Source organism: Elephas maximus, chromosome 11 (genome assembly GCF_024166365.1).
Source record: "Elephas maximus indicus isolate mEleMax1 chromosome 11, mEleMax1 primary haplotype, whole genome shotgun sequence".
Taxonomy (NCBI): domain Eukaryota; kingdom Metazoa; phylum Chordata; class Mammalia; order Proboscidea; family Elephantidae; genus Elephas; species Elephas maximus.
In genome coordinates, this window is record NC_064829.1 from 78,159,777 (window position 1) to 78,231,865 (window position 72,089).

General features: G+C 40.0%; 2 protein-coding genes across 4 annotated transcripts; both read left to right on the forward strand.

Annotated features, from left to right (window-relative positions):
• Positions 1-13,051: 13,051 nt before the first annotated feature.
• Positions 13,052-14,170, forward strand: LOC126086142 (basic proline-rich protein-like). The gene has a single exon (XM_049902334.1). The coding sequence runs from the start codon at positions 13,052-13,054 to the stop codon at positions 14,168-14,170; it is 1,119 nt and encodes a 372-aa protein (XP_049758291.1).
• On the forward strand, positions 13,700-49,714 carry SOCS6 (suppressor of cytokine signaling 6). Of its 3 annotated transcripts, none has more exons than XM_049901119.1 (2): positions 13,700-13,804; positions 45,246-49,714. In XM_049901119.1, the coding sequence occupies exon 2, from the start codon at positions 45,371-45,373 to the stop codon at positions 46,976-46,978; it is 1,608 nt and encodes a 535-aa protein (XP_049757076.1). In that variant the 5' UTR covers positions 13,700-13,804; positions 45,246-45,370; the 3' UTR covers positions 46,979-49,714. The 3 variants fall into 3 exon arrangements, with proteins under 3 accessions (XP_049757076.1, XP_049757078.1, XP_049757077.1); XM_049901121.1 differs by lacking the exon at positions 13,700-13,804 and adding an exon at positions 14,052-14,592; XM_049901120.1 differs by lacking the exon at positions 13,700-13,804 and adding an exon at positions 14,624-19,005.
• The last annotated feature ends 22,375 nt before the right edge of the window (positions 49,715-72,089 follow it).

Consider the following 72,089-nt stretch of genomic DNA (forward strand, 5'->3'; position numbering starts at 1 on the left):
GACTTTTATTGGCCTATGAAAGAGTGTCCTTACCTTTAACTGATAAACATTGGGATGGAAGAAAGTTGTTTACTAGAAGTATTTGAAATCGTGGGAGTAGTAATAGTAATGTCATCAGAACTTGCCTACCTGCAGGGTAGATAATGTCCAGGAGCAGCCCAAGGCTGATCTTTATAAGGTAGAGATCAAACATACCTCCAAACTTTTTACCTATTCTGACACCAGCTGTCCCTCCCATGGCACTCTCTACTTCTCTTCTGGGTTTGATAATCCATTGCAATGGCCACATAGAACTCACAGACTGTACTTACGGTTAAGTAGTTTATTGAGACACAGGGTACAACTTGGGATCAGGATGAACAGGCTACAACTCAAGAATCAGGATCAGGAAGTATAGTATATAGACAAAGTTTCCCTTCTTCAGTGCAGGACAGGCCTCCTCTTGGCCCCCTGAGGACAGGCTTCTCTTAGGATAGCCTCCACTTGGCCCTGCTGTTTGTCACTATGAGCTCTGCAACAGGGCCCCTTTCTGAGCTGCTTGCTGTCTTCAGTGTTACAGCTCTTGACCAGTGTTACAGCTCTTTAAGAGGTTCCTTGCCTCCTTTCTATCTATGTATCATTTTCTGCTCCTTCTTGCTACTGCTTTTCTTGCTTCTTTTTGTCTGAGAAAACTTTGTGGGGCTGGCTTCTTAAATTTCAAGGCGTGGCACTCCCACCTGGGCCATGAACTGACCAATCCCCTCTCCTCTCTCAGCAGGCCACAGATACTTCATTTGCATAGCAGACACAGCTGGGGTAAAACTCACCTCATTTGCATTGCTTATTGAGCAATCCCTGCAAGGCGCATATCAATCACAGCCTAGGCTGCAGCCCCAAAACAGGCAAAAAGTATCAAACCAAGTTGTTGACAACTTACCCAGGAAATGTCAACCAACCTGGACAAAAGTAACAACTCCTCTGAGAGAAAACTTGGGCAAAGATAACTCCTCAGGGTTTAGGGGGAAAATCTCTCAAGCTGTGTTTCCAAGGAACCAAAGCAAAAGGCCACATAAAGGAACTCATTTCACCACAGGGTAGTTTAATAAAAGAAGTGGTAACATTCTTTTTCTGATCACTTTAGACACTTGTATAACTCAAGAGATTCCTGGTTAAGAAAAAAGGAGTGAGAGAAAGAATAGAATTAATACAGATAAATGAAATACACAGGTCATTTAAAATTTATAAATTAACAATTAAAAAAATATTTTTACAAACACCTAGTAACTATCATATAATGGTTTAAAAAATAACAAAAATGGCTAATTTGAATTTTAGTTGAATTTCCTAACCTTGGTCTCTATGGGGATAATAATGGCCTCAAAGCAAGCATTCAGATTGATGTTAATTAGATAATTATTTTCTCAAAGAGAATACAAAAGAGTATATAACATCTAATATACATATTTGCAGGAAACCCTGGTGGCATAGTGGTTAAGTGCTACAGCTGCTAACTAAAGGGTCGGCAGTTCAAAACCGCCAGGCGCTCCTTGGAAACTCTATGGGGCAGTTCTACTCTGTCCTATAGGGTCGCTATGAGTCGGAATCGACTCGATGGCACTGAGTAATATACATATGGAGTCCTTGGGTGGAGTAGATGGTTAACATGCTAGGCTGTTACCCGAAAGATTGGAATATTGCATCCACCTAGTGGTGCCTCAGAAGAAAGGCCTGGTGATCTACTTCTGAAAAATCAGCCATTAAGGACCCTACAAAGCGCTGCTCTACTCTGACACACATGAGGTCACTATGTGTTGGAATCAACTCGAGGGCAATAGGATTGGGGGTTCTGACCATGGGGCCCAACGCAACTGCTGTGGTCACAAGTCCTGGAAGCCAGTCATGGATAGGGCTTTAGGGTAATTATTCCAGAAATTCCCTTAGGGATTTTAACCATAGTTAAAGTGAAGCCAATTTCTTGAGGAGATGCTACCCCTTGCATCTAGAGCACCTTGTAAATGCTCCTAAATAAGATGTAATTGTTGAACGGCTTGGGCCATGAGATAAGGAAAGGGTGTTTTTTTTTTTTTTTTTTTTGGTTGCTTGCTTTTTCTAATTTGATGATGGAATTTTATATTTAATAATTAGCCATTAAATGATATCTTCCTATAATCCAGCTAAATTTTCAGTAACAAGATTTTTTTTAATACTGACAAAGATTGAGAAGGATTTTATCTTGAAAGATACGCAGGATTCTTGTGAACCCAGAGTAGCTTCGTTAAACAGCTGAAAGATATTTTACAGACACACAGTTTTAATTTCTGCCCTCTAAAAAGCAGTCTATTTCACTTCTTTCCAGATGTTAAGATTTTGAATTTTTATTCTGATACTGAGAAACTATTACTCTTAGACAAACATTAGACTGTCTTTTAAAGAAACATTACAAAGAGAGGAACCCATGTAAGCGTTTCTACAGCCTACCTGGGTTTTTCATAGCTGAGCTATTGGTATCAATTAATTTAATTATATCTGAAGTCAATTTTAATGTGTCTTTTTCCACTGGGTAAACTGAAAGGAACTGTCAAAAGTTTGCCTACTATTCTTTTATTTTTAGTTAGTTCAAGAAAGATCAACACTCAGGAAAGTACAAATCTTGCTTTATGATGTCCAAATTAATGTAGCATAATTTGAAAATTTTCTTTCTTCCTTGGAGTAATTACTTAAGAAATATGTCATTTCTGTAAATCCTGAATTACAAAATGATTTTTAAAAAAATCAGATAATTCACTTGAAAACCTCTAATTTAAGAGGCTGAAAGATGTAAATAAGATGAGGGAAAAGATTTTTCCTCTCCCTGATTTAAAAAAAAAAGTCAATCAAAATCTTTTGAGACACTGGGGCGTCCTAAAAAGGCAGCTTTAACATCAAAATATTTAATCACAGTGTTTGTGAATATTGGCTGTAGCTTAAAGCTATTCGTTTTTATTCATTTTTACTAGATGGATCTCCATCTCCTTTTTCAAAATTGCAAGGTTGACCAAAGTGTATAACTCTTGTAAAACTCTTGTTGTCGTTGAGTTGATTCCGACTCATAGCGACCCTATAGGACAGAGGAGAACTGCCCCATAGGCTTTCCCAGGAGCAGCTGGTGGATTCCAACTGCTGACCTTTTGCTTAGCAGCTGAGCTCTTAACTACTTCACCACCAGGGCTCCAGTGTATAACCAAAAAGAAGTAATTAAGTTCTAGAAAACATAAAGGAAGTGTATTTCATCTCACAGAAAATGTCTGAGTTCTGTGTTTTATTACATCTGCTTTAAACATGTTTTAGGCTGAAAGAGTTTGCCATGTTCAAGCATGGCTTTGAAGTTTGGGATTTTTGTTCCTTATTTGAGATCTCTGGGTAGAGCAAATGGTTTTCACTCAACCACTAACCTAATGGTTTGAACCCTCTCAGTGGTGCTGCGGAAGAAAGCCTTGGTGATCTGCTTCTGGAAAGATTAAACCAAAAAAACCCTACGGAGCAGTTCTACTCTGTAACACATGGGGTCACCATGAGTTGGAACAGACTCCATGGCAAAGAGTTTTTTGTTGTTATTGTTGCTAATTTGTCAGTATAATAGAAGTAAAACTGTTTTGGTCTTAGGAGTCCCTCAGAAGAAAGGTCTGGCAATCTACATCTGAAAAATCATCCATTGAGAACCCTATGGAGCATAGCTCTATTCTGACATACCTGCGGTGACCATGAGTTGGAATCAACTTATTGATAACTGGTACTGGTGTCTTGGCCCTGCCCTCTGGAACTCCCTGGGACAACTTGTGGCCAAGCTGCTGTTCAAACCTGTCCTTGTCTGGTTTCTCACCTTTCCCAAGGGAGGCAGGTCCAACAGTTAAACCTATTAGTGGCCTGCACTGACAAGCAACAAAGACTAAATACACTCCAGGCATTTGTTAGGGAATGAAAGGCTTATCCTGCTGCCACTCAATACTTATCAGCAACTCAGTTGAGATAGATTGTATTTACAGTGGTAACTGTCAGGGACTCAGTGAAAGCCCCCCAGTAGGCAGGAGGGCTACATACTCGAAGGGCCATTGTGTGCTCCATAATCCCCCGTGGAATTCTTTTCAGACAAAATTGAACCTGAAATTAGTCAGTGGCAAAGAAAATCTGATTCATACTGTTGTTTCCTTAGTAGCTCTCTAGGTCTGTCTCTCTGCATTGCTTTCTTTTTGCAAGTTAAATCCTAGAGTTGCCATATTTTTCCCTGGTTTATGCAAACTCAGGAATATCTTTAAGGGACAATCTGCTAGAAAATTCTTCTAGAAAATCTTGATCAAAATTACTCATTGACCGTTGTTAATGTTAAGTTTGCTGTTATAATGAAAGATACACTCTATGCCAATGAAAATGTATCATTCAACTAAAATAATTAGGTATTTATTAATAGGCATTTATTTATTTCCTTAGATAATAAACTGCTCTCTTTTGCCAAAGGCTTTTCTTAGGTTAGTGCAAAGACCCTTTCATTTCTGGGTCTCATTTGAAGTCGTCCTTTTTCATGATGACAATTTAGAGTGATAAAAGAAGAAAGAGATGAATAGGGGACCAACTTAGTATTTACTTGTTGTGATAATTATTAATATATAGCTAAAAGTTAGCACTGCCTTAGAGGTAGCACCACCTCTTCTTGATCAAAAGGACTAGGGGTGAGACATCATTAAAAACTGGCTTTGAGACTTGCTTGCCTGACAGAGACTGGAGAAACCCTGAGAGTATGGCCTCCTTTCAGCTCAGTACTGAAGTCCCTCCTGAGGCTCACCCTTCAGCCAAAGATTGGACAGGCCCATAAAACAAAATTAGACTAAAAGGGCACACCAGCCCAGGGCCAAGGACTAGAAGGCAGGAATGAACAGGAAAGCTGGTAATAGGGAACCCAAGATTGAGAAGAGAGAGTGCTGACATGTTGTGGGGTTGTTAATTGATGTCATAAAGTAATATGTGTACTAATTGTTTAATGAGAAGCTCTGATTTTCTTCAGTTTCAGTTTGAACTTGCATATGAGCAATCATGGTCTGTTCCATAGTCTGCCGGCCCCTGGCCTTGTTCTGATACTGAGCTTTTCCATTGTCTCTTTCCACAGATGTAGTCAGTTTGATTCCTGTGTGTTCCATCTGGCAAGGTCCATGTGTAATCAAAATTAACGTTACCGAAGAAGGGAGATAAATCTGGGACAGAGAAATATATTCCGAGAATGTTTTCCTTTGTTTTTAATTGTGGTAAAAACGTATATAACACAACATTGGCCAATTCAGTATTTTCTCATGTACAATTCAGTGACACCGATTACATCAATCCTGTTGTGCAACCGTCACCAATGTCCATTGCCAAATTTCCCATCACTGTAAACAGAAACTCAAAGCTTCCTAAACAAACAAAAACATTTAATGAAAGGAACACAGAATGCTGATAATTCCATAATTATCAGCATCTGAATAAATTCAAATGCATACAAAGGCCTGATGGCAAAAAATCATGATAAAATATATAATAAGTATTTGGGCATAATCATGTAGCTATTGGCAACTTAGGAATCCTACGTAAACCCCATGCGGAAAATTATACCCACTTATTTATTTGAGTGGTAGAGGCATAGAGTGCAATGGTTAAAGAGGGGTGCAAAACAACACCATGTGGGTTCAAATCCTGGTTTTTTCACTTTTAGCTGCGTGACACCAGGCAAATTATTTAACCTCTCTGTAACTCATTTTCCTTGTCTGTCAAATGAGGTGTACTAGTTATCTCTTTGGAAACTACTCTGTCCTGTAGGGTCACTATGAGTCGGAATCGACTCGACGGCACTGGGTTTGGTTTAATTATCTCTTAGGAGTCCCCGGGTGGCACAAATGATTAAGTGTTCAACTACTAGCCAAAGACTGGAGTTTCAAAGCAACCCAGAGATGCCTTGAAAGAAACTAAAGATCTGCTTCTGAAAGGTGATAGCTGTTGAAAACCCTATGGTGCACAGTTCTGCTCTGCACACATGGGGTTGCCATGAGTCAGAATCGGCTCAACATCAACTAACAACAAGTTATCTATTACCTCAAAACAAACCACCTCAGAATTTAGTGGCCTAGAACAGTAAAGACTTATTGCACAATTTTTTGAGTCAGGAATTCAGACGAGGCTTAGCTTGGAATCTCTTATGAGGTTGCAGTTAAGTGTGGGTGGGCTGCAGTCCCTGAAGGGCTTGTCTGCGGGGAGGGTTCCTGAGTTGGTTCACTCATGTGGTGCTTGTTGTTTGCAGGTGGCCTCTGTTTGTCCTAATATGGGCCTCTCCATGGTCTGCTTGGGTCTCCTCACAACATGGTGACTGGCTTCCCCCAGAGTAAGCGCTCTATGAGAGCAAGATGGAAGCCACAATACCTCCTATGAGTTAGCCTCGGAAACCCCACTCGGTCTCTTCTGTAATATCCTATTGTTTACACAGTCAGTTCTATTCACTGTGGGAGGGGTAACACACGGCATGAGTACCTGAAGGTGAGGACCACTGGGGGCCATCTTGGAGTCTGGCTACCAAGTGGGCAGTGAATTAGGAGTTGTGTGCTGGCTTAGGCCAAGGATGGGTCAAAATTCAGGTGCCTGGAGGTTGGAGAGAGACTTAACCATAATTTGACTAACAAGCACTTTGTGGGCCATTGCTCAGTGGGCACAAAACTGAGTAGCTAATCATTTATGAGGCACAGAATGGGGATTTGGAGAGTCTGTCTCTGGCCTTGTCCTAAGTAAACAAGGGGACATCTGTGAATCTCATCTAAGTCCTATGGGGCAGGGAGGGTTCCTTGCAGTGAGCTGTTTCTGATGCAGAGCGAGGGGATTTCTTAACCTTTGCTGTTTTCCAAAATCGTAGCGCTTGGGTAAAGTTCAACATTGTCACTCTCCCAGGCAGAGTGCTTTGTAACTTATCTAGTTCTAGCTCACTTCTGCAGGCCCACTCTGTACCAGGAATCGCTGGGTGGCATAAACAGGTTAAGCATTCAACTACTAACCGAAAGTTTGGCGGTTCAAACCCACCCAGAGGTGCCTTAGAAGAAAGACCTGGTGATTTGCTTCAGAAAGGTCACAGCTTTGAAAACAGTTGGGGTGCAGTTCTACTCTGACACACACGGACTCGCCATGAGCTGGAACTGACCCAAAGGCAGCTGGTTTGTCTTTTGTATGTTTTTACTATGGCCCCTGGGAGCTCCCTATTCCTGGCACTGTCACACACTGGAGGTGCTACAGGCCAGGGGCAGCTCTAGTCACAGCTTATGTCCTTTGGCTTTTTCAGAGTGAGTCTGCATCAGTCAAATCCCCAGGGCACCGGCCAAGCTTTCTGTTCGATTTTCTTGAAGCTGCCCATCGCTGGACTTTAAATGGGGTGGTGGTGGGGAGGTGTGAGGGAGGGGAGATCTCCATCTATCCCTCATTAGAGGATGGGACACAGAGCAACCCTGAAGACTCTAAAAATACTCACTTTTATAAATTTATCCCCACTGGCCTCTTCTAGTTTTTGGCTTCTTCTCTTTTATATCCCTGAAGCTAGGTGGGTAGGCTAATTTGTGCAGAACTGGTTTCGGAAACACTTTTTTTTTTTTTTTTTGCAAGTTTGATGTGGAAGACTTAGCGCTTAAAGTAAGGATACTTAGCACCTATTGTTCTCAACCTCAACCAAAGCTCTGCTCTGAGCCCACAGGACATTAAAATGGAAGCTGGGGTAAAGCTATTCTCTGAAAGACACTTCTGCAACACTTTTTTCAAGAACTCCTTTGGATCTCCAGTCTGTCGCTACTGAAATGTGACTCAGAATAGTAAATTTATACATACCAATTCCAAAGGTATTTTTGGTATTGTTATACAACAAGACATTCAAATGATCATTTTCTTGAACTAGCACAAACCTCATATTTCTGAAATATGTCTGCTGTCAAGTGAAGAGAGTAAAAGTACTTCTTTGTGAATTATACTCTTAATCTAAATATCCAAAGTCATCTTTGACTGGCAGGCCTTAGGCAACACTACTCATTCTATAAATTTGTCCTGGCTTGCTTACTTAGTTTTTCTCTAATGAGATAAATCTGAATTGTAGCACATTTAAGGTATTGTGTCATCTGTGACTAGATTCATTCTCAAGAATATATCTGAATAGTAAATTGTAAGACAACCTACTGTAAAATAATTGTTGCCAATCTAGCTATTTTTAACCTAGGGTTACTATCCTCTGATAAAGAATAGTAGAAAAATTAAGGGATTAGGTTTTTTAAAAAGTCATTAACCTTGAACTCATGTTCTCTTTCTAATTTAAAGGCTTGTCTATATGCCAGAATCTGAAAGTCTTTCTAAATAGTGGCTTGAGGTAAACAAAAGGTATCTATTTGAAAGTATGTACAATCTGTAAAAGAGTGACTAAAGTACAAGCAATGCAAACTTTGGCAAATTTAATGACTATTATATAATTAGTTCCATGTATGCTCTTCAAATAATTTACTCATTCAGCTTCTCATTCATAAATTTGCAATAATTTTGCTAAACATATTAGGAAATTTTGCAAACAGAAATAATACAAACAATTTCAAAGAAACTTGGCAGTTTTTTTTTTTTCTCATTTATTTGCTCATTTATTCAACTATTTGATACTAAAGTTTTACTGAGTTTGCTCAGTAGCTGTCAGAGGTGAAGGAGAAAACCTTTGTGCTCTTGGGTTCTAGGGTCTCTCAGGAAAGAGCTATTTAACAAATAATCGTGTAAATAATTAAACAGTGACAAGCATAATAAGGGCCCTGAAAGAGAAGTAATAATAGCTGCTATTTATTGAGGATTTACACTAAGCCCAGGTCTGTGCTAAGTGCATTATATAATCATTTAATCCTCTCAGTTATCCTATGAGGGAAGGACGACTGTTACGATTGTAATGGACTGCCACTGTTCGGGCTCTTCCATCTTTTCCTTATGGGGAACCCATTTTTTGTAGTTGAAGTTGCCTGCTCCATGTGTAATTCTACAGGGATGTATGCACACAGGACCCAGCCTTGTCGGTCAGAAAACTTCATTCCCCTGACAGCATTTATGATCTAAGACAGGCCAATAAGTGCCTTCTTGGTTGGGAAAAGGTATGCAATCTCAATCGGCTGCTAACTCAAAGGTTGGAGGTTTGAGTCTACCCAGAAGAAAGGCCTGGCAGTCTACTTCCAAAAAATGAGCCACTGAAAATCCAATGGAGCACAGTTCTTCTCTGACACTCATGGGGTCACCATGAGTCAGAGTCGAGTCCACAGCAACTGGTTAAAAGGTTCCTCTCTCTTCCCCTTCTGGAAGGAGGGAAGAAGTGCTTAATTGTAGAAATCAAACCAGACTTGAAATTGGGGCACTTCAGTTCAAGTTATGACTCAGCTACTTTCAGCCTGGAGACCTTGGGCAAGTCATTTGGTCTCACAGAATCCGATTCCTCCTCTGTAAAATGAGACTGTTAAAGATGATCAATAAGGGTCCTTCTGTCTCTAGAAGCCATGACTTTAGGTGGAAGAGGCAGAACTCTGCTCTCCTGCCTTTGTTTTATGGGTTGATTTGTGTTCCTCCAAAAGATATGTTGAAGCTCTAAGCCCCCGTTACCTGTGAGGGTTACCTTATTTGGACGGTTAAGAGCTTGACTACTAGCTGAAAGGTTGGTGGCTCAAACCCACTCAGAGGTGGCCTCAAAAGACAGGCCTGATGATCTATTTCTGAAAGGTCATAACCTTGAAAACCCTGTGCAGTACAATTCTACTCTGCACACCTGGTGCAGCCATGAGGCAGAATCAACTCAAAGGGAGCTGACAACAACAAGTTACCAAGAGGTCACACCGGAGTAGGATGGGCTCTAATCCCATAAGACCGGTATCTTTATAGGAAGAGAAAACAGAAAGACAGACAGATGCAGAGGGAAGACAGCCATGTGAAAACTGAGGCAGAGATTGGAGTTAAAAAAAAAAAAAAAAACAGTGGCCATCGAGTTGGTTTGGCTAATGGCATCCCCATGTATGTCAGAGTAGAACTGTGCTCCATAGGGCTTTCAATGGCTGATTTTTTGGAATTAGATCCAGGCCTTTCTTCTGAGGCACCTCTAGGTGGACTCTAACCTCCAACTTTTTGGTTAACATCAGAGAGTGTTAACATTAACTATTTGCATGACTCAGGAACTCCAGATTAGAGTTTGCCACAAACCAAGGAACGCCTGGGGCTACCAGAAGCTGGAAGATACGAGGAAGTCTCTTCCCCCAGAGGCTTCAGAAAGAGCATGGCCCTGCCGACACACTGAATTTGGACTTCTAACCTCCAGAACTTTAAGAGAATAATTATCAGTTGTTTTGAGCCACCCAGATTGTAGTACTCTGTTATGGCAGTTCTTGGAAACTAATACACCCTGTTCAGAAGTTAGATTTCAGAATGACTCTTTGTCATTATCATTGTATAGCAAGTATATCAATCTGTGTCCATGGCTGCAAACAACAGGAAGTGGTTACCGTGAGCAAAACAAGAATTTATTCGAAGGCTATTGGGGTTGGCGGCAGGAACAGCCTGGTCCCCCTCCTCCTCCATGCGTCCTCCACGTTTGCACCATTTGCCCAAGAGTCAAAGTTCTAGGCACATTTAGCTGTGATGGGTGTAGGTAGGGCAGAGATAAGATTTCCCCAAAGGGTTGGATAGTGGACCGCCAAGAAAAAAAAACACGTCTACAGCCAAGAAATGTTAGAAATTCGGCCAAGCATGGAAATTTAAATAAGTAGGCTTAGACACTTGTATCTCTATACTTCTTGGAAGAAGTACAGCTGAATAATCCGTAGAAGCGAAGAGGATGGCGAGACTTCGTATCATGTATTTTGGACATGTTATTAGGAGGGGCCAATTCCTGGAGAAGAACATCATGCTTGGTAAGGTAGAAGATCAGCAAAAAAGAGGATGACCCTCTACTAGTAGGACTGGCACAGTGGCTGCAACAATGGGCTCAACCATAGCAACGATTGTGAGGAAGGTGCAGGACCAGGCAGTGTTTTGTTCTGTTGTACATGGGGTCACTACAAGTCGGAACTGACTCAGTAGCGTCTAACATCTCTACATTAAAGCTGTTGCTATGTTATTGATATTGTTGTCATTATTATTTTAATTCAGTGGTTAGGAGCTCATATTGTGGAATCAGAGAGATCTATGACTGAATTCCAGCTCTGACCCTTAGTACCAGCCTGAGTTTGGGTATTCACTACTTAGACACTAGAAGCCTCAGTTTCTTCATCTGTAACATGGGGACGATGCAGTGCCTGGCCCACAAAATATACATTACCTAGTAATAATAATCATGATGAACCAGGCATCAAGTTAGGTGGTTTTCATGTATTAGCTCATGTAATCTTCACAACTATGTGATATAGTTAATATTAGAACAACCCCCTCACCCTTTTACAAAAAATAGAAATTGAGGTTACAACTGAGAAAGTTGTTTAAGCCATACGAATAGTCAGAGCTGTGATTCCCTCCGCGTCCCCCGGCCCCCCTTCCCCCCCCCCCCCGCCCCAGTGCAGAAGCCGTGGGTCTCCTTAACTTCAGAAATCTTCCTCCATCCTTGCAGGGCCTCATTGCTTAGGGCTCACTTGTCCATAATGCATAGTCTCCTGCTTTTTGTCTTTTACAGATCAAATAAGGAGACACTGTCACCTTGATAGTGCCATCTATCTCATAATTTCTCCTTCCAAATGGTTTTAAAAAAGGTTTGAAAAGTTTGTTGCTTTTCTAATATTGCTTGTTCCCACCATGAACCTCTCTGACCATTCAATTTCAATTTACATTCTGCAGTTCACTGTGATTAGGTATTTGATAATTGATTTGTGGGAACCCTGGTGGCGTAGTGGTTAAGTGCTATGGATGCTAACCAAAGGGTCGGCAGTTGGGATCCGCCAGGCGCTCCTTGAAAACTCTATGGGGCAGTTCTACTCTGTCGTAAAGGGTCACTATGAGTCAGAATCGACTCGACAGCACTGGGTAATTGATTTGTATGTACATCAGGGTAATAATAATGGTAGGCAACCTAGGTGGTGACAACGGTTAGGCACTTGACTACTAGGTGAAAAGTTGAGTTCAAACCCATCCAGTGGCGTCTCAGAACATAGGCCTGGTGATCTGCTTCTGAAAGGTCACAGTCTTGAAAGCCCTACAGAGCAGTTCTAGTCTGCATACATGGCGTCACCAGCAGTTGGAATGGACTTCAAAGCAAGTAGCAACAATGGTTGCTATGGTTGAGTCAGCGCCGCCTCATGGCAACACCATGCACAACTGGATTAGACCGTTGTGATGCAGTTTAATAAATTCAAGGAATAACTGAAGATAGTAGACTGGTGACTAACACACAACCAATATATATGTTATTCAGTTCTAAAAATGATTGGATCATCTGAAGATCCAATTTCAGGTATTAAGTCACACTTGAACCACTTAAAAACTTTCCCCCCAGCCATATTTCTTTGCACTTTTAGTTTTTCTTTTAAAAGGGCCTTACTATTCAAGAGCACAATTTTTAAAGTCAGTAATAATTCTTAAGCTAGATTTGAGTGATAAACTTGTTTCCTCCTGTCGATTCTGACTCATGGCAACCATACAGGTCAGAGTAGAACAGCCCCACAGGGTTTCCAAGGAGCAGCTGGTGAATTCCAACTGCCAACCTACTAATTAGCAGCCAAGCTCTTAACCACTGTGCCACCAGGGCTCCAGATTTTAACGATAGTTATCTTTAATCCGTTTTCATTAAAAATAGGAGCGGACATTTTCCTAATTTCGTTGACAAAACTGTTTCCTGTTCTTAATAAATATTAGTAGCACATTCAGCCAATTTCTAAAGAAATGAGTCCAGAAAGGTTGACAAACTCTAGCTCTCTAAACCCTTGACGAATTCTAAAATCCAGACGGGTATTTCTGTGTAGAAATAAGTTACCAACATGCGCTAGTGAAGTATCACTTCTGTAAAACCCCTCCAAAAATTACTAAATGGAAAAATGGGTAGCTTGAAAAAAGTAATATGCTTTTTAAAAGTAGATTTGATTATCAAGCTGGAGAGGTGTGGGAAGGGGTCCCCAACTGTGGCCTGTTTCAGCGTGGGCGCTGGGCCGTTTTCTGTCTCTCCCCTGGCAGGGACGCGGCCAGGGTCACCGAGCGAGGAGAGGACCCCTGCCCTGGGGGTTCAGCCAGGCGCCCCACCAAGTCCCAGGGGCCGGAAGCCAGAGAAGACCTTCTTTTCTATGTTACTGGGCCCCCCCAGAGAGGGAGCCAGAAAAGGGGGAACAAGGACAGACCAGCGACGGAGCGCACTAGGCCCGCGGGCCATCATGGGCAGAGAGCCGAGGCGCCGGGCGCGTACAGGGCTTGGACCCTCCCCCCGCTCCCCAACGCCTTCGACACTCCCTGCCCTCCCCCCGGGTCCCCCTACCCCCGGGCTTCCCCTCAGACCCCGACCCGCGCCCCCCAACTCTCCTCGGACCCCCGCTCCCCTCCAAACTCCACCCCCCTTCAACCCTCCCCTCGGGCCCCTCTGACCCCCACCCCCCCTGCGGCCCGCTCCGCCCCACCCCTCGGGCCCTCCGACCCCGGGACCCCTTCCAGCCCGCCGCTCAGCTCCACCGCCAGGAGCCGCCGCTCCGCTCCCGCGCGGGCCGCAGCGCGGGTGCCCCCCCTGCCGGAGGAGGAGGAGGAAGGAGGCGGGTGGAGGCGGTGCCGGAGGAGGGCCGAGCGGCAGTCGCGCCGGCGCGGGCGGAGGACGCGGAGCCGGTCGCGGGTGAGCGCTGCGGGCTGGGGGGCGCTGCTAGGGCCTTGTCCCCGTCCGGGGCCCGGGGGGCGGGCTCGTCTCCTTGGCGGCGGGCAGGGCCGGGGTCGGGGGCGCGGGGCCGAGCCGGGCGGACCGGGCGGGCCGATCGGGCCGATCGGGCCGGGGGCGAGGCCTGCGGGCCGGGCCGGGCCGCTTCCGCCGCGCGCCCACCCGGCCCGGCCCGCAGGCCCGGCCGCGCCTTTGTTGCCCGCTCGGCCCAGGAGCCGGGAGCCTGGGCCTTCAGGTCCGCCCGCCTCGTCCCGCGGACCTGCGGACCGGGCCGGGCTGTGCAACCGGGGCGGGCGGGCCCAAACTGCGCTCCGGGGCCGGGGCTGAGGGTCGGCGGGCCGGGCCCCTCATGGAACGTGCTGCCGGACATAAGCGTGCTGCCATGGAGGTGGGGACGAGGGACTGGGGATTTTAAACGGCCCTGGGACCCAGGCGGGCCTTCACCTTTACTTGGTTTCGGTAGTTGCCAACTTCAGGGACACCATCGCGGCTGCTCGGGTAGCAGAACCTGGACATTCCTTAGAGGCGGGTCCTGGCCCCAAACTTGGAGTGTGTGCGGCCATCTGCATGCCAACTTACATGTAGTCAGAACGTGAGGCTTGGGGTTCCTGTCCCCACTTCTTTGGAATAAAGGGTCCAGGTGGGGGCATATGGTGGAACTGGGGCTTCCAGGAGTGAAGTGTGTGGTATTGAATTAAGCTCACCACTTGTGTTTGGAACGTCTCCCTTGGATAAGGCAACGTGTTAAGGTGGGTGAGGACCGAAGAGCATAGTGGTCTCATAACGTGAATAAGACACTAGGTGTGTCCCAACTATGATTTTGATTTACTGTGTTCTCGGAATAAAGATACATTTGTAGTCAAAAGTAAACTTCCATCTACTTCAAGATGAAGTATCTGACACATTCTCACCTACAGTACGCAGAAAGTTATCCTGCCATCTTCTTAACCCACCGGCTCCCACAACATGAAATCCACTTAGCTTGAGTGAATTTTAAGGATGTTTGGTGCTATGGAGAGTCAACCTTATGTTAAGGCATGCGTGACTTTGTTTACCAAGCTTAACAGATAAAACTAAAAAGTCGTCGGTGGTATTTTGACATTCGCTTCTGCTTTCCATTTTCTCTTTAGTCCTTTGTCACCTAGTATGGACATACTGAGTTGCAGAATCTGTCCGTGTTGTAAGCAAGGTAGGGCCTCACCCTGCCCCTCTTCTTGCCTTTGAGGAAGCTGTCTGACTGACAGTGGACTTGGTGGAGGTTCTTCTTCCCTGGCTCCTGGCCAGTGCTTTCCACTTTGAATGTGGGTAAGGATCACCAGTTTATTCACCTGAACCTTTACTTCTTTTGAACCATTGATTTTTTTTTTTTTTTCCTTGCCCGTTGCCCTCCATTCTTACGGTGGGAAGACAGGCCGGCAGTAAGCTCTGCCTCCACCCAGGGGCACACCCTTGTGTCACCTAGCCACCCTCCCTTGGCACACAACTGGCAGGGAGTGGCGGCAGAGGGATCTGATGCCATAGAAGGCGTTGGGGTGTAGAGGCTCTGGTGAGCTGACCGCTTTCTGAGCAGTTGCAGTCCATGATATTCTCTGGTCTTGCTTTAGACCTGGAAAGGTGTTCTTTTGCATTGCTTTCTTTTTAGGGAACAGAAAGCAAGTACCTTCTTCAAACCATCTTTTTATGTTATCATACCTCACAAGTGGCCAGTTTTCAGGAAACTTTTTTGCTGCTGATCCCAGTTTATTTTGGTTGTGGAAGTAATTGTGTGATCTTCTTTCAAAGTCATACACTGAAAAGGGGGGAAACGTTATGTCCATTTCCAAATTTGTGACAATTACAGTTGTTATGAAGTCTCTGGGTAGTGCAGTTGTTTCAGCACTTGACTACTAACCAAAAGGTTGGTGGTGCGAATCCACCTGGCGGTGCCTCAGAAGAAGGGCCTGGTGATGTACTTGCAGAAGATTATTGCCACTGAAAACCCTTTGGAGCACAGTTCTGCTCTAATACATGTGGAGTCGTTGTGAATTGGAATCGACTTGATAGCAACTAGCACTGTTGTTATTCTCTCCTAAAAATATCATATGAAATGGGATGAAACACAGGCACATATATAATGTAAAATACTCTATATTACTTATAACCTAGTAGTCAGAATCGACTAGACAGCAACAGGTTTTTGTTTTGTTTATAGCTAATGGATGTGTAAATCTCCCGTTTAAATACTTAGAGAAGGGTAAGTAGGTAAATGACCTGAGCTAAGAAGGCTACCTTTTGCTAGTTTCTGTTTGTAGCATGCCTTACAGGTAGGGAAGATTATCTTTTTCAGTTCCCTATCTGCATCCCTCCTTTTCCAGTTTTGGAAATGGCACTTACATCTATGGTACCTCTGAGTACTTCTGTAAAAATTTTCCTTTTACAAGGGAGAAATTCCTCATACCGGTATGTGTCATAAAAAGAAGAGCCCTTCTTGTGTGAACAGATTGATTGAGATAATGGTCCAGGTAGCAGAAGAGAAACAGCAGTGGGACCTGCTTTACAGCGTGCTGAGGGTGAAGCTGTCGTGAATGTTTTCATGGATAATTTGTTATGCTGCTCAGCATGATGGCTTAGCTGATAAGTGGTAAAGACTTTAGGACCAAGGGCATGTTTTACTTTCAGCTGATCTCAGGGATTTCATTGATGATACCACACAAACATTGAATCTTAGTTGGGACAGTTGTTTTAAAGTGGCTGTTGGAAAACAGATTAAGAGAGTACCTGTATCTTGGTCTTGATGTTTGAAGAATAGAAGTATTCAGATAAAGGCATCTAAGGTTCATTTCTCACATTACACATAAAAGACATTTTTAGAGATGTTAGACCTGTGATAAAGAACATACTTTTACTATTTGTGTGATCTTGAACAAGTTTTATATTCTCTCTGAGTCTTACTCCTCACGTGGACTAACGTGGGGATAAGAGTCCATCTCCCAGAGTTATTGCGAATGTATTTTGCTTAGAGTTTGAAATCTTTTCCATGGCCTACAAGGTTTCTGTCTAGTTCTGAAAAAAAAAAATTTTTTTTTTTTGGCTTAGTTCTGAAGACAGTCTTGAACCACCCCGTGCCTTACCACAAAGTTAAGCTCTAACATTTCTGTTCCTCAAGGTACCAGGCTGTTTCCTGCCTCCCCGTTTTTGATATGGTTGCTCCCTTTGCCTAGAATATTCTTCATGGTTGGTTCATTCTTAGATCTTGATCTGGCGTCGCCACCTTGGAGATGCCTTTCCTGGTTAGTCTACTGTATAGCCTTTTCATGAGGGCAGTGTTGGTACAGATTCCCTTGTAGGACCTTCCATGTGGGAGACATGGGTTCAGGTGCTGGCCAGTGCACCTCAAGCATAGCCACCACCTGTCTCTCAGTGGTGGCTTGCATGTTGCTATGATGCTGAACAGGTTTCAGTGAAGCTTCCAGACTGAGACTAGGAAGAAAGGCCTGGTGATGTACTTCCAAAAATCAGCCGGTGAAAATCCTGTGGATCACAAAAACAGTCTGATCCACAGCTGATCATGGGAGCGGTAGCAAGACCGGGCAGCATTTCATTCCGTTGTACGTGGTGTCATTATGAGGCAGGGGTGACTTGATGGCAGCTAACAACAACATAGATACTTAAGCAGTCCTATCTTAGCACCTTGTATATCTGCTTCATAACATTTACGACTGTCTGTAATTGTTTAGATAACTTGTTGCTGGTCTGGCCATCCACGAGAACAGGTCTTGAGGTCTGACTTCTCTGTATCGCTAACACTTCTGGCAAGGCCTAGCCCCTGAGCAGGGATGTGGTGCACAGAAAGTGCTGCGCTGCTCCATACCTGGCACGTAGAAGCTCGGTAAACTGTCGTGTTAATATCGTTAGGTGTGCGTTAAAGGCAAAGTCATGCTGTGTTTATTTGAGAAATCTGTTGGTTTTTCGTATTATTTATTTATCCCTGTCTGAGCTGGTCTGCTCAGTTGAATAAATCATAGCACTAAAAAAGCCCAAGTCCTCATAGCATGGCCCAAATATAGAGGGCCATCTATCCCTGTAGCGCCATCATGTGTGTCTGTGGTGGCTCATGGACAGGACTGGTTGGTGCAGAGATAACCACGCTGTCGTCACTTCTGCTGGTATAACTGTTTGCAGTATGTGGGGAGTAACCACTCCAAGGAGCGTTTCCCTGGACATTAGCTTAGTAAGGTGAAACATCAGTCACCTGGAGCCTTCTACCATCCTCAGTTATCTGATGTAGAATTAAGCAGGAAGGGAAAACTCATTTGGAAATTAATCACTCCAAAGACCTGGAAGAGTCAGATTTCAACTGGTGAAGGCAGTTTTTCTCAGGGATTCAGATTTAGAATTGAACTTCACCCCTTCAATTTTATAGGCTAGTTTAAAAAAAAAAAAACTCAAGTCTTATTTGCCTTATGTGTAAAACAATGATAGTGCCTTCCTGGAGTTGGTGTGAAAGTTAAATGAGGTAATGCATGAAAATTTATTAGCTCAGTGCCTGGAGTATAACAAGTGCTGATAGTAGTAATCAGTTTAAAATGTACTAACCCCAGTAACTATGAGTAGTTAAAAGGATATTCTGATTCATCAGCAATGTCCACATAAGACTTGACTTCTTTTTAAGAAAGCAAGCGTGGAAAAAGCCTGTGAGACTAAAGGGACTAGAAAAAGGGAAATAAAAGAGGAGAGAGAATGGGTGCGCATAGAAATATTGTGGCCCAAGCTGTTAGAATTGTGAGGATTCCAGGTGGTGATGGGGGGCAGCAGTCGGATTGCTTGGCAGTGGGGTCCTTGTGATTGGATAGCAGGAGATCTAGACCAAGAAAGCTTCCGTCCTTATCTCCTCTGCAAAGCCTGATGCTCTTGTTTTCATGCTGTTCTCATGTAGTTACACATCACTCTTAGCTGTCACAAAATATTAAAATTGTTAAAAGGGCATCACATTTGGACACTACATTTGGGAAGCAGTGGCTGTCTCGTTTTCCTCAGCAGCAGACTCTTCAGAGGTAGAGAAGAAGCAAGCTGGCATTAAAAAGAGAAGAAGGAATATCTTGGAAGGCCCGGGAGGCAAACCATGACCTGAACAACAGTGAACCCTAAAGGGGTCACTACGCCATCCCGAAATTTTCTAGCAGGTAAATTTGGTCATCTGAGAAGACATTTCTCTGTGTACAGCAGTTTAATGACAACATGAGATATTATATTTAATGTACATACTTGTGTTTAAAGTGTCTTTTCAGAAGGCAGAGGAATACATGACTTCTATTAGAAAGGCAGCCATGCGTGTTGATTTTCATGGTAGATGTTATTCTGACTACACCAATAACAAGCTGAATGATTGAACTAACAGGGTTAGTTCTCACTGGTAGGCCTGTTACTTTGTATGATTTTCTTTTTGTGAATTTTGTTTTGGTGATTATAATAAAGTTGTTTGTTATTGAAACATAATTTTTGATTTTTAAATGAAATATCATCATCCCTCTGTCAGTAGTCGTGTTTGTTGATATTTAAAAGTTTAAAAAAAAAAAACATTTTTAGAGAATAACATTATGACCCAGTATCAGACTTTGACAGGCTCTGTAATTATGTACCAGTGCATAGGGTTGCATTAAGATTTCTGTTGTTTTATACATTTGCAGAAGGAATCTTATTAGATTAGCTTCACTCTTACAGGGATGATGAGGAAATTGAGACTAAGGCTAAGAATCTGCTCAGAGTCACACACCACATTACCGCCAGATTTAAGAATGGGGGTTAATGTGTTCGAGTTTTACCAGAAAAGTCTAATGTGTTAGACCTTTTTATTATCTCTTGGATTATCTTGTATTATTTTTTTAGGCATACTGTCTTACCATTGATGAGAGATGTTTTAACTTAATCCTAGGAGTCAGAATTTGGATCTGTGCCTTCATGGAGCCTGTGACAGTTGAGCTGGCTCTTGAAGGATGACCTGTATTTGATTAATTTGATTGGGAAGAGATTAAATTAGAAGGCAGGGACAGTATCTCAGACAGGGTGAACAGCAGGAGCCTATATCATCATCCTAGGAGTTCCTTGTGCGTCTTTCTTTTGTGGGCTTCCCTGTTCTTAGTTTACTTCCTTAGTTTAATGGAGCTCATCCTCCTAGTAAGGAGCCCTGGTGGTGCAGTGGTTAAGCACTTGACTGTTGACCAAAAGGTCAGCAGTTCCCATCCAGTGGCTCCATGGGAAAGAGACCTGGTGATTAACTTCCGTAAAGATTACAGCCTAGGAAACCGGGAACCAGAAGCAGTTCTATTCTGTTACACAAGGTCGCTTTGATTCAGAATCAACTCTATAGCACACAACAACATCTTTCTGTTAACTTCTTGAGAAAGGTGATGGGGAGTTTTTTGTTTTTTAAAGCAAACAATTGTTTATTCTCCTCACACAGGGGGAACCTTGGAGGGAGGCCTACTAGGGCTAGTGCACAGTTACGTTAAGTAATCTATGACGCAGTTTCTTTTTTCTTCTTTCTGTGCCATCAACATTTGTTTTTTGAGGGGAGGTATTCTTTTTTTTGAGATCTTGCTTGTCAGAAAATGCCTGTGTTCTAAATACTGATTTATGGTCTGTGAATAGAATATTTTGGGTAATATTTTAGTCAGGATAGACTAGGTTATGCTGCAGTGATAAATTAACCCTGAGGTATTGGTGGTAAAGGACGGTTTATTTCTTGCACTCATAAAGCCTGCTGTGGGTCTGGGGCATCCCATGGCATTGTCCTGTGGATCCAGTCTGCTTTCACCTCTGTTATCCACCACATTACCACTTGGCTCTGAGCCGCTATAACACATGAAGAAGAGCTGACAGGTCACATGCTGATTCTTCACTGCTTTGGCCCAGAAGTGACATCTGTCACTTTTGTTCACAGTCCATTGTCTGGAACTAAATGTGGCCCTGCGAGGATGCTAAGAAATGTGGAAGAGCACCAGGATAGTCACTGAATTGTAAATGTGTGTTCTTATGGAAAGTAAATTTTCCCTTAGTTTTGTTTTTTGTATGTTAAAAAAAAAAATTATTATGGTAAAATCTGTATAACAAAATATTTGCTATTTTAACAGTGAACAATTCAGTGACATTAATTACATTCACCATGTTGTACAACCATTACCACTGTCCATTTCCAAATATTTTTCATTCCCCTAAACAGAAACTCCTTACCCGTTAAGCAGTAACACTCACATTTCCTCTTCCCCGCAGCCCCTGGTAAAAAAAAAAAAAAAAAAAAAAACATAAAGTTTTGTCTCTATGCATTTGCCTATTCTAGATATTTCATGTAAGTGGAGTCATACAGTATTTGTCTTTTTGTGTCTGACTGATTTCACGCAACATAATGTTTTCAAGATTCATCCATGGTGTAGCATGTATCAGGATTTCATTTCTCTTTATGGCTGAATAATAGTCCATTGCAGGAGCCCTGATGGCACAGTTGTTAAGCACTCGGCTGCTCACTGGAAGGTCAGTGGTTCGAACCCACCAGCTGCTCCTCAGGAGAAAAGACCTGACGATCTGCTTCTATAAAGATTACAGCCTAGAAAACCCTGTGGAGCAGTTCCATTCTGTCATGTAGGGTCGCTGTGAGTCAGGATCAACTCGAAGTCACACAACGACAACAACAATGTATGGATATACGACATTTTGTTCATCTATTCATCTGTTGGTGGGCACTTGGGTTGTTTCTACCATTTGACTGTATTGCAAATAATGCTACAGTGAGGACTGGTATACAGGTTATCTGTTTGAGGCCCTGCTGTCAAGTCTCTGGGGTATATATCTAGGAGTAGTATTGCTGGGCCATATGTAATTCTGTGTTTAACTTTGTGAGGAACCACCACGCTGTTTCTACAGTGGCTGCACCATTTTGCATTCCTACGAGCAATGGATGAGGCTTCCAGTTTCTCCACATACTTACTAACACTGATTAGTTTTCATTTTTCCAATCATAGCCATCACTGTGATTTTGATTTACATTTCCCTAGTGACTAAAGAAGGATCCCTGGTGCCGCAGTGCTTAAGCATTTTGCAACTAACTGATACCGGAAAACAAACCTGTTGCCATCGAGTTGATTTCTGACTCATAGCGACCCGGTAGGACAGAGTAGAACTGCCCCATAGAGTTTCCAAGGAGTGCCTGGTGGATTCGAACTGCCAGCCTTTTGGTTAGCACTAACTGATAGGATGATGGTTTTAACCTACCCAGAGGCTCCGGAAGAAAAAGACCTGACGACCTACTCCTGGAAAAGATTACAGCCTATAGAACTCAATGGGAGCATTTCTACTCTGTCACATGGCGTCTTTATGAATTGAAAATTGACTTAATGGTACCTAACAACACAGTGACTAAAGACATTACACGTTTTCTTATGTGCTTGTTGGCCATTTGTATGTCTTCTTTGGGGAAATGTTTATTCAAGTCCTTTGCCATTTTGAATTGTTCTTTTGTTGTTGGGTTGTTGGAGTTCTTTATATATTATGGATATTAGATCCTTTTTTGATATCTGGTTACCAAATATTTTCTCCTCTTCTGTAGGTTGTCTCTCTACTTTCTTGGTAAAGTCCTTGAGGTACAAAAGTTTTAAGTTTTGGAGAAGTCAATTTTATCTATTTTGCTTTTTGTTACTCATGCTTTTGGTGTCATGTCTAAGGGTTCTTTGTCAAAATTAGCTCCTGAAGCTTTACCCCTGTTTTGTTCTAAGAGCTTTATGGTGTTTTTTCTTATATGTACATCATCGATCCATTTTGAGTTAATTTTAGTATATGGTGTGAGGTATGGGTCCAGGTTCATTCTTTTGCATGTGGAGACTTCCCTTGGAATTTTGAAGGCATTAATCTACTGTCTTCTTGCTTTGTTACTGTTAAGTCAGCTCCTTTATGTCTCCCAATCATCTGTATGTAATTTTATTCCTTCCTGGAAGCTTTTTAGCATCTTTGTATTATCTCCTGACTTTTTTGTGGTGTGCTTTATTATTATGATTATTTTTTCCGGAGGTCCTGAGCATTCTAGTCTGTAAACTTGTGTTCTTCAGCTCTGGAAACAATTTTTTTTTCATTTCTTTTATAGTTTCTTCCCAGACTTTCTTTTTCTTTTCCTTTTTTCCCCCTGTGTGAAGCTCCCCTTTGTTGGATATTGGACCTCCTAAACTAATTTTCTTAGCTTTTCGCTTAATTTTTCATGTCAATTTTTGTTATTGTTGTTCTTTTTTTTTTTTTAAAGAAATTTCCTCAGTTTTGTCTTCCATTGAATCTTTAATTTTGGCTACATGTGGTAGTTTTGTCGTCTAAGCGTCCTCTTCACTTGCCCTTTTTTTAGAGTGGCACCTGACTCTTGTTCCAATTTGTGATACCGTTTCTTAGGCTATAGGGTTGCTGTGAGTCAGAATCGACTCAACAGCAACAGGTTTGGTGTTTTTGTTTTTTTTCTTAGGCTTGCTTTTTCTTGTCTTCCCTTCCAGCAGGCTTAGATTTCTGCTGTTTCCAGTTTTTCTAAGCCAGTTCCAGTTTTCATTGTCTCTGTGTGTCTTGGGGACAAGTGAAGATAAGGAAGTCTGTGTTTAATCACAAGCTCGTCCAGAGTTTGTTTTTCTTTTTTATAGTTTGTTTAAATTGTGTTGCCAGCATCAATGTATGTATTAAGGTCTTTCACTTTGGAAGAAACTGAATTCTAATTTTTCTTCAATAAGGTAGTGTTTTCTCTTAATGTTGACAGGAAGCCATATCCTTATTATTGAGCTCTGGGTAACCTGATTTATGAAATGCCTGCTCACCTGCAGTGGGCAACATGAATTATTTTAAGTTGGATCAGTTTAAAAGCATCAGAGACCTTCTCTTTGGGAGCCTATAATGAGTGGTTACTTTTGACAATTAAATTATCATTTTACAGTGCAAATAAGCCTCTTTTCCATTTTGTGAGATTTTTATATTATTATTGATTTGAATAATTACTGCTCTCCACGATTCCTTTTAATGCTAATGATCAATGGATAAGGTTTACATTCGCTATTATATACATTTAGTACATCTTACAGGGATTACTTTTTATATTCAAAATCTGCTATTCTGAAACCCCCTTCTTAATTTGGGTGTGCCTTAGAAAATGAGATTGTTTGGACCGAAAGCTTATATTCTCTAATGCAAACTGAATGAAAGAATCGTTAACAGTTTATGTGTTACATGCAGAAGTATTTGAATAATTGACAAATTGCTTTTTAAATTGCAGCATTTGTAAGGTCTGAAGGCCCAGAGAGTAGTCAAAGCAACTTTGTTACTTTTCAGTTATTTTTACATGGATGCTGCCTTTCAGGAGTTAAAAAATGTTGTTTTAGCAATTTAATACGATTTTTATGTATAAATAAAATACTTTAAATCTTGAAAGTAGTGAAAAGTAATGGAGGAATGTCATCACAGCACTATTTACTAACCGCAGCCCTACCCCGGAATAAAAACAACAAAAACCACATATATAGATATTCTTTGGACCCTTTTGAATTGGCTGTAGTTGTTCAAAAATTCTTAAAGGACTTTACCTGTCAGGTAGTATAACCAGTGAGGTGTCATACTTTCTCATAGGCAGTGAAAGTGGTGATATATTTTGGGAATTTGTTGTGTTATTAAAGTAATTCTCTTCTCATTTATTAAAATGCTAAATAATTATTTTGTAATTTATTATTGTCAGCTGTGACTATGTAGAAACGAATCATATTAAAACAACTGCATTTAAATAGTATTTTATACTTCTCACTCTAGAGGTGATTAATGCATTTATATGAGACGGTACAACATTAGATGTTTTCACCCTGTCAACTGTAATTACACATTAGCTGCTCAGGTGGGGTCATAGCTACTCGGGAATCACTGCTGTTATTGCTTCGGGGTATGTGGGGACCATTAGGGCTCTTAGTAATATTATGTCGGAGTGCCATATATTCAACGTGCAGACTAATCCCTTTTTCTATACTGCTCAAGTCTCCATTGACTTAGGATTTTAAAAGCTGTATGAATTTGCTTAAATGTATAATAATTACTTTAGAGAAGACTCAAGCCACATTCACAGAGTAAAGAGATAAGACTGAATTGTTTATTTGAATAGGTAAGTACCTAGACAAGTGTAAAAATGTATATATTAAAAATTCAATACAGAAAGACAGTGATGCGTGAGTATATAGGTATTGAAAAAATAATTGGGAACCTCAAGATTAGAGAACCTGAATCTTTTATAATGGGCAGTCAGACTGCCTGACCAGAAGGATACACTGTCTTTATTTCGCTGAACAGTAAACAAACATGTCCTTTGCTCTGGAAGGAGATGTCATCTGTGTCATTCAGGGCTGTTTGGCTGACAGATGTCCAGAACAAAAGGCCGTCAGTGCCTCTTAACAATGTGAATAGAAATGTGAGAGACACATGGAGAATTTTCTCCCAGCAGCGGTTTTTTGGGCGTTACAATATTCGCAGAACTTTGTAGCTTCTTTGGTAAAGGATCTATACCCTCCCTCCTAATTTATGTTTAGCCAGTAGGAAATGCTTTTTTTATGAAATCTAATTAACCATCCCCGTTGCTTACAGAGGGATCCTGCTGGTTCAGTGGTTAGTGCTCGGCTGCTGACCAAGTTTGGTGGTTTGAACCCACCAGTGGCTCCATGGGAGAAAGACCTGGTGATCTGCTGCCATAAAGATTACAGCCTAGAAAACCCTATGGGGCAGTTTTACTCTGTCATATAGGCTTGCTATGAGCCGGAATCGACTCAACAGCAATTTTTTTTTTTTTTTTTTTGGTTTTTAATTGGTTATTCTTTTCTCACAGTGAGTTGAGATAGAACTGGGATAAAAAACAAAAAAACAGCCACCGTGGAATTGACTCTGACTCATGCCAACCCATGTGTGTCAGAGTAGAACTGTGTTCCATAGGGTTTTCAGTGACTTGATTTTTTGGAAGTAGATTGCCGGGCCTTTCTTCCAAGGCACCTCTGGGTGGACTTGAAACTCAAACCTCCAACCTTTGGTTAGCAGCTGAGCACATTAACTGCTTACATCACCAGGAACTTCAGAACTGGGATAGCAAGGTTTTTAATTCATTTAATTCTGTTGTATATCTATGATGGCCCAGCCACTGTTCTAAACTCCCTGCATTTGTGGAGCCTACATTCTGCAAAGGGAGTTGGGGGAGACAATGAACAATAATCCCAATAACTTAATGAAAGCGTATGCATGTTAAGAGGTAATAAGTGTTGGAGGTAGGTGGGGAAGTGAGCAGAAAAAAGGTAGATTGGAGATGCCAGGTGGTGTTGGGTTACAGTTTTAAATTGATTGATCGGGATGGGCCTTGTTGAAAACCTGACACTTGAATGAAGACTTTAAGGAGAAGAGTTACCCAGTGGCAGAAAGAAAGGCCGGTGCAAACCCTAGATGGGAGTGTGCCTGGTGAAGTATATCCTTATACAGCAGGGAGTTCACCATGGCTGCGTTGGAGTGAGTGAGGGCAGGTTGGTAGGCGATAAGATTGGAGAGGTCATGGGGATGTGGATTTTAACTTTTACCACTAGAGGGATTTGAGCAGAGTGACCTGATAAAACATGTATTGTAAAAGGATCAGTTTAGCTGCCGTATTGTGCAAAGGCCATAGGTATCCAAAGAAGAAGGCAAAGGAAACTACCTAGAAGGCTGTTGCAGTAATGCAGGTGAGAGAGGACAATGGCTTGGACCGATGTGTGGTAAAAAGTGGTTGGATTCTGCATCTACTTTGAAGGTAGCTGCAGTGGGGATTTTGTAACATTGGATATGGGGTGTGAGAGGAAGAGTCAAGGATGATTCCGAAGGCTTTGAACCTAGCAGCTGGAAGAACAGCCATTAACAAAAGTGGGAAAGGCTGCAGGTTTGGAGGGTGGGTGGGAAAGATCCAGAGGTTAGTTTTGAACACATTACATTTCAGATACCTGTAAGACATCCAAGTGGAAATGTCAAGAAGGGAGTTGATTATAACTAGTCTGGAATTGAAGAGAGAGAAATTTGGAAGAGGATGGCTTGTGGATACCACTTGAACCCTGAAGGGTGAGTGAAATTGCTGAGGAGCATGGGCATAGAGGGAGAAGAGAAAACCAGCCCTGAGTGCTGGGATACTCCACCATTAAGAGGTTGGAGGGAGAGGAGAAGCCAGCAGAGGAATGACCCGGGGGGAGAGGTGTCCTTCCAACAAATGGTAAAGTCACGTCAAGGAAGAAGGAGTCATCCGCTGTGCCTCGTCATGCTGCTGGCAGCACCTAAGATCAGGACTGATGCTGGCTTTTCCATGTGGAGACCACTGGGGACTTAAACAAGAGCAGTTTCTGTGTAGTGGTGGTGGGGAAGGTCCCTTTGGTGTAGGTTTAAGAGAGAACAGAAGAAGTATAGACCTTGAGTATACACAATTCCTCCCAGGTGTTTTACTGCAAAGGGGATATAAGGTAGATGGGACCATAGGTGGTGGGGAGAGTGGGGTCAAAACAAGTTTGTTTATATATAAGAAAAATAGCAACATCTTGGGGAATGATCCAATAAAGGGTAAGTTTCTGGGAGGGAAAGAAGATCAAGTGCACAAGAGGAGGGTTGCCTTTAGACAGGAGCACGGATCATCTGTATAGGAACAGGATGGAAGTAGACAGAAACAGATGCTGTTGAGTGCGTGGATGTGGTGGGAGTCAAATTTCTTTGAATGGCCTTATTTCTCAGTGAAATAGGAAGCTGGGTCATCAGCTAAGACTGAAGAGGGGGCAAAGAGTTAGAGGTGTGAGGAAAGCTGTGAAGTGGCAGGCTGGGTAAATAAGAGAGGAAATGAACCAGGGGAGTGTATCTGATTCTCAGACAGCATTAGAGGTGCACCTGAGGGTTGTGGTCATGAATATAAGGTGAGACCCATCAGAGTGGTGATGGTTTCCTCCAGCCCCATTCTGCCGTATGGGTGCAGGCAGGGTATAGGCAGAGAGTTGATTTAACCAATATGTGGTTTTGCCAAGAGTTTTTCAGAGGGAGGGTGAGGCAAGGAAATTGAGGATATATGTAAAGGGAGTAATGATTAATCACGGAATTTTTAAGGAGGAAAGACAGTCTTTGGAAAGCTGGTAGGTTTACCGTTTACCATCCTTGTAATTTAGACTGAATTTTTAAGGCCAATCAATCCCTGACATTCACTCACTCACCCAATCAAGTTGTTCTCTCTCTTTCTACACACACACACACACACACACACACACCCTAATACAAAAGTTTTAATACCAGATTTTGCAAAAAATTATTTTGTAGGGGTGGTGAGGAGAAGGAGGAGGTTGTCTAAGCTCTAATAAAGCAAAAATGAAAATTTTATCGATTTATTTTTTGGCTGGAAATCAAAGTATAGTTGGAAGCAAGAAAAGACCTTGCATTTTGTATTAACGTGATGGATTAGTTCAGCTATACCCTTGAAGAAATAATTTAACAAGCTCACAGATTTCATTCTTATAAAAACATTGCATGTTCATTATAGAATATCTTGAAAATAATATTTACAAAGAATTCTGAGATCCAGTTAACATTTCTGCTGTATTCTTTTTGGTCTGTTTTTCCTCCCTATTCTTTGTACATAATTGAGACCACACTTTACATATAATTTTGTTTCCTGTGTTTTTGCACTTAACAAATGAACAATATGACCTTTTCGCCCATGTTATTTATAACTATATAAATATCAATTTTCGTGGCTCCCTAAAGGTCCATTGTGTAGATGTGCCAGAAATTTGTTTACTGTTCTCATACTGTTGGACATAAGGTGGTTTCTGATTTTTTCAATTTGTTTTTTATTGTAAATAATGATGTAAGGAACATCAGTATACTTTGGTCTCATGTTCTTTAAGGTGTATAAAAATAGCATTGGATCAAAGAGTGAACATTTTAAGTCTTGCGTTTCGCCAAATTGTTTTAGAACTACATGAAAACATTTTCGAGCATTAAATACCATTTAGAAAAATCCTTTTTGTTATTTGTCTTGTGAAAAAACATTACTATTTTAATTTGCGTTTATTTCATTCTTATGAGGGTTAGTATTTTTCTATAAATGGTGTTAAGCCAATTGGTTATCCATGTGGGAAAAGTATAAATGAATTCCTATCATGACTAGGTTTATCAAGTACCTAAACATGAAAAGCAAAACTTCAGTACTTTCAGAGGAAAATGTAGGAGAATATCTATGATTTCAGTGTGGTAAGCAGAACTCCCAGACCAAGGCAGAGTAGGAAGAAAGGCATGGTGATCTGCCAAAAAATCTGTCAGCGAAAACCCTCATAGATCACAACAGTCTGATCCTGTGCCGAGGGTCTCCATGAGTAAGGGACCACCAGTTCGAGGGCAGACAACAATAACAACAACAAGGATTTCTTGAGACCCTTCCTGAGTACAGGATTATATTTTTAAAAAGCTTTTTTCTACAACTTGTATGATTTTTTTTTTTTTTTTTTGCATATTTGATCCTTTTGGAATTTATTTTGAAGTAAATAATGTAAGAGCCCTGCTTTCTCCAAATGGTTGCCCAGCCTATTCATTATCATCTATTGAATAATCCATCTCTTTCCCTCTAGTTTAAAATGTCCTCTTAGCCAGATACTATTTTTTTGTGTGTCTTGGTCGATTTCTTGATTTTGTGTTCTGTCCTATTGCTCTGTCTGTATTTCCCCTCCAGTTCTCAGCTGTTGCAGGATGTTTCAGTATCTTGTGTGGATCATTCTCCCTCATTAGTCTTTTAGAATTTTTCTGGCTGTTTTCATTGTTTGTTTATCTACTTCAGTATCATTTTGTCACATTCCTCCCAACAGCTTTATTGATGTTTTATTGGGATCTTGAGTCAATAGTTTGCCATGATTAAATTGTTTTATCTAAGAACCAGATGTGTCTTTGTATTAATTCAAATCTATTATGATCCTCTGAAGAATTTAAAGTTTTTCATGTAGTTCTGGACATATATAATTTTATGTTTTTTGAAGCTATTATAAATAGCCCTGGTGATGCAGTGGTTAAGCGCTTGGCTGCTAATGGAAAGGTTGGTGGATTGACCCACCGGTGGCTCCGCAGGAGAAAGATGTGTCAGTCAGCTCCTTTAAAGATTTACAGCCTTGGTCATGGTAGCTCCGTAGACACATCCAAACTCCCTGAGGGACCAAATTGCTGGGCTGAGGGCTGTGGGGACCATGATCTCGGGGAATATCTAGCTCAATTGACATAACATAGTTTATAAAGAATATGTTCTACATTCTGCTTTGGTGAGTAGCGTTTGGGGTCTTAAAAGCCTGTGAGGGGCTATCTAGGCTACTCCCCTGGTCTCATCCCTTCAGGAGCAAGGAAGAATGACGAAAACTAAAAGATACGAGGGAAATACTAGTTCATAGGACTAATGGACTACATCAGACTGAGTCCATTACAAAGAGATGGTGCCTGGCTACCAATACCGACTGCTTTGACAGGGATCACAATAGAGGGTCCTGGACAGAGCTGGAGAAAAACAGAACAAAATTCTAACTCAAAAAGAAAGACCAGACTTCTTGGCCTGACAGGAAACTGGAGAAACCCTGTGAGTATGGCCCCCGACACCCTTTCAGCTCAGTAATGAGGTCACTCCTGAGGTTCACCCTCCAGCCAAAGATTGAACAGGCCCATGGAACAAAACAAGACTAAAGGGGCGTACCAGCCCTGGGGCAGGGACTGGAGGGCAGGAGGGAACAGAAAAGCTAGTAATGGGGAACCCAGGGTTGTGAAGGGAGGGAGGGTGTTGACATGTCATAGGGCTGTTAACTGATGTCATAGAACAATGTATGTACTAACTGTTTGATGAGAAACTAGTTCTGTAAACCTTCATCTAAAGTACAATAAAGAAAAAAATATTTGGATACATAATGCTACAACCAATAAATACAATAATTGATTCTATCCCTCAAAAAAAAAAAATTACAGCCTTGGAAACCCTATGGGGGAGTTCTGCTCTATCTTATGGGGCCACTATGAGTTGGAATCGACAAGATGGCAATTGGTCGGTTTTAGTTTGGTTTTAGACTTATAGAGTGAAACCTGTGAGAGGCTGAACTTAACGGAACTGCCTTGTTTTTCTGAGTCTTGCAAGTTTTCTGCCTTTGACAGGGTACAGGCTTAAACATCACTTTTCTATCACTCGTTTTAGTGGAAACTATTTGACTTTTCCATCTCTGACAGGTTTCCTCCTTACACAGGTTCCAGCTTTTGCAGGTTTGACTGTATTTCTTTTCTAGCTTTTTTAAAAATGTAGAATACTAGTGATTTTTATGTGTGAATTTTGTAATTGGTCACTTTACTGAGTTCTTTTTTTTCCCTAATATATATTTTATAGTAAAGCTATGCATTTCATCTGAATTTTAAGTTAATTTTTAGAGAGTTTGTCAGAGTACTCATGTATTTCAACTTCTCATGAATTTGTGATTAGTCTAATTTTTTATATTTCCTTTTTCCTTTTTTTCTTAATTATGCTAGCCATTTGCTTTCCTATTAAGTTTTCTGTTTATCCAAAGGTTCAACTCTTGTCATGTTTAATACTACTGCTTTTTCTTTTCTAATTCATTAATTTGTGCTTTTATCTTTATTCTGTTTTTCCTTGCTTTTGTGGTTTCCCTAACTTTCTAAATAGAATGCATATTTTGTTTCTTTTAATTCTTTACTGTTTAGTTTTGTAAATGTTTAAAGCTTTGAATTTTTCTTTGAGCCTTTCTTAAAAGGGAAATGTATTCTAATTCTTTTAGGGTATAGAATCCCATTTAGTCAATAGATGAAATAGCTATATAATCTAGATCTTCTGTAGTTTTCTTTTGTTTCTTACATTTTCTTGTCCTGAAAGAGACATTTTAATGCTGTTCTTTGTGTGCAAAAATTTTTGGCAGTTTTTATTGTGATTATGCCTTTTGTAATGTGCCCCTTTTTATTTTGTTCAGCCAATTTTTCTTTAATGTAATCCTGCCTCATATTATCCCTGTTACTCTAGCCATTTTGTTGTTAGCATATACCTTTTCCCATTCTTTTCTGTTAAAGCATGTTTTTCCTAAACAGTGAAGATTAGTAGTTATCAGTTAATTGAAAAAACTGCCCTAAAGCAGGGATTCATGTACTTTAAACATTTTATTTTAAAATGAATAAATATGCACTCTTTCATTTCCACTGTAGGACCAAGGTTTTATCTTTAAATATCCATTGACTGAACTCAGCATCCCTGTGAATTATGTAATCTGTATCCTTACATATATCGTATAGGATTTCCAGTTTGGTGCTTCTTTTAAGTAGAGTTAGAAGTTAATTACATTTGCAGACCATTCTTTGTACAAAGTCTTCTAGGTTTTTTGGTAATGTTGCCCCAGTCTTTTAGAGTGTGGTTTTGCATGTACTTAATTGCACAGAAAAAATTTTAGCAACCTGTATTTTTTCAGTCTTTACACACTAGCTCTGTTTTTGTAGGAGTAACTTTTTGTTTTGATAAGTCTTTTTTTCTTAATATGGATAATGTTTTATTGTCTTTTCAGTGAAGGTTTACACAGTTGTTTCGGTTCCCATTTAACGATTTGTACACAAGTTGTTTAGTGACATTGGTTACATTCTTTACAATGAATTAACATTATCATTATTTCTGTTTTGTGTCTTCTGTTTGAAGAAATAACTTAAAAAATGCTTATTTTATTAATTTGCACGTTTAAATTGTGTAGTGGATTTAAATTGAACAAGACTTGGATGAGCGTCAGGTGTATCTGGGAGCTAGTCTGGATACTGGGGACATAACAGTGACCAAGACGTAGAAGGTGCTGATCGCAGTAGAGTGTAGCTGTACAGTTCAGCGGATACCAAAAAACCAAACGCAGTGCCGTCAAATCGATTCCGACAGTTCAGCTAATAGAACATGAAAATCCAGATCTAAAAATGTTTTTCTTCTAACACTTGCATTTATTCCCATTTATATTTATTGGTATATCAGATATGTTGGAACCTAAACTCTATCATATTTCATGTTATATATGCTATTATCATCATTTTCTCCTCTCGTACATGGTTTGTTCTCTCCCTCCTTCCACATCTCCCTTTCTGAGAAAGCCTCAGTATCTAGTAAACCCCTTTAAAACCTGCTGCAGTTGAGTGGACTACGACTCATAGCGACCCTATAGGACAGGGTAGAACTGCCCCATAGAGGTTCTGAAATCTTTCAGAAGCAGACTGCCACATCGTTTTCTGGAGTGGCTGATGGGTTCGAACTGCCGACCTTTTGGTTAGCTCTTGAGTGCTTTAACCACTGTGCTACCAGGATACCTAAGTAACGCCTTTAGTATTTAGTATGACAAGTAGTATACTCAAAAATTCAGAACATTGGAGTAGAACCAAGGAAAGCATCAAGAATTGGAACGAAGACATACTCAGAAATTAAAAATACAACTTTTGGTGCAGAGAAATATTTATAACAATATAAACTCATCTTGTTACCTTTTTTTTTTTTTTTGCCTTGTTTTTTTACATAAGCGAGGTTATACAATAGTTATCCTTTTGTGATTGGCTTATTTCGGTCAGCATAATGTCTTCAAGCTCCATCCATATTGTAGCACGTATCAAGACTTCATTTCTCCTACTGGCTGAATAGTATTACATTGTGTTTATGTACCACGTTTTATTTATCCATTCACCTGTTGATGGGCATTTAGGTTTTTTTCCACCTTGTGGCTGTTACGAATAGTGCTGTAATAAGCACTGTTGTACAGGTCTCTTGAGTCTCTGCATTCAAGTCATTTGGGTAAATACCTAGGCGAGGAATTGCTGGGTTATATGGTAGTTCTAGTTCTATTTTTAGTTTTATGAGGAACTACCACATTGTTTTCCACAATGGCTATACCATTTTGGATTCCTGCCAGCAATGGGTAAGCTGTTCCAATTTCCCCACATCCTTGCCAACATTTGTTATTTTCTTCTTTTTTTTTTTTAATCTTAGCCATCGTAGTGGGAATGGAATGGTATCTCATTGTGGTTTTAATTTGCATTTCGCTGATGGCTGATGATACTGAGCATCTGTTCATGTGTTTGGTGACCATTTGAATGTCTTTGGTGAAATGTCTATTCAAGTCGTTTGCCCATTTTATGATTGAGTTGTCTTTCTGTTCTTAAGTTGTCAAAATTTTTTTTAAGTTGTCGAAATTTTATATGTACTTTAATTACTAGATTCTTGTCGGAATTTTATGGTTTTAGGTTGCACATTTAGGTCCTTAATCCATTTTGAATTTGTTTTTGTATATGATGTGAGGCATGGATCCTATTTCATCATTCTGTATGTGGAAACCCAATTTTCCAGCAGCCTTTATTTTTTTCTGTTTAAGGGTACTTTTTTTTTAAATTGTGCTTTATGTGAAAGTTTACAGCTTACTTTAATTTCTCAGACAAAAATATATGTATTGTTTTGTGACGTTAGTTGTAATCTCTATAATGTGACAGCACACTCGCCCTTTCCACCCCGGGTTTCAGGTGTTCATTCAACCAGTTCCTGTCCTTTCCTGCGTTCTCATCCTGCCTCTGGGCAGGAGCTGCCCATTTGGTCTCGTGTATCTTACTGAACTAAGACACACACTTTTCACCAGTATTATTTTGTGTTTTATAGCCCAGTCTTATCTTTGTCTGAAGAGTGTGCTTCGGGAATGGTTTTAGTTCTGGGTTACAGAGTGTCTGGGGCCATGGCTTTGGAGGTTTCTCCAGTCTTAGTCAGACCATTAAGTCTGTACGTTAATTTGAGTTCTGCTTAGCACTTTTCTCTCGCTCTGTCAGGGACTCTGTTGTGTTTCCTGTCAGGGCGGTCATTGGTGGTAGCAGAGCACCATCTCGTTCTTCTGGTCTCAGTTTTATGTGGCCCTTTTGTCTACTGGGCTAATACTTTCCTTGTGTCTTTGCCAGCACCATTTATTGAAGAGTCTTCTTTCTCCATCTAGTGGACTTAGCACCCTTGTTAAAAATCAGTTGACCGTAGATGTGTGGGTTTATTTCTTGACTCTCAACTCTATTCCATTGGTCTGTGTGTCTGTTATGCTAATACCAGGCTGCTTTGATTATTGTAGCTGTATAGTATGTTTTAAAATCAGCAAGTGTGAGGCCTGCTACTTTGTTTTTCTCTTTCAACACTGTTTTAACTATTTGGGACCTCTTGCCATTTCGTAGAGCGTTGTTAAGAACTCGACTGCTTACCAAAGGGTTGGCAGATGAAATCCATCATCGCTCCTTGGAAACCCTATGGGGCAGTTCTGCTCTGTCCTATAGGGTCGCCATTAGTTGGAATCAACTCAATGGCAGTGGGTTTGGTTTTTGTTTTGCCATTCCATATAAAGTTGAGGATTTGTTTTCTATTTCTCCTAGGAAGGCTGTTGCAGTTTTGATCGGGATTGCATTGAATCTATAGATTGCTTTCTGTAGTACTGACATCTTAACAACATTAAGCCTTCATCTTGCTAACTTTTTATGTGGCTGCTTTACATTACATTAAAAGTCTTTCTCTTTGTTCTTTTAAACTGCTTTCATGGATAATATAAGTCAGTGGTCTCCGACTGTGCTCTGTGGATCCTTTCAGGGAATCTACAAGGTCAAAACTTTTTATGATAATGCTAGAACATTATTTGCCATTTTCACTGTGTTGACATTTTCACTGAAGGTGCAAAAGCAGTGGTGAATAAAATTGCTGGTGCCCTAACACAAATCAAAACGACACCAAGCTGTGCTAATAGTCACGTGCTCTTTACCACCAAGCACTTGTAGTAAAAGAGAATCTGCCAGTTATGCTTAAGAACTTGATGATTAGCAGTGAAAAGTACTAATTTTATTAAATCTTGACCATGAATACACATCTTTTTAAATATCTTTAAGATGAAATGGAAGTATGTAGAAAGCACTTGCTACTGCACACTAAAGTAAGATGGATGTCTTAATGGGACATTGAGTTGCTAGATGAGCTACTTTTTTTTTCATAAAATAATCACTTTTACTAGAAAGAACAACAGGGACAAACTACGGTTATTCAGCTTGGATTTTTGGTAGATGTTTTCTCATAAATGAGTAAAGTAACCTGTTACTTTAATGAAGAAAACTAACAGTCTTGTTGCCAATGATAAAATTCAGGCTTTCAAACAAAAATTAGACTTGTGGAAAACTAGTATCCACATTGTAACCTTAACTGTTTCCCAATGCTTAAAGACTTCTGATGAGATCAGTGCATATTAGCAAATGTGATTTTTTGATGTTGTATAATGAAATAACTAATATATGGTGTTACAGGAAATCCTGGTGGCACAGTGCTTAAGTGCTATGGCTGCTAACCAAAGGGTCGGCAGTTCGAATCCGCCAGGCGCTCCTTGGAAACTCTGTGGGGCAGTTCTCCTCTGTCCTGTAGTGTCACCATGAGTTGGAATCGACTTGACGGCACTGGGTTTGGTTTTGTTTTTTTATGATGTTACAGAATCATGCATGAGGAAAAGACTCATTCAATATGCAAAATAGACCACTGGATTGGAATGTAATAGAGTTAAAAAAAATGTCTTGGTGTGGTTTCAGATTCCACAGTGCAGCTGACCTTTGAGAAACTACCACTCCTTGAGTTTCAGTGTAGTATCAAAGGAGAATATCCACAGTTGCATAAAACAGTTCTCCTTTTTCCAGCTATGTAAGTGTAGGAGGCTGGATTTTCTTCATGTACTTCACTTAAAACAACATATAGTAACAGATTAAACGCAAAAGCAGATGTGAAAGCCCAGCTATTTTCTCTTTAAGTCAGTCAGAAAAGAGATTTATGTTCATGTAAAATGATACTTTTCTCATTGAATTTTTATTGTTTTGGAAAATACAGCTATTTTTCATTAAAATGTTATTTATGGTAATGTATAATAAGTTTATTATCATTATCTTAAAATAAGTTAATAACTAGATATTTTTAAATTTTCTGTTTTAATTTCCAATAGAGTAAATTTCAGTAGATACGACCCACATAGGAAAACTTTTTGGGGTCTTCAGTAATTTTTAAGAGGGTGACGGGGTCCTGTGACTAAAAGGTTCGAAAACTACTGGTTTAAGTAGTAGTAACTACAGGCAAGGCAGCTTGGTATAGAGACAGACTGTGAGCTTTGGAGTCAGCAGCCTGGTTCTCTGGATCTGCTACTTTTCCTAGTGGCAAATTATTTTAACTTCTTAGGAAAAATTTAATCTGTCCGAAACTAATTTTCTTCATTTGTAAAATAGAAATAATAAAGCTGCTTTGTTAATTGGAGGTTAAGTAGTTGTTTGATATTGTCTCTCTAATTTTTTCATTAGGTATTATAATGACTGACAGGAGCGACTGCCTCAAATCATTCCTTAAAAAAGAGTTTGTGAAATTATTTGAAGTTGTCATGTTCTGTCCAGATGGATGAAGTATTCACGTCTAAAACCTTTTCCTCTGAGCCTTTATATGCATTTTCAAGGATATGTGTAAACTTAAAATTTTACCATTAGAAAAGCAGTAAAACCAATCCAGAACATTTACTTAAGCATGAGACAGATGGCAGTCCTATAAAAAGATGGCATGTATTTCTGGAAGTGCAAACAGAAAAACATACTCTTAAAGATTTGAGAGTAATCTTTGCCCAGAAATGAAGGGAAGACATAAAAGACCATATGGCCTAATGGAACTTTTTATAGTTTCTAATGTCTAGGATTGAATTTTATTTCGTTATACAGTGAAACCTGTAAGAGCTGGAACTCGACAAGACTGCCTTGTTGTTCTGGGTCCCCCAAGTTTTCTGCCTTTGACAGAGTGGGGTCTTACTGCTTTTCTGTAGCACTCCATTAGTGGAACGTATTGGAGTTTTCTTTCTCTGACAGGTTTCCGCCTTATACAGGTTCTAGCTTTCACAGGTTACACTGTGTTGGTGTTGAATTCGATGTAGATTGGTAGTTGAAAAAAGGAGTAATTATCAAGTAGATAGTTGCTGGATTTCCTGGGAGGTGCAAGCAGTTAACGTGCTTGCCGCTGACTGAAAGGTTAGAGGTTTGAGTCCACCAAAGGCACTTCAGGAGAAAGTCATGGTGACGTGCTTCCGAAAAACCAGCTGTTGAAAACCCTGTGGAGCACGGTTCTACTCTGACACACGTGAAGTCACCACGAGTCAGAGTCGCGTACCAAGTGCTTTTACTGTGGTTGTAAATCTCTTGCTTTTTGTGGTGTGTGCGTGTGATAGAAATAGAACCATTTGAATGGTGATTTTAATGGAATTGCTTGATTTAAATGTGAATACTTATCCCCTGAGACTCAGTTACTGATTCTGCCATAAGGGCAGTTACAGACATCAGCATCAAATGTCCATGTTACTGTGGCATAGTTTGGTCTTAAGCACTACCCTAAACGTTTTCTTGTACAAAACACTGAAGGAGTGCTCATATTCTCCAGGCTGGCCCCAGGTAAGACTGTAAATTAGTCTCCTTTGGTTTTGGCCCTTTCCATCCTTGTATCATTTTACTGTTTTTCTCTTTGCATTCATTAGCCTATCATTGAGGAGCAAATGTTCTCATTCATCTTGGTTAAGTGTTCACTCAACAAATATTTATCGAGTGCTTTCATTGGGCCAGGTACTGGCTAAGTGCTGGGAACAAAACGTTGAGGGGGAAAAGAAAAATCAGTGTGATCTTTGCTTTCATAGAGTGTGTAGTCTGCTAGGGTGATAGACATTAATCAAATAATTATACAAACAAATGTAAGCATATGTCTGAGATACAAGTTCTAGGCAGGAGAGTTATATGATATTTTAAGATCCCGTTATGGGGATTTCATCTAGTCAGGAAGGGCAGGGAATGGTTCCCTGAGGAGTAGACAAATGAGCTGGGATTTGAAGAACTAATCTAAGGGGAATGCATAGAGTATTTCAAATCAAAAGGACAGTGTGTTAAAAAAAGTTCCGTGTTGGGCGGGAGTGGGTGAGTATGAACACTTTCAGTATGACTGGAGCAGAAATCACCGATTGAGAAATGGCCAGACAGTATAGGTGTGGGACCTTAGAGGCCACGTTAGGAATTTTGTAACTTTATCCTAAGTAAAGGTAAATTATTACTGAAGGAAGAGCATGAGGGTGTAGAAAGGTAGGGTATCTGGTTGCCATACGTGATTAGAGGTACATGTCTAAAATTCACGTACTGAAATAATACCTGAACACTTCCTGTGCCTTTGTAACAGTCGTAGACACTTGGGAGACATCAGTGAATTAAACAGTATAAGAATCCCTGCTTTGTAAACCTTACCTTCTTTAACGTAAAGAGGGAGAGAAGGACAAAGAGCATAGTAAATCATAAAATGCTAGAAAAAACAGTACAGTAGGGTAAGAGGGATTAAAAGTTGAAAGTGTGTGTTGCAATTTAAAATAGCATGGTCAGAGTAGGCCTCATGATGAGGGTGACAATTGATCAAAGACTTGGAGGAAGTGAGGAAATCAGCTGAGTGAAAATTTGTAGCCAGCAGTAAGTCCCCAAGGTGCCACTGGGCATAGGAAGAGTAGTGCAAGAATAGGACCGAGAGGAACAGGAAAGACGGATCACAACATGCACAGGGCCCTGTAGGCCTTTGTATTAGGGTCTAAGAGACAGCTGTAAAGGCTTTTGTTTGCTAAATGAGATGGAAAGCCATTTAAGAGATGTATTCTTCTTGCAGTTTGGGGATGTGCTAGAGAAAGGCCGAAGTGTGTGTGGGCACAGCATTGGACTGTTGCCTTCTTACAGGTAGAATGGCCCTGCAGCGTAGCCTCTTAACTCAAGACCTCCTTTCCATGTGGCTACATGCTCTAGTAGGAATCGACTCGATGGCAACTAGCAATTAAAACAACAACATGCTCTAGATGACTTGGTATTCTGTCCTTACCTTTCAGAATTTACCTGTTTACGGTTCTCTAAAGACTGAGACTTATAATCTACACACACACGCACACGCACACACACTCACACATTAGGAAGAGGACATTAGCAGGAGCGGGAGTAACATTAGCCAGGCACAGAGGTAGGAAAACAAAATTGCTTTCATAATTAAGATCAAAACTGAACTACTGACATTTTACGTCACCTTTGGAAAGTTAACTGGGCCTGACGCTGTAAATCAAGTTCTCTGTAGATTTATGTGCTTCGGTTTGAGAAACATTGAGGTAACACTCCAGATAGACCATATATAGGCCAGTATGAATATTGAGCCACATATCTAGTTTATCAAGAATTTGCTTGTTTTGAATTATTATTGTCAACTGTACTTTTTTTTTTGCAATATCCCTCTTATTGGAACTACAAGTATTGTTTTATATTCACGTCCTTTAGTTTTATGGCTACTGGTTATTAAGCCTTCTTACTCTCAGTGTGAATTGATGCCCCCATTTTTTTGGTGGACAAAATTAGGTTCTTTGCTAATGAGCCAGAAAATTAACACTTAACACAGGGAGGTTTTATTAGCCTTTAGATCACCATTTTCAGCCCGTTAAGACAAATAAATGCAGTTTCTACCATTATGAAGAATTGTACTCAAAACTTCTCCTCAATGAGCAGTTAATGGAGCTTTTGGTATAGTTAGGTGGTCATGTTTTTCTTGGCTTCACAAAAGAAATTAACAGACGAGGTCTTGGACCCCATTCTCACTTTGTCATGTCTTTTGAGCCAAAGCATTGTTTATGCTTTTTGTGCCTTGTTTAAGAAATCCATTTCTATCTCAAAGGCATAAAGATATTCTGTATTTTGTTCTAACAAAACTTTGCTTTTCATACTTAGATCTTTACCTTTAATCTATTTTTGCTGATAGTGTGAGGTATGATCTAGTTTCATTCTTTCTTCCACGTATATAACCCGTTGTCTCAGCACTATCTATTACATGGTGCACTTTGCCTATGGGTTTGCCTGCTGCCATGTGCTAGGTTTCCATATACGCATGAGTAAGCTTCTGTGTGTGGTAGGGTGTCTTTATTTACAAATATTTCTATAAATATTTCCATGTTATATACACTTCTAATATAAAGTTATATTAGTTTGGAATATCATTTAGTAGTGGTAGAATTTGTAGCTAACAACTTTCAAACATTTTGAATACTTAGTACTATTATGAAGGAATATGAGCATGTAATGTACAGATTTTCATGAAGAGGAAATAAAATATCATGACTGGTTTAAACAGGATGTTTTGTTTAGAAGCATTATTACTATAACCAACTAATGTAATTTATGAGACCAATTTTTTTTTCCTCTGAAATGACTTCCAGAAAGTCTTTACTGAATTGAAATCCTATTGTTTCAATAATGGAACAGTGTACAAAAAAAGTTTGGGAAATTGCAAAAAAGGAGGAATAACAATAATAATAACAGTAGTAATAGTACTAGTATGATGATGGAAATATGCTTTAATCTTCAAAATAGGTATAAACTATTTTAGCTATGCCTAGTTGTTCTGGGTACAGCATAGGAATGAACTTTATTCAACCTGTGAGCATTCAGCTCCTCTCTCCTCGGGTTGGTGCTAGGGACTTGGAATGTGAAGGCGAATGACCCTATTCTCAAGAAACTCAGGAGTTGTTGTTAGGTGCCTGGAGTCGGCTCTGACTCATAGCGACTCCATGTGTAACAGAATGAAATGGTGCCCAGTCCTGTGCCATCCTCACAGCAGTAGGTATCTTTGAGCTCATTGTTGCAGCCACCGTGTCAATCAGTCTCGTTAAGGGTATTCCTCTTTTTCCTTGCCCTCTACCTTATCAAGCATAATGTCCTTCTCCAGGAACTCATCCCTCCTGATAACGTGTCTAAAGTAAGCAAGACAAAGTCTCACCATCCTTGCTTCTAAGGAGCATTCTGGTTGTACTTCTTCCAAGACAGATTTGTTCATTCTTCTGGCAGTCCATGGTATATTCAGTATTCTTCTCCAACACTGTAATTGAAATTCATCATTCTTTCGTCTTTTTCATTGTCCAGCTTTCACATGCATATGAGGCAGTTGAAAATATCATGGCTCAGGTCGATCAGGGGTACCTTAGTCCTCAAGGTGACATCTTTGCTTTTCAACACTTTAAAGTGGTCTTTTGCAGCTGATTTGCCCAATACAATGCATCATTTGATTTCTTGACTGCCGCTTCCGTGGGTGTTGATTATGGATCCATCTAAAATGAAATCCTTGACAACTTTAGTCTTTTCTCCATTTATCGTGATATTGCTTATTAGTCCAGTTGTGAAGATTTTGTTTTATTTATGTTGAGGTGTAATCCATACTGAAGGCTGTACTCTTTGATCTTGATCAGTAAGTGCTTCAAGTCCTCTTTGCTTTCAGCAATCAAGGTTGTGTCATCTGCATAACGCAGGTTATTGATGAGTCTTTCTCTGATCCTTATGCCACATTCTTCAGGTAGACCAGCTTCTTGGTTTATGTGCTCAGCACACGGATTGAGTAAGTATGGTGAAAGGCTACAAACCTGGCACACACCTTTTCCTATTTTAAACCGCACAGTATCCCTTTGTTCTGTTCAAATGTCTGCCTCTTATTCTGTGTACAGGTTTCACATGAGCACAATTAGGTGTTCTGAAATTCCCATTTTTCTCAATGTTGTCCGTCATTTGTTATGATCCACAAAGTTGAATGTCTTTGTGTAGTCGATAAAACACAGGTAAACATCTTTCTGGTATTCTGTTTTTAGCTGAGATACATCTGATAACAGCAGTGATATCCCTCGTTCTATAACCTCTTCTGAATATGGTTTGAATTTCCGGCAGTTCTTGTTGATGTACTGCTGCAGCCGTTTTTAAGTTATCTTCAGGAGAATTTTGCTTACATGTGATATTAATGATATTGTTTGATAATTTCCTCCTTCTGTTGGATCACCTTTCTTTGGAATGTGTGCAGATATGGTTCTCTTCCAGTCATTTGGCCAGTAGCTGTCTTCGCGTTTCTTAGCATAGATGAGTGAACGCTTCCAGCATTGCATCCGTTTGTTGAAACATCTCATTTGGTATTCCGTCGATTCCTGGAGCTTTGTTTTTCACCAGTGCCTTCAGTGCAGCTTGGACTTCTTCCTTCAGTACGATCCATTCTTGATCATATGCTGCCTCCTGAAATGGTTGAATGTTGTCTAGTTCTTTTTTGTACAGTGACTCTGTGTATCCCTTCCATCTTCTTTTGATGCTTCCTGTGTCGTTAAATATTTTCCCCATAGAATCCTTCATTGTTGCAACTTGAGGCTTGAATTTCTTCTTCAGTTCTTTTAGCTTGAGAGATGCTGAGCATGTTCTTTGCTTTTGTTTTTCTGTCTCCAGCTCTTTGCACGTGTCATTATAATAATATTTTACTTTGTCTTCTTGAGCCGCCCTTTGAAATCTTCTGTTCAGTTCTTTTACATCATCATTTCTTCCTTTTGCTTTAGCTGCTCGGTGTTTGACAGCAAGTTTCAGACTCCTATGACATCCATTCTGGTCTTTTCTTTCTTTCCTGTTTTTTTAATGACCTTTTGCTTTCTTCATGTATATTTTCCTTGATGTCATCTCACAACTAATCTGGTCTTCAGTTATTATTGTTCAGTGCATCAAATCTATTCTTGAGATGGTCTCTAAATTCAGGTGGGATATATACTCAAGGCCATACTTTGGCTCTCATGGACTTGTTTTAATTGTCTTCAGCTCCATCTTAAACTTGCATATAAGCAATTGATGCTCTGTTCCGCAGTCAACCCCTGGCCTTGTTTTGACTGATGATACTGAGTTTCACCATTGTCTTTTTCCACAGATTTAGTCGATTTGATTCCTGTGTATTTTACCTGGCGAGGTCCCCATGTATAATTGTTGTTTATGTTGTCGGATAGAGGTATTTCCGATGAATAAGTCGTTGGTCTTCTATCATGCAATCTCTTGCGTCATTTCTGTCATCAAGGCCATGTTTTCCAAGTACTGATCCTTATTTGTTTCCAACTCTCACATTCCAATGACCAGTAATTATTGATATATCTTGATTGCATGTTTGATCAATTTCAGACTGCGGAAGTTGGTAAAAGTCTTCAGTTTTTTCATCTTTGGCATTAGTAGATGGTATGTAAATTTGAGTAATAGTTGTATTAACTGTTCTTCCTTGTGGGCATATGGACATTACCCTATCACTGACAGCTTTGTGCTTCAGGGTAGATCTTGAAAATGTTCGTTTTCAAGAAGAATGTGATGCTATTCATCTTCAGTGTTGTTCCTGGCATGGTAGACCATATGATTATCTGATTCAAAATGGTTAATACCAATCCATTTCAGCTAGCTAATGCCTAGGATGTAGATCTTTAAACGTTCCATTTCATTTTTGACACTTTCCAATTTTCCTAGATTCATACTTCGTATGTTCCACGTTCCAGTTACTAATGGATGTTTACAGCTATTTCTCTCATTTTGAGTCATGCCACATTAGCAAATGAAGGTCCCAGAAACTTTATTCCATTCATGTCATTAAGGTTGACTCTACTTTTAGGAAGTAGCTCTCCCCCCTTGTATTTTGAGTGCTTTCCAACCTGAGTGGCTCATCTTCTGGCAGTATATCAGGCAGTGTTCTGCTGCTATCCATAAGGTTCTCAGTGGCTAATCTTTTTCAGAAGTAAATTGCTATGTCCTTCTTCCTGGTCTGTCTTAGTCTGGAAGCTCTGCTGAAACCTGTCCACCATGGGTGACACTGCTGGCATGTGAAATATGAATGGTGTAGCTTTCTAGCATTGCAGCTACGTGCAAGCCACCACAGTAATACAAGCTGGTAGACAAGTGGTGGAACTCAAGAGCAGAGACGGAAATTGTCTAGGCTTTCTCCAGATAACTCATCAGATTACGGAGCTCTTTTTTATTTGTTTTTACGGATGTTTAAATATTTTAAAATATGTTTACGTTGTTGAGGAGTGACTATGCTTGTGATTCTACCAGATCTACCTGTGTCTGCATGCTCTTCTATGTGAGTGTTTCACTATTTGTTGGGACGTAGACTGGTGAATGGGCAGAAGAGAAGCATATGAATCTGTGCTGACCATGGGCATGGGCCTGTATAGGATGGAGTTAGGAAAGACGTGGACGCAGACCCTTATATTGAGGATAAAACAAAAATCGAGGTGCGAAAAGACAGCACCAGGAATTGTTCTTTAGGCACTATCAAGTATTTATTGAATGCCAGCGATATATTAGGCAGTGATCTGCTGGATGACAGTAGAAAAAAAGTCCCCTTTCCTCACAAAGCTTATAGTCTTAAGAAAACTCTCAGGTGTCATTGTTCAGAAGCTAAAAGATTAAGACTGTGAGTAAAGTAAAACTTCTGTGGAAATATTTTTTAATGTGATTTTTTTTTTTTCCCCTTCAGAAAATGGCCCCAGAGGTTAAATGAAGCTGGAAAAATACATAGATGCAGCATTGCAGCCTCTTCAGATGTTCGGGGACAATATCCCAGAGAGAAATTGATCCCCCTGCATTAGGTGACCAGTCATAATGAAGAAAATTAGTCTTAAAACCTTCCGGAAATCTTTTAACTTGAATAAAAGTAAAGAAGAAACTGATTTCATGGTAGTACAACAACCTTCACTTGCCAGTGATTTTGGGAAAGATGATTCCTTATTTGGTAGCTGCTACGGTAAAGATATGGCCAGCTGTGACATCAATAGTGAAGATGAAAAAAGTGGAAAAACTAGATCGAAAAGTGAAAGCCTCATGGGTACGCTAAAAAGGCGGCTTTCTGCAAAACAGAAGCAGAGAGGCAAGGGTGGTGCGCCTTCCGGGAGCTCGGTCGATGAGGACACCTTCTCTTCCTCCTCAGCCCCAATCGTGTTCAAAGACGTGAGGGCCCAAAGGCCCATACGGTCGACCTCGCTCCGCAGTCACCACTACAGCCCGACCCCCTGGCCTCTGCGGCCCACGAACTCCGAGGAGACGTGCATCAAGATGGAGGTGAGGGTCAAAGCCCTGGTCCACTCCTCCAATCCCACCCCAGCCTTGAACGGGGTCCGGAAGGATTTCCATGACTTGCAGCCTGAAACTGTGTGCCAAGAGCAGACCAGCTCCCTGAAGAGCGCAGACTCTCAGAACGGGGACCTGCATCTTCACCTTGACGACCATGTGCCTGTAGTTATTGGACTCGTGCCTCAGGACTACATCCAGTACACTGTGCCTTTAGATGAGGGGATGTATCCCCTGGAAGGGTCGCGGAGCTACTGTGTGGACAGCTCTTCCCCCATGGAAGTCTCTGCAGTCCCTCCTCCAGGGGGAGGGGGCTCTTTCCCTGAAGAGGAGAGTCAGGTAGACCAGGACCTGGGCGCAGCCCCCGACGTCTTTGCGGACCAGCAGGTGAACGGCTTGTTGATTGGCACCACGGGAGTCCTGTTGCAGAGCCCCAGAGCAAGGCACGAGGATGTCCCTCCACTCTCACCGTTGCTACCTCCAATGCAGAATCATCAAATCCAAAGGAACTTCAGCGGAATCCCTGGCACAGATGCCCATGTGTCTGAAAGTGTGCGCTGTCATTTGAATTTTGATCCCAACTCTGCTCCCGGGGTGGCAAGAGTCTATGACTCAGTGCAGAGTAGTGGTCCTATGGTGGTGACAAGCCTGACTGAGGAGCTGAAAAAACTTGCGAAACAAGGATGGTACTGGGGACCCATTACTCGCTGGGAAGCAGAAGGGAAGCTAGCCAACGTGCCGGATGGCTCTTTTCTCGTCCGGGACAGTTCTGACGACCGTTACCTTTTAAGCTTGAGCTTCCGCTCCCATGGCAAAACACTTCACACTAGGATTGAGCACTCGAATGGTAGGTTTAGCTTCTACGAGCAGCCCGATGTGGAAGGACACACGTCGATAGTTGATCTCATTGAACATTCAATCAGGGACTCTGAAAACGGAGCTTTTTGTTATTCGCGGTCTCGGTTGCCCGGCTCTGCGACCTACCCGGTCAGGCTGACCAATCCGGTGTCGCGGTTCATGCAGGTGCGCTCCCTGCAGTACCTGTGCCGTTTCGTGATACGGCAGTACACCAGGATAGACCTGATCCAGAAACTGCCTTTGCCAAACAAAATGAAGGACTATCTACAAGAGAAGCACTACTGAAAGATTGAGGACCCTGCATATTGCACTTTGGGAACAAGGGAAAGATTGAAATACGGTTTACAAACTTTGATTGCTATCAAAATCTTTTGCTGCCGTAATTATTTCAGTTTTCTGTGTAGAAGAGTCATCAACATGTCTAGGTGTGGGGAAGTATCGGCAAGGTATCTTGGGTTTATTTTTGTTCTTTCAAAAGGGAAGTCTGGAGGTTTTAGAAGTGTGAATTATCTTTCCTCAATGTGCAGAATAATCACAATGTGAATGATCAGATTCTCCTTAATCCCCGCTCCAAGTCCTTTGCTGCTATCCACTGTGATTTTTATGCATTAAAAGCACATTTCATGTGTATTCAACCCTAAGTAAAGTTGAATGAAAACTTACAGAAAGAAAATTGTTGTCTCTCGAAATGGCGGGTTTTCAAAAGGTAGTGTTGAAGAAGCATACCCATGTCATGAAAAACACAGGATTTACATGTACACTGAACAAGATTTTATAATCTCATACCTTAGAAAGATTTATTTAGAATTATGAATCGACATCATCTTGGATAATGGAAGGCAGAGCTACAACATGTCTTTGATAACACTCATTTCTTAATTAATTTTAAGATTGTAGTAGTTTTTTGTTGTGAAAAGTTGAACTTTTCTGTTGCTTTCATTTTTATCTTGTGGTTTGTCTATTTTAAAAAATGGCCTTACATTAAAAATTCTTAAATGTATACCACCAATTTAGAAATTGTTGCCTTTTCTTTCGTTAAACTCTGGTACAAATTGGCATAAATATAAAGCCCTGTGGAACTAGAGCTCTTATTAAAGAAATGCTAGTTGATCATAGTTTCCTGTGATAGCAGTTTTTTTGTGTGTCATCTGTACTTTCCTTTGGTAAAATATTTTATTTGTGATTTATTTAGCCTTAGTCAGCATTTTCTTGGGTAGAACTTGCTTATGCAGCTGATTTTCATTAATGAACTGGATTCTCTTGCAGCATTAAAGTTTATATAAAGTTTTCAATTCATCTGGATAAAAAGCAAGCATTGTTTTTAAGTTGGATTTATATTATTCTATTAAAATATGCTAGATTTGACCCCACCTAACCTCCCCCCCGAATAAAAAAATGACTCTAGTTGAAAGATTATGTAAATTGTTGAGCATGATGCAAGGAAAACACTAAAACCACATCAGATATAAGGAAGTCTTATTGCCTAACATAATATACTGCTATTTAAAAAGTTTTTTTTTTTCCTTTGGTTTATTTTTAATTTAGCTGAGTCTCAAGTAATTTGGGATCGGTAATTAATCATTTTCTCTGTCTGAATTGGTCGTTATGGTGGTGGTGGTGGTTATCCCAATACTTTTAGTTGAAATGGGGAGTGTTTATTCATTGCACAATACTGTCTTCTAGCATTTTGGGTTGCCCTGTACAGAAAGTGTTTCCAGTTACACAGCTTTAAAGGAAAATGATTCCATTTCAGATGAAACATGTAATTCGAGGTGTTTCTTCCTTTGTCACTTGGAGTTTTCCTATCTCTACCCCCATTTAAACACAAGGACAAGGGTCTTTGTCGTTCAAACATATCCGTGTCCCCACTGTTTTCTCTGTTTTTAGGGTCGGAATTGAGATGTCAAGAAAAGGTGTAATGCCATAACACCATGGTGGTGTGATAAATTTTGACTTAAAGGGGAAAAGGTACTTAATTTTGGTAGACTGTTGATTGTACCTTGTTATGGAGACTCCTCTTTCATTTTCTGATATGTTTTCACCTAGTAAGATGGAATATGGAGTATACTGTAATAATATAAATGTTCACTATAAGCTATTTGGATTAAGAACTATTACAGAGTTGTAAACTTGTTATCAAATTAATGCAAGACATTTAAGCTATTTTTTTTGCAAAACTATTTATTTTTAAACAATTTAAAATATATCTAGGGTGAGTTAAAAGTCCCTGTGCATCTATATTAGATGGCAGGTATTGTCAGAGAGTCACTGTGTATTAATAATAAGTGTTGGCATGGCTTCTCCACGTTTCTAGAAGCATTTACATGTACTCTTTGTGAAATCATAGTGCACAGAGGTCTTTGGGCTGCCCTGAACCCTGCTTTATCATGTGGACATAGCCTGTTCCCCATGTTTTCCTCATGATGCCATGTGTCTAACATCGAGCAATTTAGTGTCAAGATTATTCTAGTTTTCATCTAAATGTTTTTAAAATTGTATTTTGTGCATTTTTGGAGGGCAAATCTTGATACTGTTCTAATTCAGAAAGCTAATTTTTGATGTGTTTTCGTATATCCATAATATAAAAATACTTAAGCATGCCCTGTTATAATCCAATTTGAAATTGTTAGGTTCTTATAGTATATTGATAAAAAGCAAAGTATTTGCCAAGAAATTAAATTTAAAAACGAAAGAGAAGGATATTGCAATATTTTCTAGTTTTGCATAGAGGAATAGCCCTTTGGCGTAAACAGTGCACCACAGTGTGAAAGATTGGCTGTATAGGACTTTAGAACAGTCTGATTAAAAATGGAAGTGGAAAAAGAGAGTTCGTCTTCATTTTGTAATTTGGTCTACATACAATTTGATTAAAAGTTTTGAATTCTGTTGAATGGTGACTTAGATGACATATGAACGCAACCTATGATTTTAAATACGTGCTTCTGCACTCAAGGCAAGAAAAAAAAAACAGGAAAGCTGTATCAATTTCCTGTAATAAATGGATCAGAGTTTTTTTTTTTTCCAAATGTTTCATTATAAAACATGATGGAGGCCAGAAGCTATTTTCAGGCTTACTTGGGACACTATTATGCATTTTTACAAATAATAAGAAAGCTATAGAAAGTACTTGGTAAAGCTATCTCTTACTGTTTCTCTTTCTGTCTAAGGAAAACTATTCTCTTTCTATTTGGTGCAATAATCTGAAATCTTAGAAAGTCAAAAATGTTTATCACAGGAAATGATCACAGAGCTAAAAATAGTTTTAAAGGAAACCACCTACACAGAACAACCATCTTGCCCTTAAAGAAAATAATGTGCCAAAAGGCTAAATCATTGGCATACAGTAAATAAAATATAAAATATACTTGGTAGTTTCTGAGCCAGTATTAAGAAAATAGGATAAGTTAACTAAAATCTTAACTAGGTTATATGCAATGTCTCTTTAGTCCTGCAAGCCTAAATATTTTTCTTAACAATACTTTCAGAAATGCCAATGTTAAATTATAGTACATTTCACACTATGTGATGAGAGATGTTGCTTTATGATTCAAAATTTTTTTCATTTGAATCTTAATTGCTTTTCATCGAATGTGAATTCTTAATTAGAAAATGAGTTCACACTACCAGCAATAGAGAGTTTTGTTGAATACTGTAATAAGGAACAATTGCCAGTTCCATAAGTAACTTTAAAATTCTAAAATAAAGTATTGGTACTCTAGTAATTAAAAATATGATTTAATACTTTTTTAAACCTGTAAAGATTTTTTTTTTTACAAACATCCTTTTTATTAATCATAACGTGGTAGTTGCTGTTTCTGAAGTGTCCCAAACTCTACATCCAGAGATGATGAAAAATTCTTATAGAATTTTGTAATAATATACATGTTGGGTTAAAGAAGTTTTATAGTCATGTTGGAGTGCCATGAAATTAACACTTGCAATCCAGATTGCTGTAGTTTACACTTTTTCTGTATGTTTTAAATCAGGTGTGTACCATTTGTACTGAGAACACCACAGTGTGATTGATCCAAAGTCCATTGATTTTAATATGTGTTTTGGTTTGTAAACAAATTATAGTATTTCTTGCACATTTTTGGAAATTAATTGTATAAGAATTTATGTATCTGCCTCTAGATACAATGTAAATAAAAATTTCGTTCACAAAGCCTGCCTAGTAGTCTATTTAATACCCTGAAGCAGTGTTTTCCAAGGCTGTAAACCTTTATGGAAGGAGCCTGTCACATCTCTCTCCTGGGGAGTGGCTGGTGGGTTTGAATCCCACCTTTCAGTTAAAAGCTGAGTGCTTAACCACGGAGCCACCAGGGTTTTAATTAGCATAGGGTCAACTAGGTAATTTCTGGATGTCCTATGAACTAGGCTGAGATTAGAGGAAGTTGGGCAGCGACTTTTAGTAAAAAGGGGAATGGTGTCACTGCGGTTTTATCTCATGGGAGATGTCAAGTGAGGAATCGGTCACTGTTGCTAATATTCTAAAGCTTTTAACATAAAGGATAGAGTGAGTTGCTGGAACGTCTAGTAAAGAGACTAAATCAATACAGTAATGAAATCTCACTGAAAGAAAGTTAACCTGCGTTGATGCAATGTTTGGGTTGTGATATGTTTAAAGACATGTCCTCTATTCAGATCTGGTGGAAATAGAACGAGGCTGTCAAAGTCCATGTGTGTAGAGTCATTTAGAAATGTCTTCATGGATAAGAAAGAATTCTAATTCTATCCACTGCATTTAAATGTATGCCTTTCAAGTTCTTAAACATGTTGGGTTGAACATTCTCTTTGAAATTTTGTTCTATTTTTAAAAAATCTTTTTTTAATATCATAACTAATTAAGAGATGAATTTTAACCTGACTTTGTTCAGAGTAGTATATCACAAGTTTTGACATTCGTAGAATCCGAATGACTTGAAGTTTTAACCACATTTTCCAGAGCTGGTATCAATGAACCACATTGGCTTTAGTGTCCAGTCTTTGCTTACAATGGTGCTAATGAAAAACAAATTTTGAGAAGAAAATGGTCAGGCCTCATAAATTATATAAAAGACTAGATTTTACAAGCTTATAACTTGGTAAATCAAATTCTCCTTTTTTAAACAAGGCTATTGTTTCATTCTCATCGACCACTTCCTTTCAATTTTCATTGTACTTGACAATTTCTTAAGCATAGCTTCCTTCATTCGCTCCACAAGATAGAGGGATAGGGAAGTCGGCTTCCGGGCTGGGTTTCTTATAGGCTATAAGCTTGTGGCTCTGAAACCCACACTTGGGAGGGAAGGGAGCAGAGGAGAACTGGAGCCTTCTGGAAGATGAAAAGCTGCTGCTGTGGCGGCAATTGATTGAAGACACAGGCTACCTCAGAACCTCATTAGTGCAGCCTCGTGCTAACCAGAGACAAGCTGACTCCCTGCCACCTCCACCTTTAAATTCTTTAAAAAAAAACCAAAACCTCACAGGATTTACTTTGATTAACTTAGATTTTTCCTAGGCTTTCAGCAATCTGAATCAAAATACTTTAACTTGTGTTCCATATGAATTTGGCTCCTTGTGGTGGTTAGGTGCTGTCAAGTCAGGGCCGACCCATAGCGACCCTATGTACAACAGAACAAAATGTTTCCAGGTCCTGTGCCATCCTCACAATTGTTGCTGTGTTGAACTGCAACTTGAACTCTGTTGTAGTTTCCTGTGGCTGCCATAACAAAGTACCCATTGCTGTGGCCACTGTTGAGCCCATTGTTGTAGCTACTGTCAGTCCATCTCATTGAACGTCTTCCTCTTGTTTGCTGACCCTCTGCCAAGCATGGTGTCCTTCTCCAGGCTCTGATCCCTCCTGTTAACGTGTCCAAAGTAAGCAAGACGAAGTCTCGCTGTCTTCTCTTCTAAGGAGCATTCTGGCTGTACTTCTTCTGCTAAGACAAATTTGTGGTTCTGACAGTCCATAGTTTATTCAGTATTCTTCACCAACACTAATTCAAAGACACAATTCTTCCATCTTCCATATTCATTGTCCACCTTTCACATGCATATGAGGCTGTTGAAAACACTATGGTTTAGGTCAGGCACACCTTTAGTCTTCAAAGCGACATCTTTGCTTTTTTAACACTTTAAAGAGGACTTTTGCAGCAGATTTGCCCAGCGCAATACAGGGTGCTATGTGTCAGAATCGATTAGATGGCAACAGGTTTAGCTCCTTATTGTCTGTTATTTTAACCTTCAGTCTAGGTTTTTTGGTTTGTAATATTTTCTCCCATTTTGTAGGTTGTCTTTTCACTTTCTTCTGGGTCCATTTTTGTTATCAAAACATTCCCTATTTCTTGTTGGGGTCTCTGGCCCTGTTTTTTAGTGGTACTTGTAATTTTTGATTGAATACTGGCCATTGTGAATGAGACGTTTCAGAAGCTGTAGCCTGTTATTACCTTCCTCCAAAGAGGGTTTTTTTTTTTTCTTTTCCTGGAAGGCAACTGGAGTATTGGCAAATGTTGATCCTTTTGAGACTTGATTGCAGGCATCGTTAGATCTGGCCTATTGGTAAATTTTTCCCTTTACTCTTAGGGTATAGCTCTTGCTCCTGCGGTTTGGCCTCTCTGGGGTTTCAGTTAAAGCCTCCAGTGTTTACCAAGACCACTGCATCTTGAACTCTGTATTAGTTTCCTGTGCCTGCCATAACAAAGTACCACAAACTGGATGGCTTAAAACAACAGAAAATTCTGTCACAACTCTGGAGGCTTGAAGTCCAAATCAGGGTATCTGCGGACCCATGCCCTCTCTGAAGGCCGCATGCCTTTCCTTTAGTTTTGGGTATTGGCAGCAATCTTTGGCATTCTGTGGCTGCATCACTCCAATCATTCTCTGTCATCAGATGGTGTTTTCTGTGCCTCTTCTCTTACAAAAGCACCAGCCATATTGGTTTAAAGACCCACCCTACTAGAGTATGACCTTATGTTAACTAATTCCAACTGCAAAGACCCTATTTCCAAATGTAGTCACATTCTGAACTTCCAGGAAGAATATGAATCTTGGGAGGACAGTGTCGAACGCAATACAAACTCCAGCCTCTGTCTCCCCAGCACTTCACAGCTGCTAAGTCTCTGTTTGGCTGTTTAGCCTCCTAGCTGCTATTTTCTCCCAGGGTCCCTGAATCTTGACTGTACATGAAAATTTTGAATCAGGTAATGACTTGAGGGGCATTTGTAGGGAGATCTCTTTTTCTGTGATTCCCTTCTTTTAAGGATTTTGCCTTTCAAGTTCAAGATCCTTTGACTGGTCCAAAAGCTGACCTCTGTCTCCTTACTCAACAAGACTTCCATATTCAGCGTGCATTCATTTCCTCTGTGCTGCAATTGGGAAAATGTGCTGCTGAGGGAAAAAGCCAGGGTAAATGTGGAGCCTATCTCCTGGGTTTTCCTCTCTTGGGGATTGTAGCCCATCAAGTCCTGCCTGAGTTGGTTATGCTGTAGTGCCTTCTCCGTGCTTTATATATACTTGGATTTGATAGAATGGTTAATCAGATACAAGATAAGTTGGTCATGGCCAGCAGTGGGAGTCACCACCTGAAAACTGTATACTTGTTTACATGTTTATTGTCTCTCTCCCCCTCTATGCCTTCCCCCACTAAAATGTGAACTCTACGAGGTAAGGCATTTTGTATAGTTAAGTATCCCTAGAATGGTTCCAATAACATAAAAGGTGTTCAATGAATATTTATTGTATTCAACAGTCAATCATTGAACTTCAGAGCAAAGGAAAAAATAAAAGCCTGTTGATACTGGAGTAATCCTAGAACCCCAGTACGTCGAATCGATTCTGACTCATAGACTCATAGCGACCCTACAGGACAGAGTAGAACTGCCCCATAGAGTTTCCAAGGAGCGCCTAGCGGATTTGAACTGCTCAGGGTGACCAGGTGGTAGTCACTTTACAAAATGTAAGTCTTATTGTGCATTTTTATAGCCTCAATAAACAAAAAACAGAACTTGCCTAATGAAAACGAAGTCTTCTGTAGGGAGCTGAGACTAGTCCTTATCTTTGCAATCAGTCAAACTCTGAACATGGTGACTCAAGGCCTGATCTGATGGCTGGGAGGCCCAACTTCTCCAGCTTTTTAAACCAAAGCCTCCTGCCCCATTTTTGTAGTTCCGGACTCCTCTTCCTATGGGAGCCCCATTTTCTTCTATTATCCCATAAAAGATTGGTTGCTTACAGAGCTATTTCATGACATCTTTTTCAATGCCAGCTCTGAATTGCTGGGCTCCCTTCTCTACTAACTAGGCCACCTTCATTAACTGTATAGTGTGGTCCTGTATTAATGAACTCATTCATCTATTGGTTCATTCACTTGGGAAGTAAGCATTCACTGAGATTCTATTATGTGTCAGGACCATGAAAGTAATTACAGGTCAGATAAATGTTAAGAAGAAGATAGGGTACGATAGGAACTAACCCAGTCAGGGAAGGGGGAGATCAGGGAGCAGAATACCGTTTATTCCATCTTCAAATAGGAGTGTGTTTACCTCCCCAAATCATAGATTATACTTTTATGGTTTGGTTGAAGCTGGGAATTCTATGCTGTTCTGACTTGCACTTCCCCCATAGTCTCTACTCCTCTCTAGATGGCAGCTTCATTCTCTCAAGCTTTTCCGTGTGGTGAGGGATCCAGCTCTGACAGCCCTGGGGCCATACCTTCTAGTTTTAGGTCCAGCAGAGAAAGGGAGACGACTCTTAGGCACAGCACAATATCTCAGCCAAGACTCCAAATTGCTTAAAGTGGATCGTAGCCATTCCTGAACCAATCACTGTGGCCAGAACAATGGTGTTTTCATTTGCATTTCAAATCATCTGCATTTCCTGAGTTTTTTTCCCCTAAAGAAAATTGCCTGCAGTGGTATAAAGATTCTGCTGTTCCCAGAGCATTTATTCTATAGGACAATATCAGGCATTGCATGTATCTTTGGACCTTTTTATGGAAGTATAGAAAAGGCTTTTATTTTAACAAGGTTGAGAACTTAGTATTGGCAGATGGGCAGAGCTTAATTTTATTTTCTTCATTGAGTCAAATATTGACTTGTAATGATATTTCTGCATAGTATATACAACCCCTACAACAGATATTTTGTCAGTTTAAAAATTGTGGAGAAACCCAGTCTATAACCAAGAGGACTTTTTTCCCCCTCCATTATCTAAGTTGGTAAATCTACGGTGAGAGCGAGAACATTCCTGCAATTAATTTGATTTTACTCTGCTTTGCTGCCCCTCATCCAGGAGTCTTCTGACCCAAACCCAGCCTTTTTTTTTTTTTTTACTAATTCTGTGTTAATTCTCTAGAAATGCCATTTTTACTAATTCTGTGTTACACATGGGCCATGCATGTTCTTGTATCTAACAAAATTCTGTTTTTGAAAAGAAGAGTTGATTTCTTTCTGGTAAAGATTCAATTCCAAAATATTTCCTCGAGTCTTAACATGGAAATAGATTAAAGGCAAAAGGAAGTTTAAGTTGCTGAAACTATTCCATTAAAGCTTAAAATCTACAAACTTTTTTCCTTCCTTTAGTACAGCGTTGCTTTTCTTTGTGGATCCCCAAATGAAACCACTTTAATGAAAGAAAGGTGGCAAGGCATGAAGCAAAACTATACATCAATACTTTTCTCTGCTGTGACCTCAGGGCTCTCAATAAAATGTGTTTGCAAGTCCCTAAATAATTTACAAAATGAGTTTTCCTGGCTTTGATCACTTTTGAGCTGTTACCCAGGCAGTGGTCTCATTTTGAGGAAAGGATGCCTTTTCAGAGAGCAGCAAGGTGGTGAAACCCAACTTTGATCTGTGTCCTTTGATTGTGGGAAAAATACGAATGTAATTCACATATGGTTTTCTAATCAAACCGTGTAATTTTTTGTACCTTCAGTTGGCAAGGATAGCTAAGGCGGGTCGTGTAGACATTTGTATTTATGCCTTCAGGCTCACACGCAAAGAGTTCCTACTTTCTAATCCTAACTACATATTTCCCAAGTAATGACAGCTGATGGGTTGGTTGGTGTTGCTTTAAAAAGTGATTTAGATGTCTGTAGTTTCTACTACGTCGAGGAAGTCATTTCTCACTGTTTAGAATTTAAAAACAATTGGTGGAATCCAGGAATTCAGTAAATGCCAACTAGAGAGGGAAATCTAGGCTTTTTTTATAACAATTTGGACCAGATAGTGATTTTTTTTTTCCTTTCTACATCATATACTGAAATACCTACACATTTATATTGTGTAGGTCATTTGTGTCTTTTAAGCTATGTACATTTTCAGTGGGTGGAAAGATTAAATGTAAATTCTGCATTTAATAAATTAACAACTGAATTAAGCGTTAAGTACACGTAAGTCCATCAAATATGTAACATTTATCGATTACTAAAATGCTAACCTTCATCATGAATTGATAGAATCTTGATTTTAACCCTGTTGTCAAACTTCCCGCTGAAAGGGTTTCCCTCTCTATAGGAACTGGCTGATAAGGCCTTACGGTGTAGCAGGGTGGGAATATATTTTCTATTGTTCTCAGAGGAAGTTAAAACGCAAAAGGTCTGAATGTTCAAATAACTAAAAACTCTAAGTAAAGAGAAATAGAATGTATTTTTTTTTTTTTGGTGTTCATTTCCATATTAGCCTTAGGACAAAAATTCAGTTTTAATATCATAATAAGTTTGTTTCTATTCAGAATTTAAGGTAATCTGTTTGAGTTTTACTGTGAATTTCTCAGTTGCATTATCTTACCAATTTAGAGTTTAGTCATATTTTTTTTCATCTAAATAAATTTTAGAATAAATTCTGTAATTGCCTAGGTCTTTCATGATACTGAATGGGAAATTAAGTATTCATAACTCTCATTTTGGCAATTAATCATAAACTGCTTGACTATTCACTATATAACTGTCTTGTCTCCACATAAGATTATAAATAACCTGAAAAATAAGGTTAAAACATTGCGGTAATACCCAGCATTTAGAACTTGATTACTTTCTTTAAAATGTTACTAAAATTAACAATAATTTCTAATATCGCATTATCAAGCATATGCCCAAATTGCTTATGGTAAAGTTAAGTAGGAAATTCTTGATCTTCCTTATCTTGAATCCTTAAAAATTGTCTTTTTTTTTTTTTTCAAATCTAAAATGCATACGCATCTTGAATTCTTCATATTTTATGAAGGAGCCATGTAAATTTCCAATATAAATTTCAGAAGGAAGGTGAGAAAGTCTATTAGTTATTCTCACTGATGGCCATTTTTGAGTACTCTAGGCTCTAAAGCCAGAAAAATTCAAGTTACTGACCATCAAAATCCCATAGAGTCCATTGAGCCAATTTGACAGCTGTTCTTTAAGGTAGGAGGAGGATATGATAGAGAAGAAATGGTGAAAGGTTTTTGTCTCTGATCCTGAGGGATGATAAGTAAAGAAGAGAGAGGGAGCGTGTGAGTCACATACTTCTAGAGTTTCAGGAGTTCCGTATGCCGCAAGAGGTGACTACAACAGGATTTTTAAAGAAGGCAGCTTCTAATGGCGTTCACACCCTCAACATCAGATTTGGCTCCGAGGATCTTTGGTGAAGCTTTAGAAACCATGGTGCTTAGTTCTTTGCTAGTGGCCGAGGAGCTAAACCCCAGGGCAAACCTTCCACCTGCAGAGGCCCCAAGACCTTAGTCTTCTGGGATCCAACAGCCTCCCCAGGAATTGCCACATTCTTCTCTTACCCTGAGAACAAAACATGTTTCCTCTCATGCATCTCATAAAATGAAGTTAGCTCGGAATCTAGAACTCAAGGATTTTAAGACCGACTATGGAACCCTGGTGGCTCAATGATTCAGAGGTCGGCTGCTAACCAAAAGGTCGGCAGTTCGAATCCACCAGCCACTCCTTGGAAACCCTGTGGGGCGGTTCTACTCTGTCCTACACTGTTGCTCTGAGTTGAAATTGATTTGATGGCGATGGGTTTATCTATCTTAATGAGTCAGAATCATCTAGAAAGCCCTGAACAACAACAACATCTATCTTTAAAAAGAAAATGAGAAAAATGCCTCATGTATTTACGGCAGGAAGAACAACACCAAAAACAACCAAGTGTTGAAATGGCAAATGTTTTATTATATATATGTTTACCACACACACAACTCCCCCTCCTGCACCACCACCCCCCCCCCCCCCGCCCAGTAAAACAAGATACCTTATCCAGTGGTGGTGGGTTGGGGGTGGGGGTAGAGGGAAACATTTAAATTTTCTCAGTGGTTAGATTAAAAAAAAAAGTATTGGTTACTTATTGTACTGTAGCCACAGAATATAAATTTTACGGTTTGTACTTTTTGGAATCTACTGAAATGCTCTTAATGCTGCAAAGAGATAATCAGTTCTTTAATTCTTCCAAGTGTTTACATTAACCCATACATTACACATGTGTATACATATATGTCAGTATATTTTAAAAATATACTTTAATTATATTATTCAATTCCTCTAGCAAAAATAATATTCACTATGGGCCAGGCGGAAACCCTGGTGGTGTAGTGGTTAAGTGCTAGGGCTGCTAACCAAGAGATCAGCAGTTCGAATCTGCCAGGCGCTCCTTGGGAACTCTATGGGGCAGTTCTACTCTGTCCTATAGGGTCGCTATGAGTTGGAATCGACTCCACGGCAGTGGGTTTGGTTTGTTTTGGTTTATGGGCCAGGCACTGTTCTAGAAACTTCAGATGAATTACCTCTTAAATGAGGTAACAGCCCTTTGAGGCTGGAGATGTCATTACTTCCACAGGTAACTTGATTGGTAAACTTGGAAACAATGAGAGGTTAAGTCACAGCTAGTAAGTGGCAGAACTGAGTGTGAACTAGGCAGTGTTATTTATATTTTAAAGTCCCTTTGGTTTATGTAAGGAGTTCTGGTGGCACAAAGGTTAAGCACTCAACTGCTAACTGAAAGGTTGACAGCTGCAACCCATCCGGTGGCTCCTCGGAAGGAAGACCTGGGGATCTCCTGTAAAGACCACAGCCTAGGAGAACCTGGGGGGCAGCTCTGCTCTGTCACACGGTTCCCTATGAGTCGGAATCAGCAGGATGGCACCCAGCAACGGCAACACCATGGTTTATGTAGATTTTATTTCAAGCCCTTTCATATTATTTTGAAATAAGTGTAACATGCCTTATTAAGAAATAAAAACAAAATGCTGACTTCAGTTAACCCTCAAATAATACTTAATGTATTTCTAAATTACATATTCCCTCTCTGCTACTTATTATAGTCCCTCCATTTTTGCTTACTTCGTAGAAGTTATCTGAAAATATCTCTGACTTTAAGTATTCTTATATGTTGTCACTTCCCTTACATTATTTTTCTCCTTTTCTGTCTTTTTTAAAATTCTAAATATTTAGGAGCCAAAACATTACTAGAACACCTTAATTACAATAATTTGAGAGCGCTAGTTTGATTTGCCTTTTTAATCTGTGTTCTCTTTGTGTCCTTGCCTGGTTTCTGGGAGGTGCAAGAAAGGCTTTAGCAACCCGAGTGACTCATTGGGATCTCCTGAGTCATCAGGAGAGATGGTGCCTGAGGGACAGAAGCTAGACGGGGAGTTAAGAGATCAGGAATCTAACTCCTCCTGGTTGACTGGCTGTCTTTACACGGGACTGCATTTTGATGTGTCATGTTCTATCTTTTCCCCTCTCTAGAATGGCAGTAATTATCCCTTCTCCCTCTACCTTCCCCCCAGAATATAGTAATGATGAATTATTATTTAAAAATAAAATGAAATCATCAATTTCTCCAGAGATAGGTTGGCTATATAAATTCAAGGAACTATTCTCATGGTTTCTTTGGTCTTTCTAGATGGGACTGTAGGATAAGTAGGCACTTGCTCAATGCAAGGAAAGTTTTCATATTCCTTCCAGAGAAGTCTAGCATTCATTTCAAATGGAGCCCAAGGCTGAGGAACCGTGGCATTGTCCTGACTGGTTCTCACTCAGCCAGGCAAGCGTTTCCATGGACTGACCTGTTAAGGTTTTGGCTGGTTTTTCTAGATTTGGCTGTTACTGTGGCATTGTTCTTGAGTTTCTTTTTGTTGCGTATGTAGAACCCCTTTGATTTTTTTTTTCTCTTTTTTTTCCACCAACAGAACAACTTCCACATTTACAACTCACTGACATTGATGACATTTTAGAACCCCTATTTTTTTTTTAATTTTATTTTTGTTGGGAATATAAACAGCGGAACATACAGCAGATCGTTTCTACATGTACAATTCAGTGACATTGATTACATTCTTCAAATTGTGCAGCCATTCTCACCCTCCTTTTCTGAATTGTTCCTCCCTCATTAACATAAACTCATTGCCCCCTAAGTTTCTGTAATGGGGTGAATGTGTTTTGAGTGTGGCAAGGACATGAATTTTGGGAGCCCAAAGGGTGTAATGTTGTGGATTGAATTGTGTTCCAAAAAATATGTATTGTAAATCCTAACCTCTATGCCTGTGATTATAATCCCATTTGGAAACAGGTTGCTTTTGTTATGTTAATGGGACAGGATTAGTGTAGGGTGTGTTTTGACCCAGTCTCTTATAAGATATAAGATATAAAAGGAGCAGATTAAGGGTGCAGAGAAGAGGAAGGAGAGATGCCAAACTACATGAAGACAGCCCAGGAGCAGAAGCTCAAAAAAGGCAAGGACCTTCCTTCAGAGCCCACAGACAGCCCTAGAGCCAGCACCCTGAATTCAGACTTCTAGTCTCCTAAACTGTGAGAAAATAAATTTGTTTGTTAAAGCCATCTGTTTGTGGTATTTCTGTTATAGCAGCAGTAGATAACTAAGACAGTTTCCTATCTAATCTTTTGAGTTGCTGTTGTCAATTTGATCCCATACAGATTGTTCTTAAAAGAGCACAATGCTCAAGGCAGACATATTTTACCGGTTAAGCTAAACTATTTTAGAACTCAAAATTTTTTTTTTTTTTTTTTAATGATTTTGGAGGTCCCAGTCCCTGTCTGTATCAGCATGCATTCTTTTACACAGCAGAATGCAAGAGCTGGGTGGGACAATTTCCTGCTTGCCTGTTAAGAAAAGACATTTATTGCATACTGTTGTGTTAGTCATCTAGTAATGCTATAACAGAAATACCACAAGTAGATGGCTTTAACAAAGAGAAATTTATTCTGTTACTGTCTAGTAGGTTACAAATCCAAATTCAGGTCGTCAATTCCAGGGGAAGGCTTTCTTTCTCTGTTGGCTCTGGAGGAAGGTCCTTGTCATCAGTCTTTCCTTGGTCTGGGAGCATCTCAGCGCAGGAACCTCAGGACCAAAGGATGTGCTCTGCTTCCAGTGTTGCTTTGTTGGTGGTATGAGGTCCTCAAATCTCTGCTTGCTTCCCTTTCTTTTTTATCTCTTGAGAGATAAAAGGTGGTGCAGGCCATGCCCCAAGGAAACCCCCTTTACATTGGATCAGGGAGGTGACCTGGTAAGGGTGTTACAATTCCACCCTAATGCTCTTTAACATAAAATTACAATCACAAAATGGAGAACAACTACAGAATACTGGGAATCATGGCCTAACCAAGTTGGCATATATTTTTGGCGGATACAGTTCAAGCCGTGACAACTGTTATGGGTTGAGTTTTGTCCTCCAAAATGATACATTGAAGTCCTCACCCTGGGTACCTGTGAATGTGACCTATTTGGAAATAGAGTCTTTGCAGATGTGATAAGTTAACATGAGATCATACCAGAGTACAGTGGGCCCTAATCCAATATGACAAAAAAAAAAAAAAAAAAAGTGACTAGTGTCCTTATAAAGAGAGGAGAAGAGACACAGAGAGACAGACTCAGAAAGAATATGGCCTTGTGAAGAGAGGCAGAGATTAGAGTGATGCTATCACAAGCTGAGGAACACCAGAAGCTGGGAGAGGCTGGGGAGAATTCTCCCCTAGGGGCTTCAGAGTGAGCAAGACCTTCCGCACATCTTGATTTCAGACTTTTAGCTTCGGGGACTAGGAATCCCTGGGTGGCACAAATGGTCAAGTGCTTGACTGCTAGCCAAAAGATTGGCCTTCTGAACCCACCCAGACACCTCATAAGACAGACTTGGTGATTTACTTCAGAAAGGCCACAGCCTTGAAAATCCTGTGTAGCACAGTTCTACTCTGCACACATGGGATAGCCTTGAGTCAGAATTGACTCGACTGCCACTAACAACAATAACAAGCCTTCAAGACTATGAGAGAATAAATTTCTGTTGTTTTAAGCCACCTAATCTGTGGTACTTTGTTACAGAAGCCACAGGAACCTAACACTTTTTTTTTTTTTTTTTTTTTTATAATCTGTGGTACTTTGTTACAGAGGCCACAGGAACCTAACACATGTACATAAGATGTTCAGAGGTAGGTGTTCCCAGATTGACTGGGTGTCTGGTCAATGTCACAGGGTCCCATGCCCTTTCTTTCCTTCCGCTCCAACATCTGCAGCATGTTTACTTTTTGTCCTTAGGTTTGGTGCTTCACGGTCACAAAATGGTTGCCTACAGACAACTGAGAGTAACAAACTTTGACACTGCTTAAACAAATAAGGTTTTTAATTTTTTTTTTTTTTCTGGAATAAGCTTTATTAGATTCTTCACATGTCAGAAGAACATTTTTGGTCTCGATGATGACAACTTGATTTCTTAATAATATTGTGTTTTTGGTGAAAGTTTACATACCAAATTAGGTTCCCATTTAACAATTTCTACACAAATTGTTCAGTGACTTTGGTTACGTTTTCCACAGTGTGAACATTCTTATTATTTCATTCAGCGAGTTCCATTTCCAGTAATCTAGTTTATCTGCCCATTACCTTCTTTTCTTTCTCTATTAGAGTAATTGTTGATTGTTTGGTCTTGTAGATGATTTTTTAAAGGAACGATGCGCTCGTAGGTGATGTTCTTTATTTTATAAGCCAATTTGTTATTTAGCTAAAAGATGACCTCAGGGAATAGTTTCAGTTCAAAGTGTAAGGGGTTTCTTTTTCTTACAATGAGTATAGAGGTCGTCATCTCAATGTCCAACACAGCTTCTCCAGCAACAGTCTCATTGAACCTTTCTGCTTTCCTGTCCTTCGTGAGTAACTACTGAACATCTGAGGACTGTGGTCTCATTCCAGGAACAAAGAAGAGGAAAGATGAAGGGGGAAGGACAAGTGGCTGTATCAGGACTTAGAACATTTCCAGAAACCTCAGCCAAATTCTGCTTATATCTTGGTGTTCTGAACCACGTCCCACAGCCACCTTAACTGCCGAGGAGTCTGGTAACTATAGTTTTTTACCTGGACACATGGCTAGTCCTGTAAACATTGAGATTTACTTAATGAGGATAAAATAGAGAAGTGATATTACCTAAACCACTAGCAGTGTCTGCCACACCCATCATAGTCAGGTAAATTGTGGTGCCTGTGGTTTCCTCTGTAGTCAATACTTTGAACATCTATTGCCATAGGAAATGTAAGTCAACATGATTAGATATCAAAAATCAATATACAATTTTATTTTCTTTTTCAAGTTGAACAATAGCAACTTTCTCATTCATGTTTACTTTTGAACAGAATTGAAATTGGCTTTTTTGTTTTGTTTTGTTTTATGGGCACAGTTTTAGATATTTTTCTGCTTTTGTGAGGAAGAGGTTCGTTTAGATGATAAAGTGGATTTGGGAGGGAGGAAATTCATGAGATTGTCAAAGGAGTCTGGGACAGAGACGCCCTGGGACTGCTGCTCCCGCCCACCTCCCCGCAGTACCTGAGCATCCTTGAATCTCCCTTTGGGCCACAGACCCCTCAGTCCTGATGAGACTGGAGATGATTGGAGCTTAATCTTAGAGCAGCCTGTGAGTCGTCAGGTGGCCCTGTACTGTGCTGGACACAGCCATCTGGCTGAGTTTGTATGAATGCTCCTTGATAGTGTCATAGGCAAAAGGGCAAAAGTCTATTTACACAAAGCTGGAGAGAAGCCATGTGTACTGCCCAATTGTGTCACAGTCCAAGGTTCTTATCCTAGGAGCTTACATGTAACAGATACCAAACTCATGGGCTCACTGTGGAGTCATCCTTTTGCAACCATGCCACTAGTTTGAAATTTGTTTTCTCCTGCCTTGTTCTTTCTTTCTTGTGTTCTTTTTCTCAATTTAGATCTTATCTTAAAAACCTTACTAGAAATTTCATATTGGAAAGATTTTGGAAGTCACTTTTCTTCCAAGTTTTCACCCCCATTGGAAAAATCCTAAAGGTCTCATCTGGGCTCCTTCTGTTATACATCTAAAGATGAGGCACTCATTATCTTACGAATCATTCAGTTCTGATTAACATGCACATACAAAAAAAGTGTTTCTTGTATGAAACTGATATCTGCCATTAGATTTCATCGTCTCATACTGTAATGGACTGGATTGTGTCCCCCCAAAATATGAGTCAACTTGGTTAGGCCATGTGTGGTTGTCCTCTATTTTGTGATTTTCCTATGTATTATAATAATCTCTGCCTGTGGTTAAAAGGATTAGGGTGGGATGTAACACTCTTGCCCAGGTCACGTCCTCAGGTCACGCCCTGGATTTAATGTAAAGGCAGTTTCCCTGAGGTGTGGCCTGTACCACCTTTTATCTTACAAGAGATAAAAGGAAAGGGAAGCAAGCAGAGAGTGGGGACCTAGTACCACCAAGAAAGCAGCACTGGGAGCACAGCACGTCCTTTGGACCTGAGGTTCCTGTGCTGAGATGCTCCCAGACCAAGGCAAGACTGATGACAAGGACCTTCCTCCAGAGCCGACAGAGAGAGAAAGCCTTCCCCTGGAGCTAACACCCTGAATTTGGACTGGTAGCCTACTATACTGTGAACAAAAAAAAATAATACTGTGAGAGAATAAATTTCTCTTTGTTAAAGCCATCCACTTGCGGTATTTCTCTTATACCAGCACTAGATGACTAAGACACATACCAACTCTGCAGCTCCCAAGATCCAATATCCTAATGACTGGATATTATGATTGCTAGGTTTTCCCTTTTGCATAAGCTCTGCTGATTCAGAGAGTGTTAAGTGATAGTTTACAAATCTCTATTAGGTAATCTGGAAGGAAAGGACATAGGAGCAAGGCAACAATTCTGTGTCAAAGCTGAAAAATCTGATGGGGTGTGGAAGAGAAAGAAATTGGTTAGTGCCATGTGCCCTGCTGGCTGTCAGCTTCAAAATTAAAATGTGGAGGGCATGTCCTTGCAGGGATCCTCATTTATATTCGTCTCTATTTTCAGCAAGACTTTACAACAGATTGTTCCTTTCTTTCTTTTTCTCAAGGTTTATAACTTGAGACTTTCAAGAAGGAGAAGTTAATTTGGTTAGGAAGGAAGAGGGAAGGCACTGTGAGTGAGGTGAGACTTGAATTAACCTTGAAGAATGAATATGAGAGTGTTTGTTTGGGTGGGATGGGAGAGTTGAATAAGATACATGGACAAATACAATCTTTTTTTAATATTGTGCTTTAGGTGAAGATTTACAGAGCAAATTAGTTTCTCGTTAAACAATTAATATACATATTGTTTTGTGACATTGGTTGCTAACCCCGTGACATGTCAACACTCTCTCCTTCTCAACCTTGGGTTCCCCCATTACCAGCTTTCCTGTCCCTTCCTGCCTTCTCCTCCTTGCCCCTGGGTTGGTGTGCACATTTAGTCTCGTTTTGTTTTATGGGCCTGTCTAATTTTTGGCTGAAGGGTGAACCTCAGGAGTGACTTCATTACTGAGTTAAAAGGGTGTCCAGAGGCCAGCTCTCAGGGTCTCTCTGTCAAACCAGTAAGCCTGGTCTTTTTTTGTGAGTTAGAATTTGTTCTATATTTTTCTTCAGCTCTGTCTGAGACCCTCTATTGTGATCCTTGTCAGAGAAGTCAGTGGTGGTGGCCAGGCACCATCTAGTTGTGCTGGACTCAGTCTGGTGGAGGCTGTGGTAGTTGTGGTCCATTAGTCCTTTGGACTAATATTTCCCTAGTGTCTTTGGTTTTTTTCATTCTCCCTTGCTCCAGACGGGTTGGGATGAATAGATTATCTTAGATGGCTGCTTGCAAGCTTTTAAGACCCCAGCTACTAGTTGTGAAAGTAGGACAAATACAGTCGTTTTTATTAGGTCCCCTTGAGTGGCTTGGAAACTCTGGTGGGAGAGCGGTTAAGAGCTACGGCTGCTAACCAAAAGGTCTGCAATTCAAATCCACCAGCACTCCTTGGAAACTCTATGGGACAGTTCTACTCTGTCCTGTAGGGTTGCTGTGAGTTGGAATTGACTCAACAGCAATGAGTTTGGGTTTTTTTGTTTTTGAGTGGCTCAGTCACACTCAAACATTCTAGCCACTGTGACCCAAGGTAAACATACAGCCCATGTGCGACCATTGCCCACATCCTTATCCTTTACTTTCAGGAAGGCACAGAGTTTGCTAACACACTGATACTGAGATAAAACTGAATTACCTGTGAATACTCAGTGGTTCTCAACATCCTGCCACTCCCAGGAGACACACATTACAGATCACTTCTAAGGAAGACATTCCCAAAGGTGCACCTTGGATACCTGCCCTTCTATGCAAGCTACCTGAAAATTCATCTCCTTCTCTCTTAAAGCAGATTGGAATACAAAGGAGAGTGAAATTGTACAGAAAAACAAATGTAGGTTCTGTGTGTGTTTTTGAAGTGTTGTTACAACTGATTTTAATTAACTATGTTGAAAACCATAGTAGAAGATTATCAAAAGGATAAAGACTACCTAAAGAGTTCATCGAAAGATGTTTATTCAGGGCTTACTATAGCAAAGGAGTCAACTACACTGGCTCCTTTGGGTAGAGACTCAAAGGGATTTGAAAGGAGAGTGGGTTTTCTAGAGTAAAGGAAGAAGTCTTAAGACAGTCTTTGGTCAATGTTCTATTTGGGTGGGGTTTTCTCTTAGAGTGGGATTTTTGGAAGAAATGTGGGGTGGTGGGAGTTGGTGGATTGGGGTTCTCTGATTGACTTTCAAATCCATTTGGTAGTCCTTGATTGGTGCACTATCAACTGGCACATAACTAGGGGCCTTCCAGACTGCAGAAGGTCATAGAGGTTTTCTGTTTCCACTAAAAGAATATCTGATCCTCAGCTTTGAGGTCAGAGTTAATTAAGCAACTCCTCAGGATTGACATATTAAACTGTAAGCTCCTTTTGTGGCAGAGTGTACCTCAGTGCCTGGTATATAGTAAACCAAACCAGTTGCCATTGAGTCGATTCCGACTCCTGGCGACCCCATGTGTGCAGAGTAAAACTGTGCTTTGTAGCTTTTTCAAGGCTGTGACCTTGAGAAAGTAGGTTGCCAGGCCTTTCTTCTGAGGCACCTCTGGGTGTGTTATGGCCACCAACCTTTTGGTTAATAGTTGGGTGCTTAGCCATTGGAGCCACCCAGGGACTTGGTATATAGTAAAGAGCCATAAATATTTGTAAAAAATGAGTTTACAAGAGAGATTTTTTCTCCAACATTTTACTGTAAAATTTTTCAGATATAAAAGTTGAAAGAATTGTACAGTGAGCACCCGTATACCCACCCCCTAGATTCTACAATTAAAATGTTACTGAATTTGTTTTATCAAATATCTGTCTGGTTATACATCCCACAAGAGGAATTTTTATATGCCACTTTTGATTAAACTAGTAAGAAAAAAAAAAAAAAAAGATGGACTATGGCCTTACTGCCTACATGAGGAAATCTAGTTCAAGAGAATAATCAGCAGCAGCTTCAGAGATATCTTACTGTCATAAACCAAACATGGGAGCGGCTCAGATCCTATCTGAGGCTATCAGTGTCCAAGAACCTCCGGCAATTAAGGTATGGATATGCGAAAGGTCCATTTATGGACATTATTGTAGAGCTAGGATGTACTCACTTTAAAAATTATTATTATTAAATTTGTAGGGGGAAATGCCAATTAAAAAAAAACCATATTAAGCAATTTAAGCTTAATGGAGCAACTAGAATCAGTGTTAACAGGAATTTTTAAAGATGCAATGAAAGGCAGCTTAATTCACAAACGAAGGTCAACCCTGTAGGTTAAATGAAGCAGGTGAAAGTTGAATATGTCTGCTGAATCAAATACTATTTGGAGGCTATTCATCACGATATATTTGCGTGTTATTTCCTCCTTTTTTTTTTCTTGAATGTTGTGTATTTCTGCATTATTGGTCTGGAGTGCCAGATATTTGTCTACTATAAAAAGTTTAGCATAAATGACTTGTTCACTGAAAACTGAAAACATTGCTGAAAGAAATTAAAGAAGCCCTAAATAAATAGAAAGACATCCCGTATTCATGGAGTAGAAAACTTACTGTTGTTAAGATGTCAGTACTACCCAAAAGGATCTATAGATTCAATGCAATCCCTATCAAAATTCTAACAGATTTTTTTTCAGAAATGGGAAAGCCAATTCTCAGTTCACATGGATTTGTAAGGGGGCCTTGAATAGGTAAAGCAACCTTGAAGAAGAAGAACAAAGTAGGAGGACTCATATTCCCCATTTTCAAAATATGCTATAAAGGTACAGTCATCAAAACAGTCTGGTATTAGGACAGTATCAGGACAGACATATAGACTAATGGAACAAAACTGAGAGTCCAGAAATAAATCCATGCATGTATGGTCATCTTATTAATGACAAGGGTGCCCATGCCCATTCAGTGGGGGGAAGAATAGTTTCTTTAATAAATGGTGCTGGCACAACTGGATCTCCACGTACAAAAGAATAAAGTTCAACCCATACCTCACACCATATGTGAAAATTGACTCAAAATGGATCAGTGATGTAAATATAAGAACAAAAATAATAAAATGTTTAAAAGAAAACATAATGCTTTGAGACTTCATTTTCAACAATGAATTCTTAGATATGACACCGAAAGCACAAACAATACAAGATGAGAAAAATTGGACTTCATCAAAATGAAAAGCTTTTGTGCATCAAAGGACTTCATTAAGAAAGTGAAGAGACATCCCACAGAATGGGAGAAGATATTTGATAACCATATATCTGATAATGGTTTAATATCCAGAAAATATAAAGAACTCTTACAACTTAACAACAAAAAGACAAACAACCCAATCAAAAAAAAAAAAAAGGCAAAAGACTTAAATAGATATTTTTCCAAAGAAGAAACATGAATGGCTAAAAAGCACATGAAAAGATGCTCAGTATCATTAGTCATAAGGGAAATGCAACTCAAAACCACAATGAAATACCACTTCACCCTCCCCCCGCCCCGGCAAGGACGGTTATTATCAGAAAAATAAGTGTTGGCGAGGATCTGAAGAAATTGGAAGCCTCATCCATTGCTGGTAGGAATGCAAAATGTGCAGTCACTGGGGAAAATAGTTTGGAGGTTCCTCAAAAAGCTAAACATAAACCCATTGCCATCAAGTCGATTCTGACTCATAGCAACCCTATAGGACAGAATAGAACTGCCCCATAGGGTTTCCAAGGTACACTGGGTAGATTCGAGCTGCTGACCTTTTGGTTAGAGGCCATAGCTCTTAATCACTGTGCCACCAGGGTTTCCAGGACAGAATAGAACTGCCCCATAGGGTTTCCAAGGTACACTGGGTAGATTCGAGCTGCTGACCTTTTGGTTAGAGGCCATAGCTCTTAATCACTGTGCCACCAGGGTTTCCAGAACTACCATATGACCTAGCAATTCCACTCCCAGGTATATATCAAAAAGACTTCAAAGCAGAGACTCCAACAGATACTTGTACACCAACGTTCACTGCAGTATTATTCACAAGAGCCAAAAGGTAGAAACAACCCAAGTGTCCATCAACAGATGAACAGATAAATATGGTCTATCCATACAATGGCATATTATTCACCCTTAAAGAGAAATGAAGTTCTGATACATGCTACAACATGGCTGCACCTTGAAAACATTATGCTGAGCTGAAATAAATCAGACAGAAAAGGACAAATATTGTATGACTCCACTGATATGAAATATCTAGAATAGGCAAATGCATAGAGACAGAAGTTTATTAGTTGTTACCATGGCTTGGGGGGAGGAGGAAAGGGAGAGTTATTGCTTAAGAGATATTGAGTTTCTGTTTAGGAGGATAAGAAAAAAATTGGAAATGGATAGTGGTGATGGTTGCATAGCATGGTAAATGTAATTAATGTCATTGAATATAAAAAAATGGTTAAAATGGCAAATGTTTTCTATATTTTAACACACACACACACAGTCTAGCATATGGCCTCTGACCATGGACAGAGGACTCGTGGATTCAATCAGAAGTCAGTGTAGCTTTTGGGGAGTATGGAGTCAGATGCCTTTGGTTTGAGCCCAGACTATGTCATTCTTAGCTAAGGCAAGTCATATAGCTGCTGTGAACCTCAATGTCTCTATCATAAAACTAAGATAATAAATAATGGTACTTACCTCAAAAGGCTGTGATAAAGATTAAAAGAGATAATGCATGTAAAATGCCTGGCTCATAGTGACAATCAGTAAATACTAGTTACAATCAGTTAAAATACGGTAAAAATATATATATATATATATTTGGGAGGAAAATGATAGAAAAGAATTCTAGTTTTCAGCTGGAAGGATACTCAGAAATCCTCTACTCTAGCCCCTTGACCTACAAATAAGAAAAATGATATCCAGACATTAAATAATTTCCCCACAATAACAGTTGGTGCTATTATAGGATGAAAACCAAAGTGTTTTTATTCCCTCAGTAAAGCTCTTTTTATCCCTGGGCATTTCTGATTTGAGGATGCTGAAGACAGTCTGCTGTAGTGGTAAGGAACACAGTTTTTGATCGGTCTCTTCTTGTCTGAAGCAGAAGAGAAAGAAGGAAACTAAAAACTCAGAGAAGAAACTAGTATACAGGACTAACAGTCTACATGAACCACGGTCTCACCTACCCTGAGACCAGAAGAACTAGATGGTACCTGGCTACCACCATTGATCATTCTGATTAGGGTCACAATAGATGGACCCTGATAGAAAGGGAGAAAAATGTGGAACAGAACTCAAACTCTTAAAAAGGTCCAGTTACTGGACTGGTTGAGACTAGGAGACTCACTGAGACTATCGCCCTGAGATACTCCATAAATCTTGAACCGAAACTACCCTCTGAGGTTACCTTTTACCTAAATAACAGATTGGCTCATAAAATAAAGAATATTACCAGTGACTACTTCACACTTTTAAAAAGCCATCTATAGGAGACCAAATGGTCAGCAATTACTCTAAAGCAAAGATGAAAGGGTAAGGGGACAGGAAAACCAGATTACTGGAAGCAACAGATCCAGACGGGAACTAATGAGAATGCTGACACATTGTGAAAAATGTAACTGATACCT

Coding starts and splice junctions, on each gene's coding strand:
- LOC126086142 (XM_049902334.1), top strand. CDS start 13,052: ATGCTTTTTAAAAGTAGATTTGATTATCAAGCTGGAGAGGTGTGGGAA.
- SOCS6 (XM_049901119.1), top strand. CDS start 45,371: ATGAAGAAAATTAGTCTTAAAACCTTCCGGAAATCTTTTAACTTGAAT.